General features: G+C 36.2%; 4 protein-coding genes, 1 non-coding gene and 1 pseudogene across 5 annotated transcripts in view; 4 read left to right on the forward strand and 2 right to left on the reverse strand.

Moving 5' to 3' along the window:
• Window positions 1-1,024, forward strand: part of LOC115971223 (vacuolar protein sorting-associated protein 51 homolog) — a 12,415-nt gene extending 11,391 nt beyond the window's left edge. The window contains exon 20 of the mRNA XM_031090993.1: window positions 386-1,024. Within this exon, the coding sequence (XP_030946853.1) occupies window positions 386-505 (120 nt within the window). The 3' untranslated portion in view covers window positions 506-1,024. The remainder of the gene's footprint in view (window positions 1-385) is intronic.
• Window positions 1,025-2,069: 1,045 nt separating this feature from the next.
• Window positions 2,070-2,141, forward strand: TRNAH-GUG. Its single transcript has one exon. It is a non-coding gene; the product is annotated as a tRNA-His (tRNA).
• Window positions 2,142-2,289: 148 nt separating this feature from the next.
• LOC115971892 (DNA replication licensing factor MCM7) lies at window positions 2,290-10,587 on the forward strand. Its single transcript, XM_031091994.1, has 15 exons — window positions 2,290-2,508; window positions 2,588-2,655; window positions 2,964-3,023; window positions 3,139-3,362; window positions 3,862-4,039; window positions 4,306-4,428; window positions 4,644-4,733; window positions 5,310-5,452; window positions 5,729-5,906; window positions 6,227-6,418; window positions 6,730-6,902; window positions 7,075-7,278; window positions 7,898-8,063; window positions 8,562-8,783; window positions 10,108-10,587. Exons 1-15 carry the CDS (start codon window positions 2,472-2,474, stop codon window positions 10,210-10,212), a joined length of 2,163 nt encoding a protein of 720 aa, XP_030947854.1. The 5' UTR covers window positions 2,290-2,471; the 3' UTR covers window positions 10,213-10,587.
• Window positions 10,588-23,543: 12,956 nt separating this feature from the next.
• On the forward strand, window positions 23,544-43,914 carry LOC115971100 (bromodomain and WD repeat-containing protein 3). The gene is made up of 26 exons (XM_031090793.1): window positions 23,544-23,725; window positions 23,926-23,982; window positions 26,166-26,535; window positions 27,499-27,653; window positions 28,986-29,225; window positions 29,793-29,902; window positions 30,012-30,089; window positions 30,170-30,276; window positions 30,643-30,737; window positions 30,827-30,957; window positions 31,085-31,188; window positions 31,271-31,348; window positions 31,553-31,631; window positions 31,826-31,994; window positions 32,948-33,018; window positions 38,547-38,627; window positions 38,710-38,780; window positions 39,120-39,216; window positions 39,317-39,376; window positions 39,727-39,781; window positions 39,875-40,275; window positions 40,349-41,151; window positions 41,233-42,118; window positions 42,228-42,794; window positions 42,932-42,990; window positions 43,341-43,914. The coding sequence occupies exons 3-26, from the start codon at window positions 26,180-26,182 to the stop codon at window positions 43,528-43,530; spliced, it is 5,043 nt and encodes a 1,680-aa protein (XP_030946653.1). The 5' UTR covers window positions 23,544-23,725; window positions 23,926-23,982; window positions 26,166-26,179; the 3' UTR covers window positions 43,531-43,914.
• Window positions 36,012-37,302, reverse strand: LOC115971102. The gene has a single exon (XM_031090794.1). The coding sequence runs from the start codon at window positions 37,258-37,260 to the stop codon at window positions 36,037-36,039; it is 1,224 nt and encodes a 407-aa protein (XP_030946654.1). The 5' UTR covers window positions 37,261-37,302; the 3' UTR covers window positions 36,012-36,036.
• A 15,998-nt stretch (window positions 43,915-59,912) lies between the features above and the next one.
• On the reverse strand, window positions 59,913-65,820 carry LOC115970364 (annotated as a pseudogene).
• Between the last annotated feature and the right edge of the window lie 6,269 nt (window positions 65,821-72,089).

A 72,089-nucleotide genomic window follows, 5' to 3' on the forward strand; every position in this document is an offset into this window, starting at 1 on the left:
TCTAGTTAGTGGTTGTGCCACTAGGTTTTGGGAGAGAAGGTTTAGATTGAGAATGAGAGAAAATTGAGAGGGAGAGGAGATAGCGGGAAAGGGAGAGTTAGAGAGAAATTGTAAAATATTTTACCAAAATTTGCTTGGGTTGATTTAGTTGACTGAAAATATTTTACTTTTGACTAAATGTTTTACTGTAAAACAAACATCGTAAAATGAGAAAATATTTTCCTGTAAATATTTTACGTCAAAACAAACAGAGCGTTTGTATGGGTTTTTTTGTTTGAATATCTTTCAAGAGAGATGAAAGAAGGCGTTGCTCTGTGTGTGTGTGTGTGAGAGTTCAGAGCTTAAGTTAGACAATTCATAGGCTTGGGCTTGATTTGTTGTGCAGGTGATTGTTGGTGCTTCGGAGCGTTGTCTTGACCCAATTCCTTTGGAGCCCCCCATTTTGGACAAACTAATACAGGCAAAGTTGGCAAGAACCAGGGATCAGATTCCTAGCGCTTCATAAACATCTGATGGTGGTGAGATTGGCGATCACGGTGACCTTTCATTCTCAGTTGCTCAAGGGATGTTCCTTCTTTAATCCTGCACCAGCATATCTAAATATGAGTCTCCCTAGTTTCTACTCACATTCTTTCTTTCAGAGGGGTCAGTTGAATTCATTTTCAAGGCGTATATTGGATGCTTTTTGATTGTATTGCTTTGGAATGTCTTCTGGAAAAGTGTTTCAACTTTCCTAGTCTTCCGGTTGAGGACTAATAGTCTTTGGTCAGCAGACTTGCACCCTATAAAGCCAATAATTTTTTTCATCCTATTATAGTTTGTGACGGGGGAACCACAGGGTTACTTAGTTCCCTTTTCCCTCTTGTAATTTAGTATTTGTGAAGATTACGGCAATCTTTCTATCATCCATTATTAGAAAGCCCTCTAGCAGTTGTATTTGTACATTATAACGATATACAGGATGTGGCAGTTTTTCTTTCCCTGAGTCATCAATTTAATTTTTTTTACTGTCTTCGTTGGTTCAGATATTCTGAATGTCTCCAGGATATTTAGCAAAATGTCATTTCAGATACACATACAATCTCTATTGACGGAAGTGACCTGCTAAATATGATGTAGCAATATTTATCACCAAGATTTAAGAGGTTGTTTGCAACTTCGCCCATCATATTCGCTGGTCTGGTCTGATATATATATATATATATATATATATATTTTTTTTTTTTTTGGGGGCTAAAATGTAGATTGCATCCTCTAAGTTGGGTTAAAGTTCATTTCAGTCCTCTAAGTTTGTTTTCATTCAATTGAGTCCTTAAGTTTCAAATTTATTCCATTCAGGCCTTTTGTCTAATTTTGTTAAAAAATGGCCCTTAAAAAATATTATTTCACATAAAAAAATTATATAAAATTAATAAAAATATATTATAGACATTTTATGTAAGAATTTTACCTTTTTTTTTTCATTGTTTAATTGCATACTTAACAGAAATTATTTTAATGAAATTGGACAAAAGACTTGAATTGAATTACTTTGAGACTTAAATGACTTAATTAAACAAAAGTTGAACCATCAATTATATTTTAATAGATTAGCTCATTGAAATATTTTTATTTTTTCCCGGCTTCTAAAATTTCTCTCGAGTGTTTACCTACCTCGATCTCATTCTATCCTTTATGACTTCAATAAAGCTAAGGGTATGTTTTAAAATTGAATGAGGGGAGATGATAATAAAGAGAAAGATGGCCAAAACATACTAAAATTTAGTACATTCTGATTACCTTTCCTCTCCCTCTATCTCTCTTTATCCAAATAAAGGATTTGGAGAGCTTATTTTCAGACTATTTGACATATACACAACTTTTATATAATATTACTTCTTTAGGTGTAATTTTTACCCAACTTATTTGTTTAAAGCCGAATAAAATCAAAACGCAGACAAGCTCTTACAATAAAATACAGTAAAATTTTGCTCAATGCTACCATAATGGCGTCGGATCAGGCAAGATGTGCGTAATGTCACCTAGCCTTATATATGAATATATTATCTTTGTTACTACAAGACAACAGAGTGGCTGTAGTTTAGTGGTAAGAATTCCACGTTGTGGCCGTGGAGACCTGGGCTCGAATCCCAGCAGCCACACTTTATTTATTACCTTTTTTATATTTTATACTGCTGCTAATATTAATTTACCTCTGTTCGTTCCCTGACCCGTTTTTATAATTCGGGGCCCCATGTCCTCCGATTCAATCAGGAGCGCAAATCATAGCTCGAATCCCACCATAATTTTAATATGCCACGTTACAGCGCATCAATGACTCTAGCGTAGCGTAGCCTATACCATACTTTTTTTCCCGCCAAATTCTTCTTCATCCTCTTCTTTTGCCGCCAAATCCCCCACTCACTCTCTCATTTTCACAGCCACTCTTCTTTCTCTGTCTCTGTCTCTCTCTCTCACTCTCAAGCTAAGCCATGAACACGAAGGACCTCGATTTCAAGGCAGACAAAGGTAACCAGCCCCCTACCATCTCTCTCTCTCGCACTCTGCAATGGATATTTCCTAATAATTTTAAATTTATATTTCACAGTTCTGGCGAAGGAGTTCCTTTCGAACTTCGCAGATGCAAATGGCGAAGCCAAGTATATGAACATCCTTGTAAGTCTCCCTCTTTTTTTCTTTTTCCCTCCCAAAATGCGAATCGAAATTTGAAAACCCTAGATCTCCGTTTGGCTGCTATGGAAGTGAAGTGAATAAACCAACCTTAAATTTTCACTCTTAGATTTGTCTTTATCTCGAACTATATTTACCTCAAAATCACGCACATATTATCTGATAAATAATAGATTATGATAAATCACACAAATCGAGCTTTGTTAGTGGGAAAAAATTAAAATTTTAAACTTAAGAATGATTAGCAGCTTGTTTTACACGAAGATTAGCCCTGATTTTTCTTTTCATTTCAGCAAGAGGTTGCCAACCGCAAATTCCGAGCAATCCAGATTGATCTCGAGGACTTATTTAATGTAAGATTCTCTCCTTCTTTTTTCATTTTGAAATTCATCCATTGATATTCGTTTGATTTTTTTTTTTATTTTTAAAACCCTAATTTTTGTTTTTGTTTTTGTTTAAAAAAAATAGTACAAGGACTTCGATGAAGAGTTTCTCAGGCGTGTTACTGAAAATACGCGGCGGTATATTGGGATTTTTGCTGATGCGATTGATGGTCTCTTGCCGGAGCCCACGGAGGCCTTTACAGATGATGATCATGACATATTGATGACACAAAGGTCTGATGAAGGGACGGAGAATATGGACGGTTCTGATCCACATCAGAAGATGCCTCCAGAAATCAAGCGCTACTTGTGAGTTGAAATGCAATTGTCCCATCTTTTTCAATTTGATCATAACTTCAATTCTTTAGCATAGGTATAATCTATTGTTTGCAAATGGAGAAGTTGTATGGTTTGAGTATCATAGGATAGAATTCGAAGTAAGGATTTAGAAAATCCATTTTAGTCTATTAGTTGTTTGGCTTACATGTGTAACATTAGGTTAAGGTTAGTTGGAGTGAAAATTTTCATAATAGGAGTATATTTAGTCTTCTTTGATTAACATAAGTCGGTAAGCCTAATTCTAATACGGGTTTGTGAAATATGTTTGTAATTTGAATAGGATGAGTAAATGTTATTAGTATCATAATGCTGATTGCATATCTACCATTCACTCATTTCTAAATGTAATGCAGTTCGTCGTTTAGTTGTGATTTATTGATTAGATACTCTATGCATCATATTTGATTCAGTAGAAACTTCTGTGAGATAATAGCAGATATAGTTAATTGATCATTCGTTTGTGATGCAGTGAAGTTTATATAAGAGCATCTTCAAAGGGACGGCCATTTACAATCAGGGAGGTCAAGGCTTCATACATTGGCCAACTTGTAAAGATATCCGGTATTGTCACGCGTTGTTCAGATGTTAAACCATTGATGCAGGTAGCTGTGTATACCTGTGAAGATTGTGGTTTTGAAATTTACCAGGTAATTGTGCATCAATTTTAGTAGACAATATCACATTAGAATGACATCATGAGTCTCTCACATGTCTGTATAATTACCCTTCCATCAATATTATTTTTGTTCTATTTGAAATTTTACTACTGCCACATCTAGCCCAAGCATTTTAAAAAATTGTTCTTTAGTTTTCATTCCCTTTCGGTGGTACAGAGTATTGTGGACTTTAGATGCTACTTGTGTCTTTCTTTTGTACCTTTAGTTGGTTCATTTTTCTTTTTTGTGCCATACAGGAAGTAACTGCTCGAGTTTTCATGCCTCTGTTTGAGTGTCCATCCAAACGCTGTTATACAAATAGAGCAAAGGGGAACCTTATTCTGCAACTCAGGGCGTCGAAGTTTTTGAAGTTTCAAGAGGTTTTTAATTTATACTAATTTAGCCATTAAGAAAAGAAAATTCATGTTCATAACAAGTAGGAATTCTCTGTGCATTTTTTTTTTTAATTTTTTTAAATTATGCCATAGCTACACCATCTTCTTCTTCTTCTGCCTCTTCTTTTTTGTGTTTGTTCTCATTCAATAATGTTTATTTACCTTTGGGGTGATACTGTTTTGACATGGTTGAATTGCAGGCCAAAATTCAAGAGTTAGCGGAACATGTTCCAAAAGGCCATATTCCACGGACAATGACTGTCCATTTTAGGGGGGAACTCACAAGAAAGGTTGGTTGTCTTTTATGTCAATTTTTGCTAGCTCTTTCAAGGGTGAAAATTTTTGGTTCTTCTTAAAGCTAATAAATCAACATTCAACTCAGAAGCTGATATTGATGTGGATTAAAATATCATTTACCTTTTAGCGATGGTGTGAACAATGAAACAAGTTTTTGTTACTTCCCTTGCAAGCAAAGATAGAAATTTGTTGTAAATGATATATTGGAAATGATAGTGGAGAGAGAAATCTTAGAGTCTGTTTGGGAACAGCTTATTTAGCTTTTTGCTGAAAGTATGCTAAAGTATATTTGTACCTTGAAAAATTTTGAAAAAGTGAGAAAATGTGGGAAAAAATGAGGTTTTAAAAAGCAGTACATAAAAGTTTAAAAAAGCTAAAAGCTAAAAGTTGAGCTTATAAGCTGATGTCAAACACACTTAGTTTCCATTTTTGCTTTCTTTGCTTGGAGTGGAATATTTTTGTTTGTTTCTTTCAGGAAATGCATGGTTGCATATAGTGATTTCCCACTTATAGGTTTTATGCTGATAATTTCTTTACATCTTTACCTGTGTCTTTTTGAACATTATCAGGTGGCTCCCGGCGATGTTGTTGAATTGTCTGGGATTTTTCTTCCTATTCCATACACTGGTTTTAAAGCAATGCGTGCTGGCTTAGTTGCAGATACTTACTTAGAGGCCATGTCTGTCACACATTTCAAGAAAAAATATGAGGAGTAAGCCATTACTTAGTTCTCAGTTTATTTTATATTCCTCTTAAGATCTTAATTACCAGAAGGCACTTGATTTGACCAAATTATCCTTTTCTCATCCATTTGTACCATCTCCAACTGAAGTTTTTTCCCTTACCTCTGTCTACCACCTCCAATTATGGATAGGTTCTTTACGGCAGTTCTTGCTAAACTTAAAACTATTTTTTCCCTGCTAAGATAACTTTGTCAATGGTTAGAGAATTATGGAACTGCTGTGTACTCAGTTTTGCTCCACTGCAGGTATGAACTTAGAGGAGATGAGGAAGAACAAATTGCACATTTAGCTGAGGATGGCGATATTTATAATAAATTGTCTCGATCGTTGGCACCTGAAATTTTTGGACATGAAGATATCAAAAAAGCTCTACTTCTTCTCCTTGTGGGTGCTCCTCATCGGAAGTTGAAAGATGGGATGAAGGTAAATGAATCATGTTACAGCCTGATTAAAACAGCCAAGGTGGCTTGGCAGGCTAAATTTTTCTTATCAATTTCAGAAACCGTCATTAGGATATAATGGAAACTTCCCTGGCAATTTGTAGTTGCAAGCAAAATGAAAGATAACCATTCTTCCATCCTCTCCCCAACCCTGGCCCTCTGTGACCTGGCTATTATGGTCCCTCTCTGTGGTTATTCAAATCAAGTATATTATGTTATGCACATGTTACAAACTAATATAACTAGGCTTTATCATCATATAACTAAACTAAAAAGAGTTTGATATTCTTCCCTTCATCGCAGATTAGAGGAGATTTACATATATGTTTGATGGGTGATCCTGGGGTTGCAAAGAGTCAACTTCTTAAGCACATTATTAATGTAGCTCCCAGGGGAGTATATACTACTGGCAAAGGAAGCAGTGGTGTTGGTTTAACTGCTGCTGTTCAGAAAGATCCAGTAACAAATGAGATGGTCCTGGAAGGAGGAGCATTGGTGAGACAAACATATTTTTTACTTCCATCTTAGTTGACACTCATATTTCACTTATACTAGTGGGAGATAGGCAGATAGCATATAAAGCTCTGAATACTTGTGGCCCATATGCATGGTGTCTGAGTTATATGTATGGTATCCAAAAATGGTACCTGTATCTGTTAGTACCTTTTGATCTGAGACAGGAAGCATGTGGTGGTTTCATTAAATAACTGAACCACTAAGATATCATCACAAATTTTTGCTCTCCTATCTGGTTGTTTTTCAAGGATTTATGGGATTCAATGCAGAAGTGTTGACTTACATTTCAGGTGCTAGCAGATATGGGTATATGTGCTATTGATGAGTTTGACAAGATGGATGAATCAGATCGAACAGCAATACATGAAGTTATGGAGCAGCAGACTGTCAGCATTGCCAAGGCTGGAATTACTACATCTCTGAATGCAAGAACTGCTGTTCTTGCTGCAGCTAATCCAGCGTGGTACAAATCTTTCTTCTATTTCTCAATAAATTTTTACTGTTTCTCTTCTTTTACTACACACTGCTCTTATAGGTGGCTTTTCTACTGCTCTTATAAGCTGGTATGTATCAGGGGGAAACAAAACTTGTCTGTATGCAAATGCTTAATGGTGACTTTATTTGTGTGTGTGTAGGGGAAGATATGACCTCCGTAGAACTCCAGCTGAAAACATTAATCTTCCTCCAGCCCTTCTATCAAGATTTGACCTTCTGTGGTTGATCCTGGATCGAGCAGATATGGACAGCGATCTCGAAATGGCTAGGCATATTGTCTATGTGCACCAGAATAAAGAATCTCCTGCTCTTGGGTTCACTCCACTTGACCCATCTGTTCTTCGGTACATCTCACTATTGCTTTTATTATGAAAACAAAATAACGACTGAATCTTAGGAGTGCTTTGCTTTAAATGTATATACCTAATCAAATAACTTTTAAATTATTACAAGTCTTATTCTAACATATAATGTTGCTGAAAAAGTCATCTAATGTATCTGTGCATCAACTTTTAGGGCCGCTCTATCAAGATTGTTTGTGTAGGTGTGATGCTTATAATGCTGTGCATATTTTGTCCCAGTGTTTGTTAAGCTGCTTTCATTTTAGATTGTAGCAAAGTTTGTCTTATGGTTAACAAGAATTTGTGTAAAGGCATATGATGAGTAAATATGCTTTTTATTATTACTTCTCCTTGTGCCAATACATAGATTTGTATTTCTAAATTTAGTTGCAGCAATATTCTGCTTCCAAGTTCTTCAGGTTCACCACCAAGAGAGGCCTTGATTTTTTTCTGCAATTTTTAAAATTTTTTTATCTTCCTCAGCAAAATTCGTGTTTAATTTAGAGTACAAGCTGACTGCCCTGTGTGTGGATCTAAGACACATGTTTACTCTAATAGTTTAGTTCATCTACTTGTTAGTATAACTCTTACCATACTTTAAAAAAATTGTTTTCTCCTGTAGTGCTTATATTTCGGCAGCAAGAAGAGTGTCTCCCTGTGTCCCAAGGGAACTGGAGGAATATATTGCTAGTGCCTATTCCAGCATTAGACAAGAAGAAGCTAAATCCAGTAGTCCTCATTCCTATACAACTGTGAGAACTCTGCTCAGCATTCTCCGAATATCAGCTGTAAGTCCTGATTTCACTTATATTAAATGGACTTCTAGAAAATGTTGTTTATTTGTCAAAATGGTGTAATGCTGGCAGGTTATTAGGTCCATGGAAAACCAGACTTTTTAGGTATAGATCTTGCATGTTGAACTTTTTATTTTTATTTTTTCTGAATACAGACTATGCCAGATTTTAGTTAGAAAGATTATTATAAATTGGATTTGTATATATTGTTCGAAGCAAATAAATTGGTTGGACTGGTCATCTGAAAGCGTTGTCCCTCAGGTGAAGCTATAGATATATGTAAGGTTTAGAAGTTTTTTTGACAAACTTGTTTGATTATATTGGTTGAACAAGCTTTACGTTATTAGTTGGAGGTGTTCAATGTCACCCATAGGTTAGAGCCATTGAACAAGCATTTTCCTGGGTGGTTAAAGGGGTTATATGTCGAACAATTGTATGTTCATCACCTGAATTAGTACAGTAACATGAAAAACTGATTTAACTTGTTTACAGGCACTAGCAAGACTCCGATTCGCTGATATTGTGGCTCAGAGTGATGTGGATGAGGCACTTAGGTTAATGCAGATGTCGAAGTTCTCTTTGTACTCAGATGAGCGTCAGAAATCTGGACTGGATGCTATCTCTGATATCTATTCAATATTGCGAGACGAAGCTGCTAGGACTAACAAGATGGATGTGAGCTATGCCCATGCACTCAATTGGATTTCTAGAAAGGTTTGTCTTCACAATTCCAGGGTTGAATCCTGTCTGCAATTGTGTATTCTCTTAGAAAGTGAAGTAGTATCAGACTGCAACAAGAATCAGTGCATGGACCAACCCAGCATTATCATGTCAAAATAAATTAGAACATAAATTAAAAAGAAAGAAATATGAACTCAATGAAAAATTCAATGCCCATTTTTCATTCCATTCAACAAAAGACAGAATGGTTTCAAAGACAATTTTTTAAAAGTAATTATGGGAAATATTTTAAGGGTTGAATTAGGTGGAAAAAGGGCTTTGCCTGGTTTTCTGTTGCTGGCTCTGGCAGGTCAGGTGTGTACGAAAAACTACAATTCTAGATGACTCATTCTTCCTAACCTTTTGCAAATCACACACGCGCACATGCATACATATCTGAGTGGACACTAGTTAAAAAAAATTTACTTTCAATCTAAATGTTTATGAAATAAAGGGATTTGGGAAATGTAATATTCTAAAGTGATTCTTTTATTTTGGGAATCGTAATATTTTAAAGTGAGATTCTTCTATTTCTTAGAGCATTCTCATCAAGAGTTTTAGAATTTTTAGCATTTAGCATCTAAAAACCTAACTTTATAGCATTTAACACATCACTTTACAATACCCCTAACATCAAAACTTCTATTTTTTTTTACCATTTCATTTAAATATTTTTTATTTTTTTATTCTCTCTCTCTCTCTCTCTCCCAGAGCAGAAAAAGAAAAAAAAAAACCTTCCATCCTCAACCACTAGCCACATCCACCCACCACCACCACAAACCTCCATCCTCAACCATGACAGCCAAATCCACCTGCAACCACCACAAACAACAGCCAGATCCATTGGCCACCCCCCCCCCCGACCCACTACCCAACCACCCAAATCGGACCAACAAACCACCGCACCATGACCCAGGAACCAATCAGTCCACAAGAGAGAGGGAGAGTGAGAAAGAGGGCAGAGAACAGGAGGGAGAGTCCGAGAAAGAGAATGAGAGTGATGAGAGTGAACATGAGTCTGAGTCCTAGGAGAGAGAATTAAAAACATTAAAAAATTATAACATCTTGCTACAGTGCACTCTCTTTTTTGAGAACTCATTGTAGCAAGATGTCAAATTTTTTAGCATATGGCATCTTTGATGTAGGTTTTTGTGGTTTCAGTTGCTAAAAATAGCATTTTAGCATTTATAACACTCTTGATGAGAACGCTCAGTAGCTATCTTGGGTCACAGTAATGCTTCTGTCCCTTGAAAACCTACCAGTACTTGTCCTCCTGAAACAACAGGGTGCCTGACTGCAAATGTTTTCATTTGAACAGGGATACAGTGAAGCTCAATTGAAAGAATGTTTGGAGGAATATGCAGCCTTAAATGTGTGGCAGATACACCCCCACACCTTTGACATCCGATTTATTGATGCCTGATGTGGCCTTTTGCTTGTTTGTAAAATCACTTAGTGGTGGCACGTACTTTCCAGAACATAGGAATGGTCTTTGATCATCATCATTTGAAGATTAGTTGGCGGGAAGCTTAAAAGATATATTTGGCATATGCTGCAATTGAATTTAACAGAACATTTAAAGGTACCTTTGATTATTAGAGTGACATAGAGTTTCGTATTTAAGCATCGGTGGCTAGATTCAGTATTGTATCCAAATCTGAAGTTGGAAGCAGTTGTTAGTTTGCTTTGTTTATTAGGCATTAGGAAAAAAGGAATCAAATTTTTATTTGTATGTGACTTAACTCTTTCTGTGGTGCAGCTCAGGGAAATGTGTTTTATCAATGAGTTTGTGATTGCAGCAAGTGAATCAGTAGAGTTGTAATCTATGATTATGATATGCACACGTGAAACATGTGCGCCACCCAGGATAAATGGGATTGTGGAACCAATTCTTTGGGGCGGGAAAATGGGCTTTTGTTCTTATTATTTATTTATTTTTTTTAAATCTAACATAATGTCCTTATTTTGAAACTATTAAGTATCGTGTTCTTGTTTTTGAAACTTGACTTTAACCAAGTCGAGTTCTGTATAAAACTTAATATCATCAAAATCGAGTTAAATGTAAATTTTTAATTGAAACTCAACTTAAGCAAAATCGAGTTTCACTTAAATTCTTTTTTAAAATTAAGTAGCAAAATATGCATAGAACTCGATATTGTTAATGTCGAGTTCTACCTATAACTCTATAGTTTCAAAACAGGGATATTGTGCTAATTTTTTTTACAAAATAAGGGTAAAAGCCCACTTTCCTCCCAATTCTTTTGGCTTCTATAATTTGTTGAATAAAATAAAAGGCCAAAAAGAGAGATCATGCTGCTGTGCCTTGACTCTTACATACTTCTACCTTGTGTTACAGTTTCATGTGGTGTCCGTGTGTTTGTTAGATGTCCTAGAAAATTTGAGATTTGAATTTTGCCATGCTTCTTACGGCTATTCTTTTCTCTATGTATTATAGTAAGTTGTGAAATGGCTTAGAGTTTTTATTTTTTATTTTATTTATCATTGTTGTTTGAAATTAATGTTGCCTGAAGCATGGATCTTCCTAATTTCCTTTCAACTTGCAATTAAAATGAGAGATAGAAGCAAAGACTAGAGAGAGGTCATAGTAGAAATCCAAATAAAAGAGGCATGCAAATTTTGTAATTTTAATGTTTGGCATAGGGGTGGCAAAATCAATCCAAACCCATTTGTCCACTCAAACCCACCCAATTATTAATTGGGTTAAATGGGTATTAACCCAATTAAACCCAATTAACATTAATATTTATTGGGTACCCAATTGACCCAATTATGATCCAACCATCATTTCTACAAATCACCCAACTCTAAAATGCCCCAAAACCACTAAAATTACCAAAATACCCCCTCAACCTAAAAAATGACCAAAATAACACCTAAACCTTAAAATGACCAAAATACCCCTAAAACCTAAAAAAAGACCAAAATACCCCTTAAACCTAGAAAATGACCAAAATACCCCCAAAACCTAAAAATTACCAAAATAACCTCAAAACCTACAAAATTACCAAAATACCCCCCGAAACCTAAAAAATGACCAAAATATCCCTCGAAATCTAGAAAATGACCAAAATACCCCTAAAACCTAAAAATGACCAAAATACCCCCGAACCCCAAAAAATGACCAAAATACCATCAAAACAAAAAAAAAATTGCAAAAATACCCCCAAAACCCAAAAATGACCAAATTACCCCCAAAACCTAAAAATTACCAAAATAACCCCAAAACCTACAAAATGACCAAAATACCCCCCAAAACCAAAAAATGACCAAAAATACCCTTGAAACCCAAAAAATGACCAAAATACCTCTGAAACCCAAAAAATGACCAAAACACCCCCGATATCCAAAAAATTACCAAAATACCCCCGAAACCTAAAAATTACCAAAATCCCTTTGAAACCTAAAAAATGGGCAAAATAACCCCAAAGCCTAAAGAATGACCAAAATAACCCCAAAACCTAAAAATGACCAAAATACCCCCGACATCCAAAAAATTACCAAAATACCTCCGAAACCTAAAAATTACCAAAATCCCTTTGAAACCTAAAAAATGGGCAAAATAACCCCAAAGCCTAAAAAATGACCAAAATAACCCCAAAACCTAAAAAATGACCAAAATACCCCCGAAACCTAAAAAATGACAAAAATACCCTCAAAACCTAAAAAATGGCCAAAATAACCCCGAAGCCTAAAAATTGATCAAAATAATCTGGAAACCTAAAAATGACCAAAATACCCCTGAAACCTAAAAAATGACAAAAATACCATCGAAACCTAAAAAAAGGCCAAAATAATCCTGAAGCCTAAAAATTGATCAAAATAATCTAGAAACCTAAAAATGACCAAAATACCCCATAAAACTGTAAAATGACCAAAATACCCCTTAAACCTAAAAAAATTACCAGAATACCCATGAAACCTAAAAAATGACTAAAATACCCTCAAACCAATAAAGTGACGCAAATACCCCTAAACCTTTGAAATGACCCAAATAAACCCAAAACCTCTAAAATGGCCACAAACAACCTGAAACCTCTACCCTAAAACAACCAAAATACCTCTAAATCTATAAAACGACCAAAATACCCCTCAAAATATCTAAAATGACCAACATACCACTAATCCTATAAGATGAACAAAATACACCCGAAGCCTCTAAAATTACCAAAATAGGGGTTTGGGGTATTTTGGATGTTTCGAGGGTATTTTTGTTAAATTAAAGGTTCTAAGAGTATTTCAGTCATTTTGTGGGTTTTGAGGGAATGTCACTAATTTTTTAGGTTTTAGGGGTGTTTCGTTAACTTTTAGATTTTTGGGCCATTTTTTGTAATTTTCTAGGTTTTGGAGGTCGTTTAATAACTTTTTAGGTTTTGGGGATATTTCAATCATTCTTTAGGTTTCAAGTTATCTTAGTCATTTTTAGGTTTAGGGGGTATTTTGGTCATTTTTTATTTTTAAGGAGTATTTTGGTCATTTTTTAGTTTTAGGAGGGATTTGGGTAATTTTTTAGGTTTAGGGTGTATTTTTATCGACTTATAGGTTTAAGGGGCATTTTTGTCATTTTATAGGTTTCAGGGTATTTTGGTCATTTTTTAGCTTTCAAGGATATTTTGGTCATTTTAAGGTTTAAGGGTTATTTTTGTCATATATTAGGTTTTAGGGGTACTCTGGTCATTTTTTAGGTTTCAGGGGGTATTTCAGTTAATTTTTGGGTTTCGAGGGTATTTCGATCATTTTTTAAGATTCGAGGGTATTTTGATCATTTTTTGGTTTCTAGGTTATTTTGGCCAATTTTTAGGCTTCAGGGTTATTTTGGTTATTTTTAAGGTTTCGGGGGTATTTTGGTCATTTTTTAGGTTTTGGCGTTATTTTGGTTAATTTTTAGGCTTCGAGATTATTTTGGTAATTTTTTAGGTTTCGGGGGTCTTTTGGTCATTTTTTGGATTTTGGGGGTATTTTGGTCATTTTTAGGTTTTGGGGATATTTTGGTAATTTTTTAGGGTTCGGGGGTATTTTGATAATTTTTTATATTTCAGGGGGTATTTTGGTAATTTTTTGGTTTCGGGCGTTGTAAGGACTCAATTGGTAACGACCCATAATAATGTTGGGTTCGCACGTAAAAAGGCCCAAAACAATATCACTTATAGAGCGTGGGTTTGAAAGGCTAGGTCTTGGTCACCGAGCGAGGGTTAATCGTCTTGTTCGTACAGAATTAGGCCGTGTTCGCTCGAGGAATCTTTCTCCTTGAGGCAGTCTGGGAGGCTCTGGTTCTTAGCCTTTTTTCCCAGCCTCTTTCTTGGGGCATCAACCTTCACATTATATAGCCCTTCCTAGTTGATCTTAGCCCTCCACTTGTTGATCAGGCAGGTACCTACTTTAGTACCCGTCCTATCAGCTGTCCCTCCTTGCTTTTTGTTAATTGCGATGATTAAAGTCACCATGTCCATGTGTCTTTTCTCATTAACATGGTTAGGACGTTGGCGGGTGCATTTAATGCGGAGGGGACGTATTTACCCTGAACTAGTTTCGCACCGTACCCCCACGTGGGTCTCATTCTACTCGCATCTCCTTTAAGGGGCTTTTTGGGGGCAGCTTTCAACAAGATGTTGCTCTTCCTTTCGAAGTCTTGGAGTGCCGAGGATAGGGTCATCCTCGGTTGTGCCCCCGGCATTTCGGCCTTTCCCCATTCGTCCTCGGCAAATACCCTCCTGGGCATGGGCCCTGGGCCCTAGTAGAGCGTGGGCCGGATCATAAGTTCCCTGGCCCCACAATAGCCCCTCAAAATCCTGCTATCTGGCTCCTCAGACGGATAGGAGGGTTTTGATGACATCAAACATCTGTCAATGCCTGTCAATCCTTATCACCTATCGGTTCCCGAGACTCTTCGTTTGCCCAAGACACGTTCCTGGAGACTTTGGAAGGTGAAGCGTGGCCTCATTAAATGCGGGCGGCTTTGTGTTTCCCATATTCTACGGCATGATGGAGATCTAACGGTGGGGATTCCTTGGCCTTTATAGGCGGGAAAATTCGTGCAGTTACTCTCAATAGGAAACATAAATGTTTTTTGGAACGGATTTGTCTCTTCAGTTTTGCACTTAAGAGTTCTAGCGCGTATACCTTGGGTTCATCTAAATTTTCGTCCAAACTCAAGTCTATCTCCAGCACAAAAAGCCTGTCCGAAGCGTCTTTCCTCTTTTCTGTAAGTTCCCTGCCTCCATTAACTCGTGCTTTTTCTTTTCTGGGTTTATTTTTTTTTTATTCCCTTTCTTCTCTCGTCGCTGGTTGAGTTTGTTTAGTAAATCGTAGAGATGGCTAAATTGAGACTGAGGAAATTAGTCGATACTGAAGAGGCGATGAAAAAGTTCATCGCCGATTACAGGATTCCTCCCAATGTAAGTCTGAGACATTGTAAGATGAGGGAGTGGTACTATAAGAGGGAAACGGGCGAGGTGGTAATTCCCGTCCTCGCCTTTGTAGAGGGGGGTATGAGAATCCCTATGGGGCCGGTAACAAAGGGTTACCTCAGGCACTTCCGATTAGCCCCCACCCAGTGCACCAGCAACATGTTTAGGATTCTGGGTTGTGTGGATGCTTTAAACGAAAAGATGGGGCTAAGACTGACCCACCATGACGTGAATTGGTGCTATAATCTCCAAAATTTGAAGGGGAAATCCTACTACATGAAGATGAGAGACGAAAGGGTTCGACTAATTCAATGCCTCCCTGATTCCAACAAGGGATTAAATAAGAATTTCCTTATCGTCTCCAGTGAATGGCATGATGGCAATCCGTGCCCCATGGTAGAAGGAGAACCAGGTGGGGTATAGGAAATGGAAGGGCGCCGACCCTTTGCGCCATTCTAATCTGATGTGGTTCGGTAACTAACCATGTGTATGTGTTTTTTTTTTTCAGATCCACATGTTTTTCAACGGCATTTTCACCTAGTTAACCAGGTGGACTTGGAGACTGTTCTACAAGCGGCAGTTTTCGTAAATGACGGAGATGGTCAAGTCCGAGCCGCTCACAAAATATTAGGGTACGCTCCCCTTCAGAAGTCATTCGCCGACCCTAGGCATGTGATCAGCGACAGCCGTCCTCGGCTTCCAAAAATTACCGTGGTCGAGTCAGGATTTTTAATCTCCGAAGGATTATCTGCCCCAGAGGGCATCCCACTGGTGGACCTCTCCTCATCTCATCAAGGAGCGGAGGACGAAGGTGATTTAGATCAGTTCGAGGAGGGATTTAGGGTATTTGACCTAGCCGACCAATCCGAGGATCCTTTTGGTGATATAGGTGACCCAGCCTTGTCCGAGGCGGAATTGTCATCAGTAGGCACATCTTCCCAAGCCGAGATGGGACTTAAGAGAAAGCCCCCGATCAGCTTATTCGACCTCCTTGAGGGTCAACCGGGGAAGGGTGCGCAGGGAACGCTGTAATCCAATGCCCCATCCCCACCATCTCAGCCCCAGACTATCCAGACTAGGTTATCTTCCACAAAGTCACAGTCACAATCCCCTCGTCCCAAACTTCCTGCTCCTCCCCAACCAGCTCTGCCTCCTCGGCCGGAGACCGCTGATTCAAAGAGAAAGAGGAGTCCTAAGGGCAAGGAAACCATGGATGGGGGAAAATCCCAACCTTCTAAAGAGAGGGAGGAAGCCCCACGTGCGAAACAATTGAAGATTGGGCACCAAAGCAAGGGTAAAGAGACCGAAACCTAATCTACCCAAGGCAAGGGAAAGGGGATCGAGGCCCAATCCTTGCCAAGCGCTTAGCTTCCCGCCCCAATGCTCTACGAGGGGCCACTGCTGGAAACCGCGTCCATGAGGGACCTTGGAGATGGCGAGGGTGGTTATGTGGCAGACGCACTAGGGAGAACCATGCCACTTCCCACTGACGTGGATGAGTTGAAGAAAATGAGGATGCAGGAGGTTTTCCTTAGTATGAAGAGGTACTTGGGTATGGTAAGGCTCTTGAAACCTAAAACTTTATTAACTCTTACTCCCGGTCGGTCATTCACGATGTATTTATCTCCCTTGACAGGCTCTCCAAGCCACCTATAGGATGGAAGAGGAAGTGAACAAGCAGAGTAAGGCGGCCGAGAATGAACGCTCTAAGCGCTTAGAGGCCACGCGGACTCTCAAAGCTTCCGAGGACGACCTCGCCAAGGCCAAGGTTGCCTTAACAGAAGCTATCCGAGATAGGGATAGCGCCTCGACGGATTTAGCTAGCGCCCAAAAACAGGTCGAGAAACAGACAAAATGTCTGCTCGAAGCCGAGGACCAGTTGCGAATAGCCAAGGAGCAGATCAGTGATTTAAAGAAAAAACTGATCATGGCAGAGAATGACAAAGGTGTGGCGGAGTACGCCCGGGACAAAGCCATGAGGGCCAAGCGGGAGGTTGAGTTTGCCAGAAACGAGGCTGAGGCTGCCAAGGAAACGGTCGAGGATGAGGGTTACAACGCGGGGGTAGCTGACACCCAAGCCTCCCTTAAAGCCCAAATTCTCGGAGTATGCAGGCTTTACTGCTCCCAAGTTTGGGAAGAGGTCTTGAAGCGAGCTGGGATGGATGCTTCGTCTGATTTGTGGAAAGCGGAGAACGTATTCTACCCTACAGCCATCCGTGAGGCCACCTCCACAAGCTTCGAGGCTGTCAGCGACCAACATGAGGGAGGGGTCACTCAGTCGGAAACTGTACAGGTCAGCGCCTCTCCTGGCGAGCCGCTTAAAGGGGGAGAGTTTCAGGATGTAACAGAAGCGTTTGAGCGTATGGATCCCGAGGTACCCAAAGAGGTTGCTGAGCCTGTGGTCGGTGCTCAGATGCCTAATGCCGAAGAACCAGCCATACTTGCCCAGCCCCTATAGGCAATTCCCCTCGCTGTGGTCCCCAAGAGCACCAATACCAATCCTGCTCAATCTTCCCTAGAAGGGACTGTCCTCCAAGGCGTCGAAGCTGATCCTGTTCCACCTTCCCAGGGTATGGTCGACGCAGAATTGAAGAAGTAGAAACCCCGGCCAGGCTCCGCATTTGTTTTTAGTTTAATGATCAACTAGTTTCCCTTCTTCTTTTTTTATTAACAAAACTTTGTAGTCTGCTGGTAGTTTGAACCTATTGACCACATATATGAAATTCTTTTCTTCCTTTTTCCTTTTGGTTACTTGTCAGTTGCCCTCATCGATACTTACCACTATTTATGATTTCTGAACTAATTATCGTAACATGTATGCATGGTTGCACATATGACATATTTAGGATCCTGTTTCAGAATACTAGCACACCTGCCCCTATAGGGTATTGAACTCGTGTCTGGACTTATTTCAGCGGGTACATAGGCATCACCTGAAATGTCATATGTGCCATTAGGACCAACTTGCTGTCCAAATTTCCTTTAAGCAGTTGGTTTCTCCATAGGTTTGAGTCCGAGGACCATGCAATACCTTGATTCTGTCAAAAACTTGATTTTTAAGTAGTTGGTTTCCCCATAGGTTTGAGTCCGAGGACCATGCAATACCTTGATTCTATCCAAAACTTGATTTTTAAGTAGTTGGTTTCCCCATAGGTTTGAGTCCGAGGACCATGCAATATCTTGGTTTTGTCCAAAACTTGATTTTTAAGTAGTTGGTTTCTCCATAGGTTTGAGTCCGAGGACCGTGCAATACCTTGGTTCTATCCAAAACTTGATTTTTAAGTAGTTGGTTTCCCTATAGGTTTGAGTCCGAGGACCATACAATACCTTGGTTCTGTCCAAAACTTGATTTTTAAGTAGTTGGTTTCCTATAGGTTTGAGTCCGAGGACCATGCAATACCTTGGTTCTGTCCAAAACTTGATTTTTAAGTAGTTGGGGGAATTAATTTTTAAGTAGTTGGTTTCCCTATAGGTTTGAGTCTGAGGACCATACAATACCTTAGTTCTGTCCAAAACTTGATTTTTAAGTAGTTGGTTTCTCCATAGGTTTGAGTCCGAGGACCATGCAATACCTTGGTTCTGTCCAAAACTTGATTTTTAAGTAGTTGGGGGAATTAACCCATCGGCTATGGCGTGGGACCTTGGTTTAGGGGGATTAGCTCCTCAGTCAAGCCCCTAGAACCATCCGTGCTGCTGACGTTACGAAGCGCAGCCCCTAGTGAAGAAACGTAGCCCCTAGTGGAACTTTACGCTAGAACACTACATCCGGCTGTTGGAAATGATGTGAGAGATTGTTTCAACCCACTACCTGTGCCAAGACACAAGCCTTCCCCACAGACGGCGCCAATTGTGAGGACTCAATTGATAACGACCCATAATAATGTTGGGTTAGCACGTAAAAAGGCCCAAAACAATATCACTTATAGAGCGTGGGTTTGAAAGGCTAGGTCTTGGTCACCGGGTGAGGATTAATTGTCTTGTTCGTACAGAATTAGGCCGTGTTCGCTCGATGAATCTTTCTCCTTGAGGCGGTCTGGGAGGCTCTGGTTCTTGGCCTTTTTTCTCAGCCTCTTTCTTAGGGCATCAACCTTCACATTATATAGCCCTTCCTGGTTGATCTTAGCCCTCCACTTGTTGATCAGGCAGGTGCCTACTTCAGTACCCGTCCCATCAGCTGTCCTTCTTTACTTTTCGTTAGTTGCGATGATCGAAGTCACCCTATCCAGGTTTCTTTTCTCATTAACATGATTAGGACGTTGGCGGGTGCATTTAATGCGGAGAGGACGTATTTACCCTGAACTAGTTTCGCACCGCACCCCCACGTGAGTCCCATTCTACTCGCATCTCCTTCAAGGGGCTTTTTGGGGGCAGCCTTCAACGAGATGTTGCTCTTCCCTTCGAAGTCTTGGAGTGCCGAGGACAGGATCATCCTCGGCTGTGCCCCCAGCATTTCGGCCTTTCCCCATTCGTTCTCGGCAAATACCCTCCTCGGCACAGGCCCTGAGCCCTAGTAGAGCGTGGGCCGGATCATAAGTTCCTTGGCCCCACAGGTGTATTTTGGTAATTTTATGGGTCTTGGGGGTATTTTGGTAATTTTTTAGGTTCTGGGGGTATTTTGGTCATTTTGTAGGTTTCATGATTATTTTGGTAATTTTTAGGTTTTGGGGGTATTTTGGTCATTTTTAGGGTTTAGGGGTATTTTGGTCATTTTTTGGGTTTCGGGAGTATTTTGGTCATTTTTTGGGTTTCGGGATTATTTTGGTCATTTGGTAATTTTTTGTGTTTCGGGGTATTTTGGTAATTTTTAGGTTTCGGGGGTATTTTAGTAATTTTGTAGGTTTCATGGGGTATTTTGGTCATTTTTTGGGTTTCGAGAGTATTTTGGTCATTTTTTGGGTTTCTGGGATATTTTGGTCATTTTTAGGTTTCGAGGGTATTTTAGTCACTTTTTGGGTTTTGGGGGTATTTTAGTAATTTTTGGGTTTTGGGGGTATTTTGGTCATTTTTGAAGATTTTAGAGTACTTTGGTCATTTTCACTTTAGTACCATTTTGGTAATTTTGATAATTGGGTAATTGGATGGATTGGGGTTTACCCATAATAATTGGGTTGGGTTGGATTTGGGTTAGAAGCAATTAGTTAAATGAGTTTTAATGAGTAAATGAGTTTTATATGCCCAACCCAATTATACCCACCCCAAACCCACCCATTTGCCACCCCACTATGACATGATGTTTAGAGCTAGTCATTTAAGTGTACATTTATTGCATCTTATTTAACAAGCTAAAAACACACATTAGTGACCACACCTTGTGGTGAGAGGAGGGGGGACTTCTATCGGAGGAGTGAATAATTTCTTCACGTATTATATCTTTATTTTTGGATGACCAAAGAAGGAGATTTATATCAAATGCAAACCAATCTTTTAACAATAGTTTGACTTTATTATAGATCAACAAAGGTTCCTCCACAAATAGTGAGTTATTAAAAGAGCCTCATCTCCAATCTTTGGCCACCATTAGTCAACTAGCTCAACCCTTTCAGCCTTGTCGTTCAATTGGCACTTTGTAATGTTTTCAACGGAGACGTTCAAGATTTAGATTCTCCACTTTCAATAATCGAATTATAAAAAAATAAAAAACAAAAGGTTTGTTGAACCCCTCTTTTAGTTAGAGCATCAATACATTTGTTGGCTTCACAATAAATATGCTCAACAATTCTATTGGGGAAAGTCCTCAAGAGGCTCATTAGTAAGGGTTCCATTACTTGATTACTTCAAAATTCAAGGTATATTCTTCATAATCATAAGTTGAATAGTCTGCATCTAGCTTAACATAGATAAAGGTGACACTAATCTCTAAAGCTTGTACAAGGCCACCTTTGAAGGCCCTCAAAGGCTCAACCACCACACTCTTTTGTCCAATTAATCTAGCAAACCTTTTATTCGGTTTCCTTCATTGTTCCTGAGGAGCCCTCCACACTGACAAACCTTTTACCATTTTCATAGTGAAATTATGAAAAAAAAATTTGTTTTTAACATAAATTACAAAAAACTTTTTTTACCAAAATGAATAACAAAATTTCAATGAAACAACAAAGTATTCAAAGATGTAAATGATACAAAACTTTAAAAAGATGTACAAGTGCAAAATTTACAATAAGAAGTGAAATTGAGAACAAAAAAAAAAAAAAAAATATACTATCTCTAAAACTACTAGACTAATTGACCAATTTTTATTTCTCTTTCTATAAAAATACATATAAAATTAAACTCTATAATTTTAAAAGTAACAAATTAAACTCTAAACCTCAAACACAGTTAGTTGAAGTTTTAATATGTTATTTTTTAAAATCTTGGGAATTAAATTGTTACTTTTTTTAAATTATAGGGTTTACTTTATTCCTTTAAAAAAAAATTTTAAGGTTTAATTTATTAGTTATAAAATTACATGATTTAATTTGTTATGTCTCATAACTTATAGGGTTTAATTTTTATTTTTTAAAGAGAATCATTGGACTAACTCAAATATTTTGGGAGGAGAACTCTTTTTTTTTTTTTTTTTTTTTTTAAGGAGAACTCCAATTTTTATAACTTTTATTTTTAAAATGCTCAATATTTCATTTATTTATTTTTTTTTAAAGGTGGGGGGTGGGACACAAAAAATTATCTTATTAAACATTCTTATAAGACATATCTCTCACGGGTTGGTGGAGTTTTTCGCTATGGTTGCATGGTGCATTTGGGAGCGTCGAAACAGGGTAAGGTTGGGGCAGAAAGCTTGGGGGATTGGGGAGGTGTGTCGGCATGCTTCTGATCTATTGAATGAATTCCATGATGTGCATAAAAAGGTTCCCCGACTGGCTGTTTGCAGCAGTGATTCTCGGTGGAAACCGCCGGCTTCTGGTGTGTATAAAATAAATTTTGATGGAGCTTTATTTGAGGAGTAGGCTTGTGCCGGGCTCGGTGTGGTAATAAGGGATTCAACTGGACTGATCATTGGTGCCTTGAGCCAAAAAATTAGATACCTAGGTTCTGTGGACATGGTGGAGGCTCTTGCTGCTAGTCGAGCCGTTGTCTTTGCCAAGGAGCTGTGTCTTCAGTCTATGGTGGTGGAGGGTGATTCCTTACGGGTTATTCAAGCTTTAATTGATGATAGACCTTCGAGGACTATGTTTGGTAATGTTATTGCTGATATTCATAGTTTAGTTTCTAACGTTGATTGTAGTTTTTGTCATGTTAAGAGAGAGGGAAATAAACTTGCTCATGCCCTCGCTCGTAGAGCAGTTGCATCTACAGATTATGATGTGTGGTTAGAAGAGCTACCACGTGATTTGGAGGATATTTTTCAGTTTGATTTACATTAATAAATGTTCTTACTGGTTTCTCAAAAAATAAGACATATCTCTCATAATATGCGTAATCAACCTCATATGTTGTGAGGAAAAAGTTTCAAGAGATATATTATTCTTGAATATACATTTTTCAAGACTCTTGATATCAATTTGAAATGCTTAAGAATTGAGACTCTTCCTACAAAACAAATAAACTCCCATTTATCTGATGTTCTAATTCAATTAGTCCATTAATTTTTACTCTTATTGCCAAATTAATTCATAAAATTTAATTTTTTTCACAATATTCTCTCGTTTTTACACTGGCCATTCTATGCAAATCTATTAACAAGCAACTTATACACTTTTGTTTTTTTTAAAGTAAAAATTAACATACTAAATTGATTTTTATTTTTATTTTTATAAATAGATTGAAATTCGGTTCAATTTAGGAGTACTGCACCATGCAATCCCACTTAGGCACTTCTTTAGATCATTTTTTTTAATTATAAATATATATATTTTTTACATTTTTAACTTTTTACTCACACATCTAAGTGTAATCACATGGTGTAATAGCTGATCCATTTTTTCTCCCTGGAAACACCTGATCAAAATCCTTAAAAATCAATTGGTGGGACATGAATTCAGTGGGCTCTGGTTTCATAACCTGTACCAAAAAGGGCAAAAAGAAATCATAACAGTGGGTCACAAAAATTAGAGCAATATCACAAATAAGGGAAAAAAAAAAAACCACACCATTTGAAATGACATAGATAACCCTCACTCTTCTAAATGAAATTTTGACCATGCTTAGTCCAAGGGTTTTATTGTCATTTCACATAAGTGCAGCTAATGTTCTCACTCTTTAATAATCTCATACCAAATACCACCATTTACAACTTTAATTCCTTTTAAAATCCCATTAATAAAAAAAAAATTATTTTTCTCAATTAATCTCTTGCCTAGGAAAATTATTTAAATCCCTCCAATTTACACACCACCATCTTTCTCCTATGTTCACCAAAAAAAAAAAAAAAAAAAAAACCAAGAGAACCAAAACAAAGAAGCCCCAAAATTTTATAAAAGGAAAGAGCGTTTCCTTTTTCAGACAATCAAGTGAAAACTCGAAATTATCAAAACCTCGTTCGTTGGTTCTTATCCGAACTCTCCATTTAAGGTAACTGCTATAAGGTCTTGTTTGGACACAGAATCGAACTATTTTATTTAATTTTTTAAACCGATTGTTCAGGTTCTTCTGCATGTGTACCTTTTGATTTGAGATCTTTATGCCTTTTTTTTTTTTTTTTTTGCTTTCAAAATGTACCTGTACATGTGTATTTATAGGTGCTTTTTTTTTTGCATTATGGATTCGGCTAGCTTTACCGTTGTAGCAAAATCAGCTTCTCTTTCACTTTGTTGAAGCAAATCCACCAGGTTCTTCAAATTTGTTTTCTATGTTTTTGTTCTTTGTTTTATAGGTTTGTTAGTTTTGTGTTTATAGTTGAAAGTTTTGTGTTTGGAGGATGGAGATTTTTGTTTCAGTTTGTGTTGTTGATGCTATTATATAACTTACAGTGTCTTGATTTATACACATATGTCACATACCTTGGAAAATGTTATAATTAATTTGTGGGATTCATTTCTTTGTTTGTATTTCTATGTGGGTCGTGTAGTGTATGTACTAATTCATCTAATTTAATCTAAACCCATGATTTTGCTTTTATTGAATGAAGAAAAATAAGAAGGGAAATTTTGAGGAAAAGGATTGCCTTTAAACTATTGAAGAATTTGACTGTGGTAAATAAAAACCTGCTATTTATACGGATTCGGGAGCTATTGAAGTTCGCGGTTACTTGGTGACAAAATTGGTACATTTATTATGGGTTGTGGTATTGGAAATATCTGAATGTCATATTTCTTGATCTTAGATTATGGAAATAGAGTTATTTCATAGGGTTTATCATTGTCACCTCTGGCTAGTGCTAGTAAATGAAAAGGCTAATGGTTGACAAATGAGAAATGGTTTGCTTTAACTATTAAAGCTTTATAGACTAACTGCTAAAGCTTTATAACGAAACAGATCAATAGACTAATTGCTAACAATCTGTACTTATTATAAATAAATGGTAACAGCTTAGAATTAGAGTAATCAGGGTATTTAACATGATATCAGGATAGAGGTCTTGACACATCCTCCCGATTATATTTAACACGTGTAAAAGATATTGAATAATGACTTTTTGATTATGGCACAGTCCTAGAATACTGGAAACATACAATGGAAGAGCCAAAAAAAGAAAAATCAGAAAGCAGAATAATTAGCATCTAAAGTTTAAACAATCCAAAAACTTTATGAGGCTTATAGAATTATATGAATTGGCAGCTAACATATAGGGACCTTAAAAGTAAAATTTTTAGCTTCACACAAATAGCTCATTTCTCTTGAACGTAGCTGCATTCCTCTCTCTCTCTCTGCATTAAAACTAATTAAATAGCTTTCTAAATTTTAAGGATACCCCACTTGCCAGAATGCTCCTTCCAATGTGCCAATAGCTTAATCGCTGATCTCAGCATAACCAAACTCTCTCCAAATAAACAAAATACAAGAGTCCACAATTCCCAAGCAATTATACAATGTAGAAAAAGATGATCCACTAACTCCCTGTTTGACTTAACATGTGACATCAGTCCTGTATTTATTATAGTCATTTTCTTAAATTATCTTTTGGTAAATTTCCCCAAAGTGACTAGCCAAATAAAAAAGTTACTCTTGGTAGCACTCAAGACTCTCCATATACTTCTCCATGTAAAAGAATTATCAACCCTGATCTCTTTGCCTTGTAAAACTCTTGACTTGAAACCCATGACTCTTTGAAGGGGAACTACACTAACTTGTCTTCTTCCTCCTAGAGAATTCTGATAGAATATAAGTCATCCATAAAATCTTCACAGATTCTAACTCACAATGAATACATCCATTTGACAATTCTGTATTGATACATATGGACTTCCTGTATACAAATTGTGGAGATTTTTTGCTGTCTAGCACTTCATGTTTCTCTTTCTGGGTACTTAGTCTTTATAAACCATGAAAGTTCAACTACCTTTGATTATCTTTTAAATATTACTTTTTATTTATTTATTAATGATAACGATATTTTGGTAATATTATTTAAGGAAACCAATATGTTTGAAGTTGGAGGGTCTGTTTAGATACCGCTTATTTGCTGAAAACTGAAAACTTATTGCTGAAAACACAGTGACAATAATTTTTAAAGGTGTGAATAGTGCTGTGGGACCCAGAAATGTATGGGTATGCGCGTTTTTCTGTTTTTAGCTGGGTCTTGAACAGTGCCATGGGACCTAGCCAAAAACAAAAACGCAAACGCAACGCTAAATCATTTGCATGCAAATGCACACGAAATATCATTTGAATCATATTTACTGCAGATGGGATTTTTTTTTTTTTTTTGGGGGGGGGGGGTTGCTCACACACACTCTCTTTTTTAAAGGGGTCTATTTGGCACATTTCATGCTCTTTTGTTTTGTCTACATATATCATTTGGATCCTTGAAAGTGATAAATAGTATTGAATCGGCATTTTTGGGTTTTTTCAGGTTGAATTCATTATATGGATATTAGGAAGTGCATATCTCCTACTGTTGCACCTTCTCTTACCATGGCGCCTTTGAAATTTTCAAATAGGCTGCATGAGAAGGCTCAACCTGAAAAAGAACAGGGAGCTACTGGTCAGGTTGTTGAGTCTGGAGTTGATATAGACCTTAGAGAAATTTACTTTTTGATTATGCATTTCCTGGCCTCTGGTCCATGCCAGAGGACTTTTGAGCAATTCTGCAATGAACTTTTAGAAAATCAACTTCTTCCTAGAAGATATCATGCCTGGTTTTCAAGGAGTGGTGCACACAGCGGGGATGGCGATGATGATGGCGTCTCTTTTCCGTTGAGCTACCATAATCTAGTGGAGAGGTATACATGCTTGTTATATTGTTCTACCCTATTCAAATTCTAAATTTATTCATGTTAACAATAAAGTAACAAGGGATTGGAAATTTTTGCTTATGGTTGTTTTCACTTTTCATTTTTATTTTCTAGTTCATATCCTATGTCCCTGTTTCCATTGAGTTCCATATGTTTAATGTTCTGCTGTAAGTCATCTGTAATTTTCATTACTATAGGCTGATTGAAAGTTCTAATTTGAAAATTCCTCACTTAAAACCTAGTTTACTCCATGGAAGTCTACTGAATAAAGGGCAAATTATGGGAATTTTCTTTTTTTGTTTCTGAAGATGACACTGACCTATCAGTTGTCTTTCCCATTTCCTTGTTTCTTTTCCCTAAATCACACTGCCTGGCCATGTTGTTGTTGTCAACGTTGCCCATTTGCTATTACTTCTTGTATAGCTTTTGCTTTCTTTTTCCATAATATATTTTTCCTCCAGAATTGGATTTGCCTCCTACAGAGTCATTGGATTGGGTGTTTAAAATTCATCTCCTAATTGACTCAGTTATAATCTAGACAAATGGAATATTAGATGGTCAAACTTTTTAAGAGCTGGTAAGTGAACGAATACCAAAAATAGTGGATGTGGATATTGTTAATGCCAAACTTGAGGGCATAGCCATGTATTTTAGAGCTCTGCCAGGCAGTTTTGCCTTTTTGGTCATATTTGTCTGTTTTCACAACCACTGTAACCCTTATGAATCTGGATTGAATCCCAGTTCTTGGTTGCAACCACCAAGAGACTTTATCTTGGAGCTATCTGTCTCTATTCTGTGCGAGGTTTCTTTGGCTGCACTAATTTATTCTTGCTTTATATTTTTTTATATATATATATATAGCTTTTTAATTAATTTTTCTGATGCATCTCTCATATTACTTCCATATGCTGTATAGGATTTAATGTATTTGCCATTTTTGTAAACCTCTAGGTATCCTCACATTGAGAAGGATCACTTGGTAAAGCTTCTGAAGCAACTAATAGTGAGTGCGGCCCCTCCTTTGCTTGGCAAGGTTGGAGGAAACACTCCCAATGCAGCTGATGTTCCTACGTTACTGGGAACTGGTTCCTTTTCGCTTCTGGATTGTATGTGATATAATATAGTAATTTAGTTGCTCTCATTGATTGTCTCCCCCCACCCCCTCACACCAAATAGTTATTAGAACTTTAAAACCATGGACAACGTGAATTTTTACCATGAAAATTTAGGCTACATATGGTTTTGTTTCTATTAGATTTTGTTTCGTTGAGTTGAGTTGTTCTCACTAAAGAATTATAACAATTATTAAAGGCCTTGATGATTACTGCAGCATAACACCCATATTTGTCAACTCCTTGCCACATAAAGTTTCCTTTTTTGATTGACATTGTGACCTGTCTTCACAATATGTTGTACTATCCTGTGTTGAACGTCCATTATAAACTCCAAATTTCTAGTATTATGCTTTTATTCTATCAAATTTTCCATAAATAAAGAAAATTACGAAGACATTTAATTAATGCACAACAACTTCCGCAACTTGTTTTTGAAATAACGAGCCAGAAGTGGATTTACTTTGACATCACATTCTTGAACTTTTTAGGTAGCATCTTCAAAGTCCATCATCACCCTTTGCTTCTTTGAAGTTGCTTTCCCTACCCAACTGAATCCAAGTATCATAAACCTAAAGCCACAATGTTGTAGTATGCATGTGTAAGAGCAGATTTTGGGCTTATCTTGTTTGCACCCATATCTTTATATAAGCTGTTCATGGATTTAAAATCTTGGCCTCTTCATGTCTTTACTGGAATTTATTTCGTCGAAGCCTGTCTCTGCAAAGGGCTTTGGATAAATTTCTTGTTCGCCACTACAAGCATAACTGTTTTTTTCTTCCCAACTGTTTTTTTCTTCCCACCTCGCTATCCTTGCTGAACTGATATACCCCAAAAAAGAAAACTTTGCTGAATTGGTCATGAAGCCTACTTTAAAGTACCAACTGACTCCTCATTTGCACCTTTATTCATATTTCCCACTAAATTTGGTTTCCTCCTCTTTTTGTTTGGGATTTCTGTTTCAATTGGCATTGATTCATTTGATGAGTAGGAGTGCCAATGAGCTCCAGCTCAAATGGCGCCTATGAGTAAGGTGAATGGTGAGGTTGTGGGCTGAAGACCCATCGAGTAAGTTGGTACTTACCAATAGAAAATAAAGAAGAATAAAAGTGGCATAAGTCAATTTATTGCAAGGTGGTTTAACTTGATTGGAAGGAAAATTTGAAAGTAGGATGTAGTGATCTTGTAAAATTATTTTAGGTCTTTTTGATCCTGTCTAAGGAAACATAGAAACTTATATTCACTATACGATACATTACATTATCTGTATACAAAAGATTTCATTATCTGTTTACTTATTTGAACTTTCCTTTCTGGCTTTTGCAGGTGGTAGGAATATGGAAACCAAGCAAGTTAAGCCTTTGCGAGCTTACCTACGATGGCCACACATGCAGGCTGATGAAGTTCGTGGGCTAAGTTTAAGGGAAATTGGAGGAGGATTCACCAAGCATCATCGTGCTCCATCTATTCGCTCTGCATGTTATGCAATTGCTAAACCATCAACCCTGGTGCAAAGGATGCAAAATAAGATGAAGCTAAGGGGGCATCGTAATGCTGTCTACTGTGGTATGGTTATCCCATTCTATGAGATCAAGTTACAACATGTCAGCAGGGAAAAAAAAAAAAAAAAAAAATCTCTGGAAAAATGATACAGTAACTGGGTCACTGATGATGTTGAGTATTTCCAAGCATTTGTGATTTTACTATTTCTGTTCTTGATTTTAATGATTGCAATATTTCCCCTCCCTGGGGAAGAAAAACCCATCCAACAAAATATTTGCATTTTTCTTTTATATATATATATATATATATATATATATATAATTTTGAGGTTTCTCAAAAAAAAGGAAAAAAAAAAAGTGTTTCACAAATTGTACTTGTATTGTTTCTTTGGAAATTTTCAGAGATTGATGTACGAAACATATGCATTTTATTACTACTCTGCTGCTATTTATTCAGCAACCCCAGAAACTTTTGGTAATACGTGCATGTATGTATTATGTAACATATCTATTGTCCATCATAACATTTTCTGCAATATGAATCTGTGATTCTTATTGTCATAGTGCCAACTTTAGTACAACATTTAGCGGTGACAGAATTATTTTGAACAACTTTGCTTCTATCTTGTAGCCATTTTTGATAGGTCAGGACGATATGTAATCACTGGTTCTGATGATCGTCTTGTCAAGATTTGGTCAATGGATACAGCATTTTGCTTGGCTAGCTGTCGAGGACATGAAGTGAGTTAAGATTGTCCATATAATAAGTGGAGCTTATAATTTGATAATAAAGCCTGCTCTACTATTTCTGTATTTTTTTTAATTTTGTCTGCTCATTGTATGATTAAAGGGTGACATTACTGACTTGGCTGTAAGTTCAAACAACGCTTTAGTGGCATCTGCTTCAAATGACTTTGTTATTCGAGTTGTAAGTATATCCTACCTAACATTTTAGTATGCTCCTTTCAAATTCCTGGACATTTGATTAGCTCTTTCTGGCCTATTCAGTGGCGTTTGCCAGATGGAATGCCGATTTCAGTTTTGAGGGGGCATACTGGAGCTGTTACTGCTATTGTATTTAGTCCCAGGCCAAGTGCCATATACCAGCTTTTATCGTGAGCCCCATCTTCAGAGTTATTGCTCCCTGTTGCTTCCCTTTAGTTGTGCTGTTGATCTGCTGTTATTATTTGTGAACTAAAAATACTGATCAGTTCTGTTTCCTAGTTTCAAGTATTTTCATATTTTGTTCATTCTATGCACCTCCTGACAACTTAACAAGCTCTTTGGCTTTAACAGTGATTTAGTGGAATTCTTTTTGGTTTTTTGATAGGTGATTTAGTGGAATTCTTTTCTTTTGTTATCATATCTGTGCTTACAACATTTGTAGGTTTCTTTAAAATGGGACTGCACACATCCTGTGTCAGCACATTTTCCTTTTCAATAAAATATTTAATTGTAAAAATAAAAATAAAAATTTGTAGGTCATCGGATGATGGGACTTGTCGAATCTGGGATGCTCGGTATTCCAACCTCAAGCCACGAGTATACATGCCGAAACCTTCAGACATTCTAAATGGTTAGATGATTGCTTCTACATTGTTGCTTATTAGTTAATTAATATTCCCGTGATATGCACTTACATAGGAACTGTGAAGTTTACTGCAGGGAAGAGCAATGGTCTGTCAAGTAATGGATCCTCCTCAAGTAATGGTCCACAGAGCCATCAGATACTTTGTTGTGCTTACAATGCCAATGGAACCGTTTTTGTTACTGGTAGCTCTGACACTTTTGCAAGGGTGCGTTCAAACATGCACCCTTCAATTAAGTTCATATGATTCGTCTACCAAAATTTAGCTCACTTGTATTGGTTACTTTGGTTAGATATCTTGTTGGATTTGTTCATCAAGAACCATGTACTTGCAGGTTTGGAGTGCTTTTAAATGTACCCAAGAGGACCTGGATCAACCAGTACCTGAGTTGGATGTGTTGTCTGGCCATGAGAATGATGTCAATTATGTGCAATTCAGGTTAGTCCACCCCAGTTAGTGACTGACCTTACATTTGATTTTTACGATGTTTCATATTATCTGTGCCGCTTACTTTATGCAGTGGTTGCGCTGTTGCCTCAAAATCTTCGATGGCCGACTCTTTGAAGGAGGAGAATATTCCAAAGTTCAAAAATTCCTGGTCTGTGAATATACCTGCATTTTTTAATCTTATTTCCCTTTCAAAATTTAAGTAGCCTGATATTGTCCCTTGGTTTTTATTTCCTTTCAAAATTTAAGTAATCTAATGTTATCCATTAACATATATTGTGATGAGCTTTTTCACACACCTGTTCTTGTTGTTAAATTTACTTAGCACCACTTCCTTGAATTATGATGTTCTCAGGTTTTGTCATGACAACATAGTTACCTGTTCTCGTGACGGCAGTGCAATTATTTGGGTTCCAAGACCACGTAGATCCCATGTGAGCCTATCTATGGTTTACCATTATAGTTTCCAAAGTTTTGGTGCTGTTCAACTTCCTTGAAATTTTGTTCTTCCAGGGTTTTTTGCACTTTTATTTATTTATTTGTTTTTAATATTGTTAAATTTGATGTAATAAACCATAAAAATATGTAGCATGTGGAATTTGATTCCCTCTCTATATCATCATTATAGGGAAAAGTTGGACGTTGGACACGGGCTTATCATCTAAAAGTTCCACCTCCTCCATTGCCTCCACAACCTCCTCGAGGAGGCCCACGCCAGAGATTTCTTCCAACCCCCCGTGGTGTTAATATGATTGTATGGAGTCTGGATAACCGCTTTGTGCTTGCAGCTATCATGGGTAAAGTACAATTTTTTAATTTTATCATGGGTAAAGTAAATATATTGAATTGGTACTTTACTGTAAAGAAAAATAAGATAAGATCCTCTTGTGTGTACCTGTCCTGGATCTTACCTCAATGAAGCCTTAAATCCAAAACGTGTAGATAATTTCAGGGGCAGTCATTTGCCATCCGGCTTTATCATCACCTGTTATTGTAAGCCATCACGTCTCTTCTTATTTGGTCAACCATCGTTGTGCTGACTTTTAGTAAATGAGAGAGAGATCCACCAGGGCAAAAATACTATAGATGCAAGATATAGAAGGGGAATGAATGCTTCTTTTTTTGCCATTTTTCATCTTGGAATTTTTAATGAACTCACCCCATTGGTTGACGCTATACAATACAAACTGATATTCCTATCAAGGATCAGCTTCTCTGTTATCCTCATAGCAGCTTCAATTGAAGCAGATCGCTCTCTTTTTATACTGCATTCATTGGCCTCCCTTGCACGACTGAATGATTGTAGTTACTTTTACTTTCTTTTGTTTCTATTTTGTTCCACCCATGGCATCTTTTAGTTAAAATATTTCTATTCTACCATTTCATAAATTTTAGCCTCATTCAGTTTTTGTGCATCCTAAAATTAAGCCACCCAGCATTTTGTACTAAGAATTTTAGATTGCCTGTTAGACATCTTATTAAATCTTCTTTATCTTGATAAGTACTCAGCAATTCGTTTATTTTTCCCCCTTGGTTGTTGTGGGGTGTGGGTTGGATCCCCAGTTATTCATCTTGGTTTTTTATGGGCTACCTTTGCCCATTCTTGCTTAATTTTTTAATTGATAAGTATGCCCATTCTTGCTTTCTTCTGGATAGTCTATCAAGGATTTGCAAATTTTTTTAATTAGACAGAATCAGTTTTTATAACCTATTTTGGGTAATGACTTGTCTTTGGTACTTAACCATGCAGATTGCAGAATATGTGTTTGGAATGCTGTTGATGGTAGCTTAGTTCACTCTTTGACAGGTCACACTGAATCTGTAAGTGGTGTATTAATTTTTTTGAACCTGCCATAGGTAGATTTTGATAAATGTGATATCGATTATATACACAGCTCTTTCAGATATACAAACCAATTTTGGAGGTTATTTCTTACTTTTAACCCTATGAAAAATTAATCTTTATCAAGGCCCCCCCCCCCCCCCCCCTTCCCCAAAACACACACACACACACACACACCTCCCTCTAGTAGAAAAAGACATTTGATCAAAATCTTTTTGGAGAAAACATATATATCGGCTTATTCAATTCTCCCTAACATATAACATATTATTGATATATACAGGTCTACATACAGTTTACTCTTTTGCCCCTAGTTTTATACCCATAACCACTCCCTCTCAAGCTAGAGAGTATATATCATACAATCCTAGCTTGTTACGTAATAAACCCAAACGAGTCTCACATAAAGCTTTGGTAAACATATCAGCAATCTGGACTCTTGTAAAAACGTATGGAGTAGCAATTACACCATCTTCTACTTTCTCCCGAGTAATATGATAATCTACTTTAATATGCTTGGTTCTCTCATGGAACACAAGATTGGAGGTAATGTAAATTGCTGCTTGATTATCACAATGCATAGTCATAGGCAGCTTCACAACAAATCTTAATTCCTCAAGTAAATGCTTAATCCACATAAGCTCACATGATGTGTGTGCCATGGCTCTATACTCAGCCTCTGCACTAGACCTAGCAACAACAGTTTGTTTCTTACTTCTCCAAGTAATCAAGTTTCCTCCCAAAAAAGCACAATACCCAGTTGTGGATTTTCTATCTGATGGTGATCCAGCCCAATCAGCATCAGTGTAGGCTTCTACCCGTAGGTAACCGTTAGCTTTATACAAAAGACCACGGCCTGTATGTGCTTTAAGATATCTCACAAACCGAATAACTGTCTCCCAATGTGGAAGGCGAGGATCTTTCATATACTGGCTCAAAACACTAACTGCAAATGTTATATCTGGATGAGTAATTGTGAGATAATTCAGTTTACCAACCAGATGAAGATATCTCTCAAGATTAGATAACAGCTCCCCTTGATCTTCATACAATTTGACATTAGGATCCATAGGAGTCTCCACTGGTTTAGATCCTAACAAGCCAGTTTCTTCCAAAATATCCAACACATACTTCCTTTGTGATAAACTGATTCCTTCTTTAGATCGTGCTACCTCAATACCCAAGAAATAATGAAATTTACCCAGATCCTTAGTTCGAAAGGAGTTTTGAAGGCATCTTTTCAAATCATCAATACCCTGCTTGTCATCACCAGTGATTATAATATCATCAACATATACTATCAACAAAATCTTTCCTCTATCAAAGGTATGAGAAAACTCAGAGTGATCAAAGTGGTAATGTCTCAATCCAAACTTTAACACTTCACTGAATTTACCAAACCAAGCTCTGGGAGATTGTTTAAGACCATAGATAGCCTTATGCAACCTACACACTTTTCCAAACTCCCCCGAGCAACAAACCCAGGAGATAGCTCCATATACACCTCTTCCTTCAAATCGCCATTCAAGAAGGCATTTTTAACATCTAACTGAAATAATGGCTAGCCCAAATTAGCAGCCAAGGAGATCAAAATCCGGACAGAAGAAATTTTAGCAACAGGTGAGAATGTCTCGGCATAGTCAACACCGTATGTCTAGGTATACCCTTTGGCAACCAAGCGAGCCTTCAAATGCTCAATAGAACCATCAAGAAAATACTTCACAGTATACACCCAACGACAACCAACAATGGTTTTCCCTAGAGGACGAGTAACTAAAGACCAAGTAGCATTTTCAGATAGGGCAGACATTTCTCTGCCTCCATAACAGATTTCCAACCAAAAATGGACATAGCCTCCTGGATAGACTTAGGAACAACAGTAGAATATAAGGATGTGGTAAAGGCATGAAGGGATGAAGACAATTGACCATAAGAGACAAACCGAGAGATAGGGTGAGAGGTACAAGAACTCTTACCTTTACGCAAAGCAATTGGAAGAGAGGAAGGATCAAGAGGCGGATCACTAGGCGGGGAAGAAGTCTCTGTTGGAGGTTTCTGCCGACGACTATATACCTGGAGTGGTTTCTAAGGAGATTCAGTAGGAGACACAGGTGGTAGGAGAGGAAGACAAGGAGGAGAACTGTCACTAGCAACCGAAGGAGAGAAATAGGATTGAGATTCATCAAATGTGACATCAGCACTAATGAAACGACGACGAAGAGTAGGTGAGTAACATCGGTATCCCTTGGGTACGAGAATACCCAAGAAAAACACATTTAATGGATCTAGGATCAAGTTTGTCACTCCCTGGACCTAAGATATGAACATAGCACATAGAACCAAAGCTCTTAGGAGGTAGATGAAACAAAGGTGCATCAGGAGAGAGCATGATTTGACCACCTAGGACAGTGGAAGGCATACGATTAATTAGGTGACAGACAGTGAGAACAACATCACTCTAATATGATTTGCGTAAGCAACACCATTTTGTTGTGGAGTATGGGGGCATGAAGATTGGTGAATTATACCATGATCATCAAAAAAATTGAGACAAAAATGTATGAAAATATTCATGAGCATTATTAAACCGAAAAATACGAAGTGAAGCATTAAACTGAGTATTTATTTCCATATAAAATGATTTGAAAATGGAGTACAATTCAGACCGTTATTTCATAAGATAAAGATAGGTGACTCTAGAATAATCATCAACAAAAATGACAACATATCTAAATCTCAACAATGAGGGAGTGTTTATTGGACCCCAAATATCAGAATGAACTACTAACACAACTCTCATGCCTAGAGGCAAAAGGCACTCTATGGTGTTTACCCAATTGACATGCTTCACATTGTAAATACTCAATTTGACGATACAACGAAACTAATGACTTCAAATTCTGGAGAGATGGATGACCAAGGCGACAATGACGCTGAAGAGGCAAGATAGACAAATGAAAAGCCACTAAACGGGAAGAACCACATCGATCCAGGTACTAAAGTCCACCGGCTTTATGCCCTCCACCAATAATCTTCCCTATCTTGAGATCCAGAAAGATACAATGAGTGGATAAAAAAATGGTAGCACAATTCAAAATTTTAGTAAGCTTACTAATTGACAAAAGATTAAAAGGAAAATTAGGAATATATAAGACAGAAAAGAGAGAAAGATTAGGACCAAGATTGGCAATGCCCAAACCGAAAACTATAGTTGTTAAGCCATCTGCCAATGTAACATTGGAAAGAATACTAGATTGCTCAAGGTTAGAGAGTAAACCTAAGGTACTTGTCATATGATCAGTAGCACTTGAGTCAATGACCCAAGGGTCCTGAGTGGCAAGATAAGCAGTGGAAGTACTTTGTTGAGCCAAAGTAGTAGTAGAATCAGACGCAACAGAGTTGGAATGCAGATACAAGAGGCGATTGTACTCTTCCTCAGGAATAGAGACTATTCTGGATGTTGGTGGAAGTGATTGTGAAGGTGATTCTTCAACTTGAAAACTAGCTTGGTGAGCTGAGGGTTTACCATACAACTCCCAACAAAAGTCTACTTTATGATTCTCACCATGACAATAAGTGCACTTACGAAGACCACATCCTCTACCACGACCCCCTTGTTCACTACCACGACCCTCTTGGTCACGACCTCCACGACCTCGGCCCCCACGATCTTGACCTCCACGACCACCTCTATTACTCCCCGTATAAGTGGTAAAGGCAGATTTATCACCAGAAAGTAATGCATCAGTACTGGAGGAAGAGAAAGGGGCAATACTCGAGTCAAATAATGTGGCCTGTTGAAGTCTACCAAAAACTTCACTTAATGAAGGGAGGTTTGGACTAGCTAAAATTTGTGATTTTACCGTATTCAAACTTTTAGGCAATCCAGAGAGAAAGCGAGCAACATGCATAGAATCTCGTTGTTTCTTCATAGTTTTAACATGAGAGGAGATGGGTTGATAAATATTGAGTTCTTCACACACACCCTTAAACTTGTTATAGTAGTCTTCCAAAGACAAATCACTCAAACTCAAGGAGAAATAATTTTGATGAAGATCATAAATTTGCTTCAAATTGTTAACACCAGAGTAAAGCTCCTTGGCTTGTTCCCAAAACGAGTTCAGCAGTTGGTAAGAAAACCAAACTACAAATAATCTTAGATTCCATGCTATTCCACAAGCAACTCCTAGTTTGTGCATCTTCAGCTCTCCAATCAGCATATTTAGAGTCCGTAGATACTGGGGGTTCACTAATCACATAATCAAACTTCTTTCTACCAAGAAGAAACACTTCAACTGCCTGGGCTCACTGAGCATAATTACTTCCATTATGACTAAGACAAATGGAAGTAATGGATAACATATCAAGAGACAAGAAATAATTAGGGCCGTTTGGTAACGTTGTTTTAGTAAGGTTTGTATTTTTTGGAAATATGTGTGGGTGAAAAAGTATATAGAAATACGTGTAATGTTGTTTAAAAATTAAAAAATGTTGCTTAAACTACCATACCAAATGGCCCCTTAGTGGGCTGAACACCACTTTTGGTCTCCATAGCAGCCATCTGATCAACACACTCACAATAAAGAAGAAACTAGTGGACCTGAAGCCAATTAACTACAACCAAACAAATAACAAATTCAACACCTAAGTATTCCAATAATCAGCAAGTCCAAAGGCCATTCACCACAGCCACTCCAACAAATCCAACAAATATCTCCTCGGAAACACAAACAACATCAAACCAGCACCGGGTATGGATCAAACCACAAATAAAGTGCCAGCAAAGATTACCCAGTCAGAAGATCAAAACATATCAGACTGAAACAAAATTTGAATCAACATTCCTCTGCACAGCCACACAAACAATTCCATAGCAATACGAAATATTTAAACTCAGCACTGTAAACCAACCCAAGGCTACCCAACAAAGAACATAGAGAGGCCAACAAGTAGAAAATAAAGACAAATCGGTACCCAAGGTTGGAATTCCGCCGATGGCACGAAGTTGGAGTGACGGCTGGTGGCGAAAAATTGTGCAAGTGGGTCGTCGGAGAAAGAAGACTCGAACTGGTTGGTGGTTATCAGCAGCAGAAAGTGGATGGGTGGTGGTTGTGGGGTTAATGGCAGAGCGGCTAACCTTGCTCTGATACCAAGTTTTGGAGAAAACATATATATCGGGTTATTCGATTTGCACTAACATATAACATATTATTGATATATATATAGGTCTACATGCAGTTTACTCTTTTGCCCCTAGTTTTATACTCATAACAAAAATCATACACTTAAAGTCAATAATCTCTTCTAATGTTAATTCTGCTATAAACGTTTTCTCATCTAGCTTGATGCTGAAAGTTTACACATACCTTCTGATATGGTTTATGCTATTTGTCCTGGTCTCTTGATCTGAAATCTTTTCTGCTCCATCTAATAGTTTTTCATCTAAATTTAAACTATTGTTAATTGGCTTTTGTGGCTTACTGTTTAATTTTTGGACTCTTGGTAGTCATATGTTTTGGATGTTCATCCTTTCAATCCCCGGATAGCTATGAGTGCTGGGTATGATGGGCGAACTATTGTGTGGGATGTAAGTTTCCTGGTTTTTAATTCTTGATGCTGATATATTGTTCTCAAAGTGCTTATTGTTTGTTGGTATATTGTGTTTCCAGATTTGGGAGGGCACACCCATATGGACCTATGAAATTGGACGTTTTAAGTTGGTTGATGGGAAGTTTTCCCCGTAAGTGAGCTGTTGAATATACTAGTATTTAATTTTGGCTATATTATTTTGGTTGGGTTGACAATGTTGACCTATTTGAACTATTTGACCCATTTCTCATCAGTCTCAATCTCTCACTCATATATATGTATAGCTGTTTGTGCTAGTTAGTTTGATATCTTCCAGCACTACCTAGCTGTAACTATCTTCATTAATAATCAATTCAGTGATTGTAAAATTCTTGTTAGCTGCATTTTTTATATTAAAATGTTTTGTTGAAACTTGGGTGATGATTCTGTATTTCTCTCCCAGTACTTAATCTGGCAAGATCTTTGTTATGAGATATTTTATATTACATAGGGATGGGACATCAATTGTACTTTCAGATGACGTTGGCCAAATATATTTGCTAAACACAGGTCAAGGCGAGTCCCAAAAAGATGCCAAATTGGACCAGGTACCAGAAAATTTCACTTCATAGTCACCCCTCCCCCTCTTTTGTAATAGGTAATATGGCAATTGCTTAATGACAATTGTTTGTCTATATTTTCTGACAGTTTTTCCTTGGGGACTATCGCCCCCTTATCCGTGATTCTTCGGGAAATGTTCTTGATCAGGTCAGTGACCACTTATTATTGCATTCTTAGGTGGTGAATTGATTTTCATTCCATACTCAAGGAAAAATTGAACTGATATTCCATGCATATCTCACCTTCATTGTGTGCAACATTAGACATCAAATTTTGATAGTTGGGAATCCTATCTGATCTCAAGCATTTTCCTTCTCAATATTTTTGTCCTCTTTGTACAGATTTATGGCAGTTTTTTTTTGTTGGGAAACTGGCAGTGTAATTAAATTTCAGAAATATAGGATCTTGAAGTGCCATTAGTGCAAGACTAATAAATTGTCAGATATTTAATGGGCCATATTTTTGTGTGTGTGATTATCTCATTACATTTGATGCAGGAGACTCAGCTTCCTCCACATCGCAGGAATGCTCAAGATCCTCTTTGCGATTCAAGTATGTTTATGGCTCCTATCTGTGCATTTTGCTTTAACATTATCTTTCTGAAAAGCATGTCTTCTCATTTCATAGATTGATGGGTAATGCCAGGTATGATGCCATATCCGGAACCCTATCAGAGTATGTTTCAGAAACGTAGACTTGGTGCATTGGGCATTGAGTGGCAGCCTTCATCAATAAAATATGCTGTTGGTCTAGATTTCGGTCCTGCTCAGGACGATCATATGCTGCCCTTGGTAGATTTGGAAAGAATGATTGAGCCACTACCAGAGTTTATAGATGCCATGTACTGGGAACCAGAAAATGAAGTCATAAGTGATGATACTGATTCAGAGTACAATGTTGCTGAGGAAAATTCCAGCGAAGGTGACCATGGAAGTATAAGTGCCAGCTCTTCTAGTGATCCAGAGTGCAGTGCAGAAGACAGTGAGGTTGAACACAGTCATAAAGATAGCCTTCGCAGATCAAGAAGGAAAAGACTCAAAGCTGAAGTAAGTGGTGCCTTCAACTACACTGTTTATATTCTTGTTGTGCTTACATGAACAGACTCTTACTTTTTTTCAGGTTGAGTTAATGACTTCTTCTGGGAGGCGAGTCAAGAAAAGGAATTTGGATGAGTGTCATGGCACTATATCAGGGAGTAACAGAATGAAGAAATCAAGAAGTTGTCGGAAAGTTTCAAAGAGGAAGTCTTCTAAAGCTAAGATTATGAGACCCCAGCGAGTTGCTGCACTCAATGCCCTGAATATGTTTTCTCAAATCACTGGAACATCATCAGATGAAGAAGATGAAAATGGGTCAGAAAATGATTCATCAGATAGCGAGTCAGTGCTCCAAGATTCAGACATCCAAAGCAATGAGTCTGATGCAAACTTGCAGAATATGCAACAGAAATGTACTAAAGAGGAACATTCATCATTGGATGGGTTAACTGATGTAGCCAAGCTTCAAGCATCTTCTGAATCTCAATCAATTGTTGGAAACAAGCGAAGATTGGTCCTAAAGTTTTCACTTCGTGATTCTAAGAAGCATGTGTCTCCAGAAGACACAAGATTAAAATGTGACAATGAGGCTGGTTTGGTTAATCCATTCTCTAGATCTCAAGAAGCCACTCGAGAAGACAGGACAGATCAAAGCTCCATAGATCCAATGTCATCTTTCACTGATATAATTGATGTGGAGCTTTCCCAGACTAGAAATGATTGCATGGATAGAGTGCAACATGGAAAGGCTGAAGATCATTTGGAGGCATGCACAGGTGATGAGGAGAATAAGAAGAGGTGGGAAGATGTCATGCCCAGAGATGCATCTACTGAACTGAATGCAAATTTTGATGTCCAAAAGGAAAACAACACTGAAGTTAATGGGTATGTTAAGCCTGACAACACATCTGTAAAGTTTTCAGCTAGTAACTTAATTGAAAATCATGGAATTATGTTCTCTTGCAGGGATGAGAAACAGTTTGGAACTGACAGGTCACAGAATCTGGACACTGCAAGAAATAAAGATCATGCTTATCCTGATGGTGCACTCATATCTGAGTCATTACTCCCAGGTGACCACCAACCAAAAGCCGATGCTTCTGCGGCCTCATTTAATGGAAATTTCAACACAGGGTACATAGACGATTCACTGGAAATAAATAAAGTTGTTGGCACAAACCACTCAAACGAACCAAAAGAAGATGCTCCACTTAGGTCAACAAAGTTAATAATTAAGACAAAGAAAAGGATAGTGATGGATCCCAAAACTCCTTCCAAACTGAAATTTGTTACTGCTGTGGAAGACCAGTCAAGTGCTAGAGGTGTTTTAAAACCAGAAAGTCAACTGTACAGGGATCCCAATCTAGTTTTGAAAGTACCAGAACAGGGTGAAGCTACTGGCAGATTACGGCATTCATATTCAGACATTAGGATGTCTGATGCTGCTTATGGAGATGAAAATACAGCTGTTAATGACCATCATGATTTGGAAACTGATGTCATTGAAACTTCTACTGATGCAATACGTAGAACAAGATCCATGAAGATGAAAGCAACTTCCCGGGATCCAAATGCTGTGAACCGTAACTTTAAGGTGCGAAGGGGCCACACATCAGAGGGCACATCTAGAAATGCAGAAAACCTCTCCTTGGAATTTTCTGGCCAGCTTCTTCAAAGATCAAGATCTACAAGATATCAACGTGGTGGATATAATGATAATGAACCAAGTTTTTCCACTCGAAGAAAACCAAATTATTCTGTCAGGAAATTATCATGGCTTATGTTGTCAGAGCATGAGGAGGGCTACCGTTATATTCCTCAGCTAGGCGATGAAGTTGTATATTTGAGACAGGTAATGCCTCATTATTCTTAATTGATAGATGGTGCTCCTCTATAATTTGGCTTTGATTCCAGCTTTCTGTAATTGCTGCTTACAGTTATATTTTGACTTCGTTTGTCAGGGCCATGAAGAGTTTCTAGAATCAAGTGACCCACGGGAAGTAGGTAATTTGAGATCAAGAAATAGAAATTTGAGTGCTGTGGAAATTTGCAGGGTTGAAGCCCTTGATTACGGCTCACAACCAGGTTCTGGGGAAAGCTGCTGTAAAATCAAACTTAGATTTGTAGATCACTCTTCTGTTGGGTTTGATAAAACGTTCAAATTGGTTCTGCCTGAACTGATTGATTTCCCTGATTTTGTTGTTGAGAAAACGCGGTATGATGCTGCTATTGGGAGGAATTGGACTCATAGGGATAAATGCCTAGTTTGGTGGAGAAATCCAAATGGGGAAGGTGGTAAATGGTGGGAAGGTCGAATTACTTTTTCGAAGGCCAAATCTGAAGAGTTTCCTGACAGTCCTTGGGAAAGACATGCTGTATGCTACAGGAGTGATTCTGGAGGTAACCATCTACACTGTCCTTGGGAACTGCACGATCCTGACAATTCATGGGAGCATCCCCATATTGATGACAACATAAGAGATAAGCTCCTGTATTATTTTGCTAAATTGGAGCAGGCAGGAAATAAGGTAATTTTGTCTTAAACTTCTTATCCTGATTTGTGTTTGATTTGGTAGAAAATTGGCATGTAAAGCTTAAACTATGATTAATGGAGACAACCACAGATGATTCTGTTAGTCTCAAGGCTCAATTGTGAATCTTGCAGGATGCTTACGGAATTGCAAAATTGAATCAAGCTGCTCTGAAGTCAGAATTCTGTAACAGGTAGAAAAGTGTTAGATATTGTTCCTCATTCTTCATTTTGGTCTATTTACTTAACTGCCGATCTGCAAAATTGCCTCTTGAACACAACTGTGATTTATTACTTTATTATATGCATAAGCACTAAATGCCCATCCCACCATTCTTTTGTAATTAGACAAATAGCTTCATGTTTTCCCTTGTTCATCAACGTAGTCTACCATATAGCCTGTGGAGATTATATATATATATATATATATATTTTCTGTTTGTAGCAGGCATGGGTTGTGGGGATGTTCTTTGATTTGATTCATTGTTGAGAGAAACTTGAATGTGAACAATTTGTGATCCTTGGCTTTGTGGAATTTGTGCAGGTTTCCAGTTCCGTTGTACCCCGAACTCATTTGCTTGAGGTTAAAGAATGACTACTATCGGAGCTTGGAAGCTGTGAAACATGATATAAGAGTGATGCTGTCCAATGCCGAGTCTTACTTCCCAAATTCTGAGCAGGGTAGGTTGAAGCGCCTGTCAGATTATTTTGACAGGAAATTGTCAAAGTTGTAGGTAAGTCCAAAAAACAAGCGTATTTCTTGATCTTTGTGTTCTGCCTTTTTTTGTTTTGTATTGTAATTCATTAATCCAATTTTTGAAAAGCCAACCCTTGTAGTAGTTTTAAAGGAAAGGAAGATGCCTGAGCCCTAAGGTTGTGGAAAAGGTTTAATGTCTTTTGTATCAGATATTTATTATTGTATATATGTACACATCATGAAGAAGAGGAAAATGGATTAGCAAGGTTGAGGAGCTAACTTTTGTATCCTCACTTTCTAGAGCGGAAGAAGAAATACTAACTTGTAGGGTTACCGTAGTGGTATAATTGTTTCTGTAGTCATATTGTTTCTATTTTCTATTTTGCTTCTATGTCATTATAATTATTATTACTATTTACCATGTTGTTTTATATGCTTATATATTCCTCCGTATCTATAGCTTTATATTCTTCCTATTTTACTACATACCTTTATTACTATTTGCTATATCATTTTATATACATAGTGTCTTATATACCTTTTTCTGGTGTTCGGATTCCATTGCCTCGACACAGACTATTTTCCCAATTTAAGCAATTAAACCCTGAAACTCATCTATACAAATATTCTCTTCAGAACCTACTCCAGAAAACATAGCTGCTGGTAACTGTATAGTTGTGGCAATTGCTTGTAGAGGCAAAAAGATATTAAGAGAGGTTTTGCTTGTTCTACAATGCTCTCAATTGGGTTTATATGATGTTAGCTCTAGGTATTGGGTCTTATAATCTTATTGATCCGCTTTATTTCATTTGATTACTTATGCTTATTCAAAAGCATTATTGTTTTTAGGATCCGGATCAATCATATAATATATTAGATATTCACAGTAAAATTCTTGAGTCTTGTCTTCAAAGTTTAAGAGAAATTAAAAAAAAAAAAAGAAAAAAAAATTGAGCGTAAATAAACAGAAGAAAAGAGCCCATTTACCCCAAGATTGGTTGATTATTCATGTCATTCTAGTTTGAAAAAGAATCTCTTTTAGCCTTTTGCTGAGTTAATTTACCACAAAAAATGGAGTTACTATCAAGTTTGTAACGCTGGTGAAGTTGCTTTTGATGGTCAAGGACAAGAAGATGATTTCCTTAATGTCGGAGGTATAAATATTTTTAGAGGTGATGATGAAGTTGACGATGATAGTGACAATGAAGACTACGAAGATAATAGTGAAGGTGAAGACTACAATAGTAGCAATGATGAAGGTGGAGCTATTGAAGAACCGACCTTATATGTAGGAAAAAGAATATATTTGAAGGGGATGATCAAGAGGGAATAGATGGAGATGCTCAGAGATAGTGACAGCAGCTATGATGAGGAGGATGATGATAATAAATACGATTGTGCGTTTAGTGATGATGTTATAGATGATGATGAGATTGTAATGTTCGAAGACATCATCTTTTTTGAGGGGATGTTATATGCCATTAGCATTAAAGCAGTGCTCTATGTATGTGACATTAGCTGTACTCAAATTTCTTGGAGAAATTTGCGGACACAGTCACTAATAATGAATCCAGAGCATGATGATCATTTGGTCTGCAAGTATCTGGTGGAATCGAGTGGTGAACTTTTGATGGTTTTAAGAATTTGGGAACACTGTTTTGCCTCTAAGACTGGTAAATTCTTGGTATTCAAGTTGAATGTGTCAAGTGAACCGGCCAAGTGGATTAGAGTGGAAGGCATATATAGGTGATCAAATGCTATTTTTAGGTAAAAATCACTCTAAATCTATTTTAGCGATTGGATTCCTAGCAGGCTTTAAAGGGAATTGCATTTATTACACTGATGACAGAACTGTCTCTTCATTCACACTAGTTTATCAACACAAAGAGAAGCTAAGGGTGTTCTGCTTAGATGAATACAGAAACAAAAAGTTTCTTCCAAAAAATTATCAATCTTTCATTCTCCCTCATTCACTCAAGAATCCACATTTTTTTAACCCTTTCAGATAGCTGTAATAACTAGGTCCCTTCAGTCTATCAAAAAAAAAAAAAAAGGTCCCTTCAATGGGATAATGTACTTAGGGGTAGTGTTTATTGCACACTATTTGTAGTGTGTGATAGATTTTTCCCTTCAAGGTGGAATTTTAAATTATAAACTCATCTGTTAATTTTTAATTTGGGAAAAAAATTAAAAAAAAAAAATTCTTGTACTTTTATAATTTTGGTAGAACATAATAATAATAATATTATTATTATTGTTGTTGTTGTTGTTGTTGTAGGAATGTTAAGCCCAACGATATATGTCTATGTGTATATTGGGCCGGAGGTTCAATCTGAGGATATGAAGTAGTCCGAGGAGGGGCGAACATAATCAGAGGAGTTCGTGTTAGTGAGTGAAGTGGATAGTTTTGATCATATGGGTCCATGAGGGTGGTCTGAGGATGAATCCCTCCTCGGTTGAGCAAAACCGAGGTTCGAAGTGGTGGTCTATCATCTAGGGCAGCGTTCTAGGGAATTCTATTGATATGGATAAGCATCACAAAGGTACAGAATAGAGGAAAGTCCTAAAATATCTAGAGAGAAAACTGCTACATCCGCATTAAATACTCTGCACCTAACCAACTGCCTGCATTAATGTGGAGGTGATACCTGAACAGTAATTTTCAGTCTTACAACTACTAACAGTGATTTCAGGAAGGTGCTGATGGGACAAGACTGCATTAATGTGAAGGTGATACCTGAACAGTAATTTTCAGCCTTACAACTACTAACAAAGATTTCAGGAAGGTGCTGATGGGACAATGATCAAATACCAGTAATCTGCCTTACACTTGGAGGGTAAAGAGAAAAGAAGGAAGATAGTATAAAATAGAAAGAAGACCCTGAAGAGAGGGATCGGGAAATTAAGAGAAAAACATTGTAGCAATTGAGAGTTGAACTTGTAATCAAACTTGAGAATCAATATATAAGAACTGATCTTCTCGGACTGTGTTGAGGATGATTTTCTTTAGATTAAACTAGTTTATCTTCACTTTCTTGTCATCTGGATCCACTCCACTTGTTGTCTGATTCATTAAAACCCAGTTTTCCAATTCATTCTCTACAAATTCATTATATTGGGTTCTTTGGGCCTAAGTTCATATTTCCTTGGGCTTGGGAGCCAAATTGTGTCCTTACAATTATTATTGATAGAATTTTACTTTAGCTTAATTTAAGTGTATAAATTCTCTCCTGAAAACTTAAACTCTGGGTCTTTCCCTCCTCTCCACCACAAGAATTTATACTTGTGGAACAATTATTGCACTAAAGGTGTGTAGTTGTAAAACTTATTATTTTTTTAATGGTAAGCTCCATTTGTTTCGACATTAATGTTTTCTACAAAAAAGAAAAAGAAAAAAAAAGGTTTTACTGCATACAAGGTATGTGGCAACTAAGGGTGTGTAGCCAACCCATTAACTCACCAAAACCAACTTAGTCCAACCTAACTCGCCGGGTTAGTTCGGTTTTTATGGGTTGGGTTGGGTTATGAAATTTTTTTTTAATAGTGGGTCAGGTTGGGTTCGAGTAATAATAATTACAAATTCGCCTAACTCTACACAGCCATCTATATATTTAAAATATAAATAATATATTTAAAAATATATTATGTAATTAATAATTTTTTAATTTAATTTTTTCCCCTTATTCGGCTCTTCCTAGTTCCTATATAAAACTCAATTACCTTGCAACCCCAACAATCTTATTTCTCTTTGCCGCCTCTCACTCCCACTCTCCCAATCCACTCCTATTTGTTTATAACTGAGTTGGGATATTAGTTCATTTATATTTTGTTTATCAACTCAGTTGGATATATTCTGTTTATAACTAAGTTGGAATACTAGTTCATGAATATTTTATTTATCAACTTAAGTGACAAGTGTGATATATTTTTTTGTGATCAATTTAATAATAATAGTAATAAATAAATAAGAACTATCCAACCCATGGGTTCAACCCAACCCAACCCAACTTGATTCATGTGGGTTGGATTGAATCCCTGTGATGGGTTGGGTTGGATTTTTTTAGCTCACTATGGTGGATTGAGTCGAAAAATCTACTCAACCCCGACCCATGCTTACCCCTAGTGGCAGCAAAAGGAAAGGGACATGTGTTTAAGGATTATGTGCAATGCACATTACCTGGTAGGCCTTAGACGTTGGTCCATTTCTTTTTGTTGCCACATATCCCTTGTATGCAGCAAAATCTTTCCAAAAAAAAGTCATTTTTCAAAATATATTTTTTGAAAAAATATCTCATTTTACTATGTTTGCTAGTAACCTCAAAATAAGAGTTATTTTCAATATTTTTCATATTGCTGCTTAATTTTATTGAACATGATGTGAGATTACGTTGTTTTTTGAAAAATTTTAGCACAAACAATTTCTAAATAATAACCCATATTTTTAATAGGATTTTTCATTGACCAAAGATAGTTTTTCTATGACTTATTTTTTCTAATACTACCAAATACATGAAAACATGAAAAATTATCTTCACAAGAAGTTTTCATTGAAACAAGTTTTTTTAAAAAAAAAAAAAAATTATTTTAGTGTTTATTATTAAAAATTTTACTCCTCCCTAATTGACAATCTATATTGAATCGCTTTCTAAGTTAAAGGAATTTTTCTTGTCAACATAAAGTCTACTCTTATACAATTTTGCTTAAAGTTTTGGTTGGATAGTATACGTAAATGTTATTATGAATCTTCTTTATTGTTGGTCTCGTAAATTAGCTTATGCTGTTAATATCAAATTTACGCATCCGTCCTTGTTCAAATTTCATACATGTACCTCCACTAGAAAACTGTCTATTTGTATAGGACATGGTTTATCTTTAAACTGTTTGGGAAGAAAATTTTTATAATTCACTACATGAAAAATTGAAGGATTATTTATGTTACTTTAAAGAGTCACACAGTTTGTTTAAATAATTTATTAACTCTTGTAATACACGTGGATGATTGTATAAATATACACCTAATAAGTTGAAAAAGATTTCTCTAAGCTAATTTGGAAGAAAACTTTTTCCATTTGTATTTTACAAATGGCTGCAGTTGGGAAACTTTCATGAATGCTACATAAAACCTCATACATGATACAGCCTATATTCTCCTCTTACGTTTTACCAATCAAAAGCAGTTCTGGAGACCTCAAACCCAATGATCTATCATTTCAGCCATAAGCAGCATAGATCAGATTGTGTGAAAGCTTTTATTAGAGCAACGCAGCAAGCATATGATTTAGGTAGGTTTGCAAGGGTTCAGGGTTATTCACAGCCTAACCAAATTTGTCATCAGCATGATGAAACAGTTGTAGCGAGTGCAAAAAATCTACTCTCCTAGTCCTCAGGAAGTTTTTCAGATTATACCCTTAATATCTCAGCAGAAAGAGTAAAGATTGTGAGATTTTTCATTTTTGTCACAAACATACATTGGTACTAACGAGCTTAATAACTTGTGGATGAGTCTGACACAACGTATTATTCATCACTTTTTTTTTTTTTTTTTTGAGAAACATTCATCACATTGAATGCATGAAAGCACTCGGTGTGAACATTCATTGGTTTTAACAAAAGCCTTAGATGAGAGTGAGACCCCCCACAATAGAAGTTGGAACTAAGAAAGAGATGCGATTGAGAACCTAACTTATCTGTAATGATCGACTAGAAGATGATGAGGGAATAGGTGGAGATGCTGTAGCTCTAGAGCACAATGCAATATTCATTGAAAGCAATAAGCAATGACAGAGACAGAGAGAGTATTGCAAGAAACAGAATAGTCGTCAGTGTGTGCGTGTTTTGTTCAAGTAAGAATTATAGAACAATTGTGGTTAGTGACAAACTGGATTTTGTCTTTGGTGGGCCAAAGCATGAATTAGAAACATTTTACCATAGAATGAGAAATTTACTAAGATTCAGAAATAAATTTTTACATGAAAATCCAAACTATGTTTTCCAATATTCTTCTAATTAAAAAACCAAAAAAATAAAACCTGTACAATGATCCAAGAAGAGAGACAACTGAAAATAGTTTTATCCAAATGTCTTAGCTATATTAGCACCTTATGGGTTCCAAATATTATCACAAATACAATAAGTCCAACGTAGGCCTCGTCAATGGGCCGGGCCAGGCTGGTCCGACCCGTTTTTACTTGGCCCATGGGTCTAATGGGCTGGGCTTAACGGGCTGTTGACTAGTCAATGGGCTGGGTCGGGCCGGGCTGGATGGAAAAACCCTAGCCCATGGCCCTACCCATGGGCAATGCCCATTTGGGCTTTAGTGGGCTGGGCTAGTGAGGTGGGTTTAATGGGCTAGCCATGGACATTTTTAATAGGTCTTCAATGGGGTTATAAAAATTTAACCAAAAAAATTATAATTATATATTATTACAAACTATCAAATTGAACAATTAAATCTACTAAAAAGATTCTATTAAAAAAAATACTAAGACATACCTCTTAAAAAGGTATTAAAATAAGATTAATTAACTTTTATTGATAAGAATAAATAAGTACATTGAATTAAATATCAACTCTTAAAGGAAATATTTGAAGAATAAAATATCAATTCTTAAAGAAAATATATGAAGAATCAAATATCAACTCATTAAGGAAAGAATTTCTTCCAACCAACGGTAAGCTTTTTTTTTTTTTTAAAAGGAATTTCTTCTATAATTGTAACTTGTAAGGAAAGAATTGGAATTTATCAAAGGAAAGAATGACTTTCTTTCCAGAGGCATAGAGGTAGGGCAATAGTCATCTTAGTAACTTTGTTTTAAAAATCAAAGCTACTAGACTAATACCAAAATATATATTTATTATGCATATTGTATCACAATCATTCCAAGTATTTAGTGGTTAGGTGTGTGGTCTTAAAGTTTTTATAATGTCTAAAGTTCAATCCCTCACCCACCCAACCCCCAAATTATTTTGTTATAAATTTTGGGTAATGAGTCAGGCTAACGGGTTGGGCTACTGGGCTGGGCTAACGGGCCGGCCCACCGGGTACCCATGGGTAAAGAAACCAACCCATAGCCTATCCCATTGGGCTACTGGGCTGCCCACGGGTTTCAATATTACCGGGCTGGGCTGCCCATTAGCCTGGTGGGCTAGCGGGCTACTGGGCCAGCCCATGGGTCATGGGCTATTTGATGACCCTTAGTCCAACGGAAATTAATGATTGAGAGAGAGACAGAGAATCGTAGAGGTGTACCAGTGCAATCGTGGCTTATAAAAGAAGTGAACATTCATTAAAGGAGCTTCCCATACATTTTTTTTTTTTTTTTTTTTTTTTGGGGGGTGGGTTTAAACCATACTGAATTATGTTAACTTCGTCTTCTTGGATTTCACGTGAGTCTTCTCAGGGTTTTCAGTATCATCTTCTGAAGAGCTTTCAACAAGTTCATCAGGAACATCATTAGGGACATTATGTTTGGTGATGAATTCCTTCAATATGCTCATGCTTTCCTCTTTCATTGAAACCAATTGATCGGAAAGAACACCCTCATTCTTGAAAACAACATAATTAGTTGCAGGCCCAAGGCAAAGTGTGACTCTAACCCGATGCTTGGGAGGAAACAAATCATTAGATTCAGCCTCCATCATAGCCTTAAAATCTGCATGTTAATCAGTATAAAAATAGATTTTATTTACTGGTCTTGGGCACAAACAACTACATATCAAACCAACAATAACATAAACACATTGACCACAATTGTGACAGGCAGACATCAAAGTGTGGCTTTAAAACCCAAGTTTTGGGAGGATTCACATCATATATATATATATATATATATATATGATTTCATTAATGAAGAAACAAAGAAACATCTGCTTTTCAAGCAAAGGAGCATTTAGAATTAAGAGTACACTTAGCTAAAGCATGAGCTAGAGTTCCCCTTCCTCCTTAGCCATTCAAAACTACATTTTTTTGATAAGTATGTAGCAGATGTTGCAGTATTGTGAATGATATAAGATCAATTTTAGCCCATCATAAGTTCATAACTTTCAAAACTCTAAATTTTCATCAATATAAAAACAGAGTTTTATTTTTATTAGTAATTTACAGATGTAAAAACAACAGAATATTAAAAAAACAATAATATATACACATTGACCCGCAATAGTTATGTATATGCTAATTTGTGACAGCTTATGCATATACATGTAACAGTAACACAGCAAAGTGGCAGGTAATTTTTTGGAACTATGGGCATTATACTGAGAACCAACTAATATCATTTTCAGAAGACAATTTCAAAAACCAACTTGAAGCTTTCACTTTTAGAACATCCTAGTGTACCATAGACATTAAAAGAAAATACTAATAGGGTACCCCAAAAAAAAAAACCACCACGCATAAACCTCAAATTTGGCACTAGATATATAAGAGTAATAACTAATAAGCCACAATAGTAAATTTTCAACTTTCAAATATAAGAGACCCAATCGAATTGAACCCAAAGCCTATCAAAGGAAAAACAAAAACAAAGAGAAATACATACTGATTCCGATTGGGTTCAGAGCTCTATTCTAAATTTGAGCAGCCGCCGATTGGAAATTTGGGGGAATCGAATCTCTTTGAGCAGCCTTATTGGGTTTTGGGAACATTTTTGGGCCATTGGGCCTTTTTTTTCTGTAGTCCCTTGTATTTTAACTTAGCCAGAGAGCCCACGTCCTTATCCTTTTAGGCCCAAGTGAAAAGGATGGCCCAAAATAGCCATAGTTTATACTTTATAATATAATATGATTTTTTTTTTCTCTTTTATGTAAATATCAAATTTGATAATTATGGTAGTTAATAGTTATTAACAAAAATTTCTTATGATAAGATTTCTATATGGATCTATATGATTTTATTTATATATAGAACAATATATTTTAGCATTTAAAGAAAATATGATGTATCAAGATTATAATGGATGGTTTAAACACAAAATATAATATATATATATATATATATATATGTGTGTGTGTGTGTGTGTAAAATTGTGAGGTTTCAAAAAGTATGTATAATATTATAAGGTTAACCAAAATTTAAATGGTTTCGGTTTTATATACACTAGTCGTAGGCTCACGCAATGTGTGGAATTATTACAAATTTTTGTGTAGATGTATTTTATATATATATATATATATATATTTTTTTTTTTTCATTAAAAAGTTTTGTTCTTCTTCCAACTACACAACAAAGTCATTAACATAAAGAGTTTGTTTCGTGCAGCCTTGTTTTGTCATATTAACAATAAATTTATTTATAAAGAAATTGTTGTCATGGTATGTTAAATAACTTATACATTACAAGATGAACTTTATATGTCAATAGAAAGAAGCTTTCATGTGCTCAAGTGAATAATTTAAAAGTTTTTTTTTTTTTTGAACGTAAAAGATAGAATTTTATTCAAGGTATTAGTATAGGTATTACATAACCATCCACCAGAGTACACTAGTTGATGAATGCTCCCTTTGTTCCTGTTGTTTTGGACGGACCGCGATTTTGTAAGCTGTTTTAACCAAGAGAATGCCTTTCTTATTTTCCTTCCAGAGTAGTTCATCCTTGGAGTGTGTGTCCCTAAGATTGATTCGTTGTGTTAGAAATGCTGAAATCTGTAGTATTGTATTTCATAATGAAAGAATATACATGAGTACCTTTATATAGAAGACGTGTGTGTAGTACAAGTAAATATGTGTGCAGTACAAGAATGTGTGCTATACAAGTAATCTAGCTGGACCTAAAGCCCACAACATTATATACGTTAATAGCCCCCCTCAAACTTAAAGTGGATGTGAGACCAGTTTAAGGTTGTCAACCAAATCACAAAAGCATTCCTTACGATGTGACTTGGTAAAAAGCACCATGGACAAGATGATAACGGATAAAATGACAATCAATCTCGATGTGTTTAGTCCGTTCATGGAAGACATTATTGTGAGTAATATGAATGACACTCTAGTTGTCATAATAAAGAGGAGTAGCAGAGGATGTGGACACACTTAAATCCTTAAGAAGCCATCGTAGCCAAAGAAACTCAGATGTGGTATCAGTAAGGGCACGATATTCTGTTTCAGTACTGGAGCGGGTCATTGCCAAGAAATCAAAGAAGAACCAAGAAGAAAACAATAACTCGTAGTGGAACTGCGATCAGTGGGATCGCTTGCCCAATCAACATCAGAGAATGCACAGAGTACAAGAGGAGATTGAGCTGAGTAGAAAATGCCACGGAAGAGAGTGCCTTTCAAGTATCGAAGAATGCGCAGAACAGCAATATAATGAGTCGATCGTGGAGCAGACAGATACTGGCTCATTTGATGAACAACATAGGAAATGTCTGGACGAGTAACTGTGAGATAAATTAGGTTGCCAACCAATCTTCTGTAAAGAGAGGGATTAGACAATGGTTTCCCTCCCGAGGGTGTCAGATGCGCATTAAGTTCAACTGGAGTGTCAATAGTCTTGCTGTCAGTGAGTCCAGCTCGAGACAAAAGGTCAGAAGCATACTTGGCTTGAGTAATATAAAGACCATATGTGGAATGAGTGATTTCAAGACCCAAGAAATAGCTAAGATGTCCAAGATCTTTCATCTCAAACTGCTGACTGAGAAAATCCTTGAGTTCTTGAATGCCATTGAGGTCATCACCAGTTATGATCATATCATCCACATATAGGAGAAGCAAAATGGTGCATTTATCAGTGCGATGAAGAAATAAGGTAGAATCATAAGGACTGGCAGTGTAACCCAAGCGAAAGATGGTGGAGCTGAACTTGGCAAACCAAGCTTGTGGAGCTTGTTTAAGGCCATAAAGTGCACGTCGAAGGTGACAAATCTTATTTGATTCAACAGAGAGACTAGGAGGAGGTTACATATAGACTTCTTCACTAAGATCCCTACTAAGGAAGGCATTTTAACATTCATATGAAAAAGATCCCATTTACTAGCAGCGATAACAACTAAGAGGGCACGAACAGATGAGATACAAGCAACTGGAGGAAAGGTTTTTTCATAATCAATCTCATACTCCTGTATAAAACCTTTTGTAACAAGACAAGCCTTGTAGCGCTCAATGGACCTATTAGAGCGAGTCTTGATCTTATAGATCCACTTACAATCAACCATAGACTGTCTAGGAGGGAGAGTAACCAGATCCCAGGTATGGTTTTTGGTTAATGCATCAAGTTCCTCTTTCATTGCAATCTACCATAAAGGGTCAGTGGAGGCCTCACGATAGGTGTGAGGCTTGTGGAGTGTAGCAAGGGCAGTGTAACAATGATAGTCAAGTAAATGTGCAGGAATGGATCTTACCCGGGTTGAGTGGCGAGGTGGAATATCTTGTGGAGGATCTTCAGGCAGAGTAGGAGCAGGGGACCTAGGCTCAAGGTGGGGTAGCTCGTCATCAACTTGTTCATCTTCGACCTGTCTAGGAAAAGTATCAAAAATATCTAGAGGTTGGATAAAGAAGTCCAAAGGAGGATTAAGAGTATTTGTAAAAGGAATATGAGACTCATCTGGAAAGATTTCTAAAACAGAAGAGGTAGTCAGGGAAGAACAAAAGTGAGAGAGTTCAACAAACAAGCGGTGTTCCTAAAAGACAACATTATGGGAAACACGAAGACGATGAGAGACAGGATCATAATACCGATACCCTTTTTGAGTTTCGCCATAATCAAGGAAACAACAAAGTCTAGATCGAGGCTTAAGTTTGTTGTGCTCATGAGGCTGAAGAAAAACGAAACAAGCAAATCCAAATGAGCAAAGGTGATGATAGTCAGGGGGTGACCCAAAAAGGCGCTCATACGAAGTCTGATTATGGATGACAACACTTGGAATGCGGTTAATAGTATGAATAGCATGAAAAACAGCTTTACCCTAAAATGGGGCAAGAACTTTGGCAGAAAGAAGAAGAGCACGAACAGTGTCAAGAATATGAAGAAGTTTTCTTTCGGCTCGACCATTTTGCTGAGAGGTACCTGAACAAGTGAGATGATGTACAGTGCCATAGGAATGTAACAGAGCTTGAAAAGCATATTAAGTATATTCAAGAGCATTATTAGATCGAAAAGTTTTGATACGTTTGGAGAATTGTGTTTCAACCATTTAAATTTCAAAACGAGATTTCATAGAAAAGATCCAACTATAATAAGAATAATCATCAATAAAAACAACAAAATATCGAGATCCACCAATACTAGCAACAGGAGAAGGTCCTCAAATATCAGAATGAATTAACTCAAAAATACTATCAGAGATAGATTCACTGTTATTGAAAAGCAAAGCTAGTTGTTTTCCTAACTGACATGAAGTACAATCAAAATTGTCTTTGGACACAGAACCCAACAAACCCTTAGAAGCTAATTGTTGTACTCGAGAAAATGGTGCATGACTAAGACGAGAATGCCAAAGTGCGACAGAAGGTAAGGAAGAAACCGCAGCAGCTACAACAACAATAGAAACACGAGCAATAGGTGGAAGATGAAGATTGTCCATGGGAAACATACGCCCAACCCTAGGACCAGTCCCAAGCTTTTTCCCTGTCCTTGGATCTTGCACAATACACTCAAAATAATAAAAAATAAGGTGATATCCTAGTTCAGCTAATTGTCCCACAGAGCACAAATTATAGGATAGGTCAGGTACATGGAAGACCCCAGGAATAGAAAGGTTGGAGGTCGAAACAAAACCTAGACTATTCCCATACATGGTGAAACCATCAGTTATATGAATATTAAGAGGATATGACGCAGGGTCAAGTTTGGAGAATAAGGACGAGTGAGGTGTCATGTGATTGCAACAAGCGGAATCAAAAAATCAAGTTTGATACTTACCGGGTAGAATAGAGAGAGCAGCGGAAAGAGATGCATTACCAGCCATACAAACAGCTTGAGCCATGATATCCTGTAGTTCAGTGGGGGAGAGGTTGATAGTGGATCCAGAAGACTAGGACTCAGCTGAAATGGAAGGCATCAGCGAAGTAGGCTCAGTATTAGCAATAGCAGCAATAGATTTGTTGCGACGGTAACAAGCCTCAATGGTGTGGCCAGGACGCTTGCAATAGTTGCAGAAGTTTTTGTTAGTCTGCTTGCGACGGTTGCTAGAGTCAGATGAATCACCTAATTGTTGAGGTTACTCTATGGGTGGAGCAAAAGGAGTAATAGCCAAAACATTGAACTTATTCTGGGCTTGAAGGGTTGCAAGATGAGCTTCTTCTCTAACCAACTCGTCTACAACAGTATTAAGAGAGGGAGGAGGACTGCGATTAAAAAGCTGATCTCGGATGGGCTCAAAGTCCTTGTAAAGTGACATCAGGAATTCATAGAGACGAAATTCATCTCTAATGGTAGCATATTGCTGAGCATCCTTTGCGCATGCCCAAGTTTGATCAGAAAGGTCAATTTGGTCCTAAATGAAGCGAAGCTAATCATAGTAGTCATTGATGGATTACCCTGGTTCTTACCTAAATTGATGCAATTCAACCACTAACTAATATTTCATGGATCCGTGAGTAGTGAAGTACCTTTTGGCCAACATATCCCTTGTTGATTTTGCATTATCAAAGATGCCCAATAGATTGGAGATGGAGGGAATGGAAGTGTTCTGAATCCATGTGAGGATCATGTGGTTGTGACTATTCATGTGACTGAGGAAGGCAACATCTTCTTCACTTGCCCCCTTGACAGGAATAGTGATTGCACCAGTACAATATTGCCAGAGCATGCGACCCTTAAGAAAACTGCACATAGCTTGAGATTAAGATAAATAATTCTTATTCCCCTCTAATATTTGATGGGGCGAGGAAGAAAAATATCGTTTTTATCCATTTAGAGACACAATATGCAAAAACAGACTACAAAAATGAAATCTACGCGAAAAACTGGGTAAGGAGAACTTGGACTACAAAAGTCAACCCTGGAGAAAAGTTAACGGTCAAAGTCAACGGCTAGGTCAAAGTCAACAGTCAAAGTCAACGGATCAACGACCAAAGTCAACGCGGTCAACGGTCAATGGAGATGACGTCAGCAAGATGATGTGGCACCGACGTTAGAAGATGATTGGATGTTGACGTAAGCTAGGGTTGACGTGGCATTAATGACGTTATGGGTGACGTCAGCCTAGAGCTGATGACAGTGCATGTGGCGCGTGAGCTTTGATGCAGAATCTTTGGGTGGCTCCTGAGGGTGCGTGTGGTCTCTGATGGCTGCTAGGCTTCCACCAACATGTTGATCGGCGCAAGACGATCTCAGTGATACCTGTAAAAACGTAATCGAAGCAATATTCACGGTGGTGATGACATGTGTAGTGGTTTGTGTGGTGTAGGACTCATCAACGACAGTGGCTGCAGGTCCAGAACCCAAAGACAACAGCTGGAAGACGTTGGAGGTTCAATGGCAAGAGACTGCGGTGACTGTTATGGCGGCGGAAGCGATGTTGAGAATGGAGTAACACCAATAAAGACAAGACTGCTAAGAAAAATTCAGAGCAGTGACTCTGATACCATGTTAGAAATATTGAAATCTGTAGTATTGTATTTCATAATGAAAGAATATACATGAGTGCCTTTATATAGGAGGCATATGTGTGCAATACAAGTAAGAGTGTAGTGCAAGAATATGTGCTATACAAGTAATCTAGCTGGGCCTAAAGCCTACAACATTATACATGTTAATATGTTGAATATCCTCCACAATAGAGTGCATGAAGTTCGTGTGAAGGACATGTGTGTGCCACTACTTTGTGCATGGGTCGAAAAGGTCGCTCATCCTCAAATCCATATTTGCATTGGGTTGGAATTTAGGGGGGTGGGGTAGCCATCTGTGGTCCTCTAGTTTGATACTTCTCCCATCACCCACCTTCCAAACCATAGCTTCTCTAATCAATTCCTTGGCTTCTAGCAAACTATGCCATACATATGATGGGTCGGAGCCCAAAGCAGCTTCCATGAAAGAGCAAGTAGGAAAATTACGAGACTTGTAAACTCTGAAAAATAATGAGTGGCCTCCTTAGATCAACCGCCATGCTTGTTTGGCTAGCATAGCAAGGTTGAAGGCGTGAATATCTCTAAACCCCATTCCACCTCTATCTTTTGGTATGCACAATTTACCCCATTTGATCCAATGAAATTTTTTCTCATCTTGGGTTTGGCCCCACCAATATTTTGCTAATACTGAGTTAATGTCATCACAAATCCTATTTGGGATTTTGAACATGTTCATGGAGTAAGTTGGATAGCTTGTGTCACCGTCTTGATTAAGACCTCCCTACCGACTTTGTAGATATTTTTTTCCTTCCATCCCATCACTTTTTTTGTTACTCACTCTTGTACCTCCCTGAAACTGTTCAGCTTGGACTTCCCTCCCACCATTAGTAAACCAAGATACTTTTTACAGCTTATCATGATTTGAGCACCTAGCATGTTCCGAATAGCTAACTTTACCGGTTGCTTTGTGTTTGGGCTAAAGAGAAGTGTTGATTTTTGTTTATTGATAGCTTGGTCCGATGCTCTCTCATACATAGCTAGTATATTCATTAGATTTCGGCATTCATCAGTTGTTGCCTCACAAAATAGTAGGCTATCATCGGCAAACAGTAAGTGTGAAATCCTTACACCTCCATGGTTATAGAAATCTCCTAATTAATTTCTATCTAACTTAAATTTTTTTTATTCAAATTCAAATTATATCATATCAAAACATTAAAATTGTGTAATTTACTTCAAAAGAAAGATAATGACACAAATCATTAAATTAAACAATTAAAAATAATGATATTAATTTTTGTCATCTATATTTTTTAATACATTCTTATTTATAACTGGTATTCTTAACTAACCTATTTTTTCTCATTTTTAAATAAGTGCACTAAAATCAACCAAAATGGACTGAAATAGACAAAAAAATGATCTTGTTGTCGACCATGTCATACTTTTGTGCCATAAACTTTCTATTGTTAATTGAATTGGGGCCTTTCATTTTAGATGCTAACAACATTAAAAGGGCGTGGAGTAAAAAAGTATTATAAAAATCACTTTTTTGTTTGAATTTATTGAGCTTGTAAGTTGTATATTTTCTTGATAAACAAAAACACCATATAGAATGCGTAAATGACTTCATATTTTCACTCAATGTCGTGAACTTTTGCATTCCAAAAAAATGATAAATGACTTTATATTTTTAGTCAATGTTTTTAACTTCTACATTCCAACAAAATGAAAAATGACTTCATATGTCAGTCAATGTCTTGAACTTCTGCATTCCAACAAAATACTATAGCATTTCTCTATATTTTAGCACAATTTCAACTGCACATATATTACATGTACAACAAAACTACTATAAAGAATCATCATTATCTCATAGATTAAGAGAGTCATAAGGTACGCCTATGCATATTTTCATTTAGTATCGATATATCTAATGGCTTCCAAAAGATGTTCCTTTTTCAATAGTTTGCTAAGATGAACATCCATTTCAACCTCAATTGCCATGTTAGCTTCCCCACCTGCTGTATGAGCAGTTAATGCAATGATTGGAATATGAACACCGAAGGACTTCTCCATTTTCCTTATTTGTTTTGTTGCTTCATACCCATTCATCACAGGCATCTGTCAAACACAAAATCATATATGATTTAGTTGAAAAAAAAAATATTATTAGGAAATGTGAACAGCTTACATTGTGTGATTAAAATTAAACTATAGTACAAGGGATTATAATAAATTAAATTAAAATAAATATTGAATGCTTAAACATAAAATATAATTGTGCTGAGTTTTATAAACACCAAATGGTCAAAATCCATAAGATATAGATTTATTAACTGGAACAAGCTATAAGGTTTGCAAAGTGCCAAAACATATTGGAAGTGACGTTAGCTTTGTTGGAGACATACTAGAAGCTTTCGGCCACTCAGGGAAATTTTTGAGCTTTTTTTTTTTTTTTTTTTTGTTGCTAAATAGGGAAATTTTTTAGCTTGGAGCTACATATCACATTCTAAGGCAAAAATGGCCCATTACCATCAATTTTGGAAATAATTTGCTCAGAAACACTGTTTCCGAACTATATAGTAATCTACCACTTTTTCGGGCCTATAGCGGCATTTTCCTGAAAAAAAAATTTTATAAGTCCCATAACAGGTTCAAGGGGCTCTATAGTGGCGTTTTTAAGCCCTATAGTGACGTTTTTGGGTCCTATAGCGGCGTTTTCCTGCAAAATTTTTTTGTAAGCCCCATAACAGTTTCAAGGGGCCCTATAGTGGCGTTTTTAAGCCCTATAGTGACGTTTTTGGGCCCTATAGCGGCGTTTTCCTGCAAAATTTTTTTTATAAGTCCCCATAACAGGTTCAAGGGCCCTATAGTGGCGTTTTTTAAGCCCTATAGTGACGTTTTCGGGCCCTATAGCGGCGTTTTTGGAAAAAGTGGTATTTCCCTAATTATTTCCGAAACAGTGCTCTGTTGCTAAATATTTCAAAAATTAATGCTAATGGGCCATTTTTGCCCACATTCTAATGTTTTCTTTCACTTATCTGGTATTAGTGTGGGGATAGCCTAGTTTTTTTCACTGTATTGCTACTGGGCCAATAAGCTTGTGTTAGCCCAGGTTTTATTTTTGTATATGTTTACTCACTTGGTTTTTATAAATAAAGTTCTATCTTTTCAATCCAACCAAAAAAAAAAAAAAAAGTGCCAAGACATCATAAATTTTACCAAATATCATAAAAACATGTGACATAGTCCAAAGGATATATACCCTCTAGTATATTGCAAATGTTCTAATTGGGAAATCAAGTACTTATATATATATATATATATATATAATACAAAAAATATTTATAAAAAAAAAAGCATAAAGAGGTAAAGAGAGGGAAATCATGCTCTTTACCTCACAATCCATTAAGACATAATCCGTATGGAAGAAACTTCGAAGCTCCAAGTTTCCTTTGATCACTTAGACCTTTGAAAACCAGATCTAAAGCTTCCTGTCCATTAACACAAGTTTCGGTAGTTGCACCAAGCTTTAAAAGACTGGCAACAGTTAACTTGCACAATAGTGCATTGTCGTCAGCAACCAAGAGTTTCTTCCCACTCAATGACTTATCATCATTTGGGTCACCAATTTCTTGTATTTCTTGCTCTTTTGGTGGGTTCCTATTACTCGGAGGACTTCTTGGTATGAACCCAACATGAGATAGAGTTTGAATGGGTGACAAGATTTTCTTCTTGGTTGTCTCAATGCTGCTACCATGGTCTTGTAATTCTATTCATTGAGTTGAGTGTTTGTTTGTTGGAGAATTCTCTATATAAGACTGACTCCTTGATGAACTAGGATCTCTTGAAACTTTTTCAGCTTGAAACTTGCTTTCCTCTTTTAGTTCGCTTGAATTCCCTTGTAATGTACCTCCAAACTCAGGAAGAAGTCTTACCACTTGATACAAACGAGAACCATGAAATGGCTTAGATATTATGACATCATTAGGATCAACCAGATCCTTTTCAATGCGTTTGAAGTTGATGTTACGCATCATTGGTTTCTCCAACCAAACAACCTTACACGTAGCATTGTCGAAGCCTTTTTTGAATTCAGCCACAATTCTACATAATTCTAGGAATGGTCCAACACTTGCATCAGTCACAATTAATATGAAACTTGATGCAAATTTAGGAGTAGTCCTTTTGAAGACTGATAGTATGTAGTCTGAACCATCCATGCTACTGAAAGGCACATCTTTTTCTACACCGCTAGAGTTATTAGAAGCAGACCTGCTTAAGTAACCACTTGGAGAACTCAAATCAACTGAAATTCCAGAAGAATTGTGACGAGAATGGTTCTGGTTATGTTTTATCTTTTGGAGAGTAGATGGAAGATGTTCCCATTGCTTTGCTATCGATACTTTTATCCCTAAGTTCTCCATGAATCTTTGTGAAGTCCTTCGCCATTCATTATTTTGATTCAAGAGAACAACATGGGATGCCTTTATCTTGGGGCTAGGGTTTGTGTGAATTGTCAACTTTGAACTAGGAGTACGTAACCACAAGCCAGGACTAGGTGTGCTAAGAGTTAGTTCAGGAATATGGGTACCATCAACCATTTCAAGGTCTTCTGGCTTTGCATTATCGCAACTAACATTTTCACGTGTACTGAGTATCACATTGAATATAAAGCAAGTTCCCTTTTCACCGATCTCTTTGTCCACAATTGATATATCTCCATGCATCAAACATACCTAGCACAAAATTACAAGAAAAATTAATCAATAAAAGGGATTATAATGAATTTAGACTATTAATCAAGTCACTTTAAAACCTAGTTGATAAAGTTATTTGTGATAGTTATGTGAATCTAATCCAAGTTACAACAACGCATCATACAAATCTAGATGCATAATTAAGTTTAAAAAAATATATGTAGTACAATAAGTGGAAAATGATTCTCTCCATTTAAAATTAATTCATTTAATGCATCTTTTCAGTACAGACTCTCATGTTATTTAAAAGTTTAATTGGTCTATACACTTTTAAACTTAGAAAATAAAATAAAATATGAACCATGAAACAAGCATAATGAAAATGACTTGAAATGGAGGGATCATGATTCCGTTTAGATTGCATATCTTGGAACTCTAGATAAACATAGCAAAAAATAAAAGAAAAAATTGATATGTGTGCTAAAGTTAGTCATTTACCAGAGACTGAACAATGCCAAGTCCTAATCTAGTGCCTCCTTGTCCAAGAGTTGTTTCTTTGACTTGAACATAGTTTTCAAAGACTGAGATTTGTTTTTCCTTCATAATTCCTTTTCCTGTATCATCAAGCTTAAAGACAAATTCCATGGCATTTGGATCTTGTTGGGCTGCATTCATGGCTTCTAGGTCATTATATGCTTCGTTGCTCTTGCAAAACAAACACTGTAAATATTTCATTAAACCATTCCGACTAGATGCAATTATTGAATTTTGCAAACTGGGTTTCCTAACCCATGCTCGAATGGTTACATGCCTCTCACAAGTAAATTTAACCGCATTGCTTAGTAAATTGCATAATATTTGCTTAAGTTTTCCCCTATCTCCTTTCACTTGTGAAAATTTGATGGCAGAATCGTCATAAGGATCTAATACCACATCTACTCCCTTTTTAATACCAATAGGATGATATAAATCAACTACATCTTCAATAAGTTGGCCCAAATCAAATTCCTCTTCATCAAGTTGCATCTTGCCCACCTTGATTTTGCTTGTATCAAGAATATAATTCAATAAACCTAAACGAGTACATAAGTTATACCTATTCATTGATAAAAAGAATACTAAATATAAAACAATTTGCCTATTAAGGTGTGAAGAGATTACCTAGTAGCTCCTTTGCACAAGTATCCATTTGTCTCAAATTTGTCTCCAATTCAAAACTAGAGATAGCTTCTTCATAGCACAACTCTATCAAACTTGTAAGGCCTGCTAGTGACGCGCGAACATCATGGCTAGCACTAGCAAAGGCAAGACTCTTATTCATACTCTTCCTCTCTGCTTGTTGAGTTGCTTCCATTTGTTTTATAGGAGCAGCACACAAGTGCATCTCTCGCTTGGCAGGTCTAACGAATATATACGCAAAAATTAAAATGGAAACAATCATGGAAGTGATGATTACTATAAGGAGGGCCAGTTCCACTATCCTGTTCTTGTTGACAAGGCTGACTAACCCTTTTTGTGGGAAAGCCAATACATCTACCTGAAGAGAAATAGAATTCAGTTATACTGCATAAATATATGCATAAACTGTTGAATTTAACTAATCTCTATACTGTTGGTATGACATGATATTTACCCAATTGATTTTCATCAATAAGGTTCTGAATATTATGGCCACTTGGCTAGTTACAATCTATAAAAGCCACAAGTCTATCATGTGCGGAATGGATTAATGATCAGTGGAGCATTTAGCATAGTATTTTATGCCATGCACAAACAAAAGCATTTATAATACTTATTTCTTAAGATTTTTCTAGAAAGAAAAGGAGGATAAAAAGGTTTGCATTTAATTTCTAACCTGTTTATAAATAGGAATAGCATAATTCTCTCTAGTCTAAAGCATACCTAATGTGTACAAAAACAAAGAAAGAAAGGCACACAAGTGATGTACATGATCATATAACTTAACAAGCAAAGCTTCTTGTAACATTTAGTATTCAACGCAACAACAAGAAAATATAAATATTTACAAATGAAGTTTTGCATATTTGCAAGATAATGAAGAATTAAAACATACCAATTGGACTCCCACCATATCAAGTGACGAAAAATATAAAACATGTATTCTGTTCCTTGAATATTCAAAGTAGAAGCTATTGATGAGCCATCTTTGATGTTACTAGAAACATTCCCAAGAACTTCTTGTTCCCCATTTGGTTTCTTTAATTGGACAGAAACTATATTACTAGCGAGAACCATATGAGTGTTTTTGAGACCTTTTATAATCACTTTCCCATCTTTGGTAGCCAAGTACAAGCTCCCATCCGGACGATCTATACTAGTAAATGGGCAGTTAGTGCTTTGACCGAGAACCCTAGAGAGATAACTCCTTCTCCATTAATTCTAGCTGAGCTAAGTAGTAAGATCTTGAGAATTATTCCATCCAGTTTCCAATGAGGCATATCCATTGGTACTATTCAAGGCTTCTTGAAACCATCTTTTATTGAGCAAATTCAAGGGAGGGCATTCAATGGAGTTTCCATCTAATTCTCCTGTCTCATGGTTTACATGTTGCATGTAACAATTAAGGTTCTTTTTTACATTTGGAGCACTCCATCTAGGATTATATGAAGAGTTAGAGTACACCTCAAGAGTTTGATTCTAACTAGTGTAGTATGAGAAATACAGACCTTCTAACCCAGTATATGAAATTTGAGATAAGTATGGAATTGTAGACCATGCTTGAAATAATATAGGAGCCACCTGTAAATTAAATAAAAAATAAAAAATAAAATTATGAAATATCTAGTTGTTTCTTATTGAAAGTAATCATTTAACTACATATATGATCTTTGTGAGAGAAGCATATGGATACCAACCTTAGTCTCAATCTTAGAGAATGAGAGTTTAGTTCCATTGAGGAGCAACCTTAAAACTCTTGCTAAACTTGTTGCTGATGAATTTATTGGATGTAAAAACTTTCCTGTGTTCTCAATTTTAGATTGCATATTGGAATGAAAGTCATAAGAGTTCAAATTCACTTGACACTCAACACGACTGATCAAAGAATACCAACATGGGATCAATGTAGTAGGAAGGAGCATTACAGCAAATGCTTGCATTGAGGATTTGATAGAAAGTGTGAATGCAATCACAATTTGATAAAAAATGAAGAAAGAAAATCATATAAACCATTTGGATAAAAGCATACTTTAGAGTAGGGGATTATTTATGAATGCTTAAAATTATTTTTCTCATGTTATTCTTCAAACCAAGGATGAAGGGAAAAGAATTGTTTATAGAGAAAAAGACTGAAAAAAAAAAAAGGTAACATCTTTTAAAACCCTATACAAAGTACAAACAAATCCAATACCCAAGAAGTAGTAAGAATATGTATTTTCTTTTGGTTTCAATAGTTTTTGTAAGCATGTAAAATACCAAATCCTAACACGTTGCCACGACTTGAAGACTTACTAGAAGAAATAAAAAACAAACAGGTTGTAAAGTTATCATTGAGCCTAGTCGCATCATGATCGGGTCCTCTAGTTATGATCACCAAAGGCTACTACTGCATTGAAAAATATGTAGAAAAAAAAATTGTGAATATATATTGCAAAATAAATAAAGAAATCAGAAAAGTTGCATACTTAAATATAGTGAATTTCTTTCATAGGCATCATACCAGGAGCAAATCTCTCTCTCTCTCTCTCTCTCTCTCATAATAACTCAAGAAGATTGATTTCTTAACCAAATCTTTAATGAACTTTTGTATGAAAGTTTCAACCTTATTACTATGTCTTCTATACCAGGAAGTCAAATCTTACTTTCTATTGGGTGAATAATACAAGTGAGCTGTTGCATTAATATACAAGAAATATAATTACGTAATAGAATATTTTCCTTGATGATTGAAGCAGCTCATCCATGACTTGTAGCAACTTAGAAAGCTTAGTCTTTGTAATAAAAGGGTTTAAATAACTACAAGAAAAATTAGGGTTTTCAATAGAGATTTGCATACAGCATTAAATTATGCCTAGTGATATTAGGATTTTTTTCCCCCCTTTAATGCTGCAAGGGTGTATAAGCTTTGGCAAGCAAAAATCTTTTATTTTTATTTTTTTTATGCAAGATAGAAATTCTACTCTAACCTAATTTAAGGGTAATGTGTGTAAAACCCCTCTTAGAAACTTGAAGGCCCTTGCTCCCCATACCTCACAAACACTTATACTTGTGAACTGATAAAAAATACACTGTACAACCAAACAATGAAAATTTATCGATTCATTATTGTACTCAGTCATTCATTGTTCATTGAAATTGTTTATAGGCACTCCATGCTAAACTATTTAGGAGAAAACTATGATCACATTATTATTTATTTATTTTTATTACTAATAATCAACAATGCTACTAGATATGACCTTTACTAGTCGATTGTGCCAAAATAAGTTGAAAAGAGGGTATGAGACAGTATGATCATGCATGCAGAAATTTAGAAGTCAAACTTGCACATAGCACAAAGAGGAGTAGAGAACATACTCAAACTTCCAAGCCTTGCATTGGAAGGATGCAACATTGATTTAACCAAACTGAAGTTTTGGCCAAATCATTATCATTCCTGTGTTTAACTTTTAGATGTAAGTCCTAATTTGTTGCTAGGGTAGCACTATTTTTTTCTAATTGCTTTAAACTTCCTATGATTTTTAATTAGTAGCAAGAAATATATACATTAATATATATATATTTTTTCACACACCATAATGAATATGTCACTAATAAATGTAAAGGTTCGTAGTTTAGTTATTTAGTTTATTGTAAGGAATAATTATTCTTTTTTAAAATATAAGCAATATCACATTAAAAAAAAGAAAAAGGAAGTAATAGTTATTATTTAATACATATAACAACTTTTAAAATTAATATATTTTCAAAAAAGTATAAACTTTAAAGACTTTCTTTATGCATCATATGTTTTACAAAACTTTTTATATGTAATAACAACTAAATTTATGAATAAGAATATAGTTATTTCATTGCAACATCTTTTATTTCAAGTAATAATAATTACTATTCCTAATATAATCTCCATGAATTATAATTCTTCTTTTCATTTTGGTGTAAATTCAATTTAGTTGCCACTCAACTCCATAAATTTAATTATTTTTGCTTCTTTTTTCCCTTTGTAATTTGAGTAATATTTTAAAGTGATTGGCTACACATGATTGGGGTACATGCTAGGTTAGCTATAACTTATAAAGATACCCACACATACCCGCATAAGATAAACAATGTTATAATCCATTCCATGGTTAGTAAAAGACGAATATTATATATTTTATGTTAAATGTATGCAATTTTAAAAAAATAAAATTATTTATCATATAAAACAAAAATACTTTGAAAAAATATTATCTATAATTAAATTAAGTACAAAACACATGAATGTGTTTGCCATCACTTTTTACTTTATCTTTTCTAGGTACAAGTATATTTTATAACCAATTTTCACCATAAAAGCAATACCAACAAATTAAATTTTGCATTCAAATACACACGATCATATTTGTATAGATATACATCAATTTTACTAAAGTTTAAAACTTTTTCTTTCTATATTACTTGTATCAAGGATTTTTATAAATACTTAAGTGTTTTATTATATACATAAACAAAATTATAAAAATAAATATTTTAAATTCCATGTTTTCCTTTTTTTATTAAATATAAAAAATTTTATTTTTATTATAATCTCGATTTTTAATCTATTGAATTTTTTAATTACTAGGATGATCATCTCTTATTGTCATATGTAATATGCATGTATAATTGTATCAATGTTCATTCATTTTAAACAAAAAACAAATCATTTCAAATTATACTAATCTGAGAAAATAAATAATTTTTTTGTTATTTTTCTTGAAAATATTTTAACTCTTTTAAAATAAATTTTAAATTATTTATTTATTTATTTATTTTCAAAAATAGCATATAAAATTATACTAAGTTAACACAAATATGTTATTAAATTGGAATATAATACAATAATAATGTAACGTATATGTGTAATGTTCTTTCAGTCCTGAATTTTTAATTCAAATCCGTATATACTATAGTACTCACGCCTACTTCTACTTACATTTTTTCATTTATGTTTTATGCTAAATTTTAAAAATGTTTTTTAAAAATAAAATAAACCTTTAACTCACATATATTCCATACTAATTATACTCTACATACTTCAAAAAATGACAAAACTTAGATACAGTACTTAAGTACTATTCCTTAAGTTCCTTTCTTACAATTTTGTCATGTGGATTTTTTCTCATGTGATAGAAGTGTATTTTTTAATTAAGTAACCACATGACTGAATCTTAAGAGGGGAATCTAAGAAACAACATTTAAGGTATTGTATCTAAATTTTGTCATTAAATAAAAATTATAGTTCTACATACTTTTTCAGGTATGATACATAAAATAGAAAAAGAAAATAAAAATTGCACCCTAGAATGACTCCATTGACTATGCTTTATTCAACTTCCTTTTAAAAAAAAATATTTTTTTGAATGATGTATAGATACTTTTTTAAAAATTTTTTTTTATACATTGACAATTGGGGTGAAAGGATTTGAATTTTGAATATTTTTGTTGGATAGATCAAAAGATATCGATGGAGTTGAAAGGTTCCTAGCATAACTTGATTTGGTATACATAAGATAGAAGTAAAATTATACCAACCATATAAGTAAAAGATCCTCCGAAATCTACTTTTATAGAATAAAAAACTAAATTGTCCTTTTGGAAAAATAAGTTTGTATAATAACAATTCATCTGTACTCTCATACACATTACATGCATGATGCAAGCAAGAGAGACAGAAAAATTATTTCTTACCTTACAAAAGCAAGAGAGACAAAAACTTTATCAAGCCAAAAGACAAGAAAGAAAAAAAAAATGTAAAACTAAGGAAGAGAAAGGACCTGTAATTATGGTGCAAGGCAAACTAGTGGCAGAGAACATGGAGAAAATCTCTTAGTCTTTGTCCTTTGTCTCTAACACAGGCAACACCTTCAATTTTCTGGTTTCTACCAACTAAACTATGAAACATTTATATATTTTAAATAAAAAAGAAAAAGAAAAAAGAATTGTTAGAATACTAAACTACTTCAGTCTTATTCTTCATAGGCATGGTATGAGGAGGAAAACTCTCTCCTCTTATGCCTATGAATCCATAAGATTTGTTCTTTCACCGAATCTTTTAATGAAATTTTATGTGAAAAGTTGATGCTATATATGTGCTACAATGTGTTTTATACACGGAATTGTTAAATCCTACCGCCTGTTGAGTTATTAAAAGTATGTCTTAGCCGTTGGATTATATATATATACATGATACGCAGTATTATATTTTCCTTAATCCTCTAGGCAAATCACCTGTTCAAAACATACTCATTTTTTTTTTTTTCTAAAAGATTTGACCTACATGAAGAAAGAAATTAGGGTTTGACCCTAGAAAAAACTGGTAGTTTAAAAACAAATTGGTTAGTCAAGCCTAGATATTATTTATAAAAAAAAAAAAAAAAAAAATCTAATATACTAGAAAAATACCAACTTTACTTTATATGCATCATCACACCAAGAGCAGTAAAGTAAATCAAGAAATTTTTTCAAGTCCTTTTATTAGCGCACTGAACAAACCATGTCATCCTTTGATTACCATCAGAATGATATATAAATACCATACAGCCAAAATAGTAAGATTTGTCAAGAAAATAATTCCATTGGATAAGCCATGCAAAACAAGATACTATAATGCCTCATATTGACTAGATATTGATTAAGTATGTATTGTATGGAGTCTCACATTTATGCTATACTAGTTAATTTGGGCTTTATTAACATCTATAATGAAATTCAATTATGACTAAACTAGTCCTTTTGGGAAATAGTACATATGTGGCAAGCATTTTTCATTGGGTCGATATTGATTAAGTGTGTGTTGTGTGGGTGTGTGTTGAGTTAAATATTAAAAGTCATTTTAGGATTATAATGTGGCTAGTACTGACTGTCAAAATGTTAGGATTGGGAGAATTGTTGGTATAAAATTGGTTAATGTCATAACAAGCCATGAGAAAGAAGGAAGAAGTTGACAAGAGATGAATGCTTCATTTGTTTTGAAATAATATATTTTCAAACGTAAAATATTTTCAAATGTTTGGTGTAATATGTAAAAATTTTCAAACAAACCACCAAAACTAGTGCCTCAACCACAGGAGTTGCTAGTGTCGGAGATCCAATGATTAGATCGCCAGAATCGGCAGCCAGAATGGTGGCTCCAATGATTAGACCACTATTGACCTTTGTCAAAATGAGGTCTCTAGTGACCAAACTGTCAGCATTGGTCGCTGGATGGTGGTTCCGACCACCTAACCATTGGCGAATTCTGCCTAAACAATGTCTTTAGTAATCGAAGCACCAACACTAGTCATTGGAACAATGGCTTTGGACACTAAACTGCAAGCAACTGTCGCCAAAGTGATGACTTCATGATTAGACTGTCTAAACCAATCGCCGAAACGACAAATCCAACCACTGGATCAACAACCTAGCCACCATATGGGGTCAAGGAAGGGAGACAATGTGATTTTGGAAAATGTTTTTTCAAAATTTTAAATTTAAAACGTTTTACAATTTTTATAAAGGATTTTAGGATAAATGAAAAATATTTTACAAGTTTGACCACATTTTACATGCAAATAAATACTTAAAAATAGGAAAATATTTTTTCAAAACAAACATAGCGGAAATGAAAAACAAAAATCCTAGAAATGGATGGTGTAGGGGCAGGTTTTTGGCTCTTAAGCCCGAATGATGAATGGGTTAAGGCCCAAAGAGCCCCACACAATGAATTTGTAGAGAGTGAGCTTAAAAGTTAGGCCTCAATGAATCAGGCAACGTGCACAATGGATTAGGGATATTAAGACAGCAAAGAAAGACAAGTTTAAAGTAAGGAAATCCTTCCTCGGCAAAGTCCAAGGAGAATGATTCTTGAATTTAGTTCTTTTGGACTTGGATACAATTTTAGCTCTTATTGCTACAATGTGTTCTCTACAGATTTTTCTGATCCCCTCTCCCTGGAGGGTCTCTTACATTATATAGCTCCTTTTAGATGATCTTGGCTCTCCATTTGTTGATCGTTCAGGCCACAACTTGAGTGCTTGTCCCATCAGACGCCTTCCCAAGCCCCTTGTGAGTTGGGGCAGCTAAAGCAGCACTATTTAGGGGTCTTCTCCACATAAATGTAGCCAAGAGGTTTGGTGGGAAGCATTTAATATGGTGGTAGCCACAATTCCTTCAGTCATGTCAAGGCTAACCCCTTCCTCGAAGCTCTTTC

Source organism: Quercus lobata, chromosome 12, assembly GCF_001633185.2.
Source record: "Quercus lobata isolate SW786 chromosome 12, ValleyOak3.0 Primary Assembly, whole genome shotgun sequence".
NCBI lineage: Eukaryota > Viridiplantae > Streptophyta > Magnoliopsida > Fagales > Fagaceae > Quercus > Quercus lobata.

What these genes read in the sequence shown, in the direction of transcription:
- LOC115971102 (XM_031090794.1), bottom strand. Translation starts at nt 37,260, where the DNA reads ATGCTGATTGGAGAGCTGAAGATGCACAAACTAGGAGTTGCTTGTGGA.
- LOC115971100 (XM_031090793.1), top strand. Translation starts at nt 26,180, where the DNA reads ATGGATATTAGGAAGTGCATATCTCCTACTGTTGCACCTTCTCTTACC. An exon ending in ACCTTCAGACATTCTAAATG is followed by an intron (nt 30,738 to 30,826) that starts GTTAGATGATTG and finishes AGTTTACTGCAG; the next exon opens with GGAAGAGCAATGGTCTGTCA. An exon ending in GGCGAACTATTGTGTGGGAT is followed by an intron (nt 38,628 to 38,709) that starts GTAAGTTTCCTG and finishes TTGTGTTTCCAG; the next exon opens with ATTTGGGAGGGCACACCCAT.
- LOC115971892 (XM_031091994.1), top strand. Translation starts at nt 2,472, where the DNA reads ATGAACACGAAGGACCTCGATTTCAAGGCAGACAAAG. An exon ending in GCATTCTCCGAATATCAGCT is followed by an intron (nt 8,064 to 8,561) that starts GTAAGTCCTGAT and finishes ACTTGTTTACAG; the next exon opens with GCACTAGCAAGACTCCGATT. An exon ending in TCAATTGGATTTCTAGAAAG is followed by an intron (nt 8,784 to 10,107) that starts GTTTGTCTTCAC and finishes TCATTTGAACAG; the next exon opens with GGATACAGTGAAGCTCAATT.